The sequence below is a fragment of the Hordeum vulgare genome, chromosome 4H (genome assembly GCF_904849725.1).
Source record: "Hordeum vulgare subsp. vulgare chromosome 4H, MorexV3_pseudomolecules_assembly, whole genome shotgun sequence".
NCBI lineage: Eukaryota > Viridiplantae > Streptophyta > Magnoliopsida > Poales > Poaceae > Hordeum > Hordeum vulgare.
Window position 1 is genome coordinate 368350432 of NC_058521.1, and position 72089 is coordinate 368422520.

At 43.3% G+C, this 72089-nt stretch overlaps 2 protein-coding genes across 2 annotated transcripts; both read right to left on the reverse strand.

Annotated features, from left to right (window-relative positions):
• Positions 1 to 26209: 26209 nt before the first annotated feature.
• Positions 26210 to 27791, reverse strand: LOC123450535 (the record flags this gene model as incomplete). The annotated part of the gene is made up of 5 exons (XM_045127727.1): positions 26210 to 26404; positions 27070 to 27132; positions 27295 to 27385; positions 27490 to 27619; positions 27704 to 27791. Coding segments are annotated over 4 exons (351 nt in total), but the record flags the coding sequence as incomplete, so codon positions are not given.
• A 396-nt stretch (positions 27792 to 28187) lies between these two features.
• LOC123448639 lies at positions 28188 to 29743 on the reverse strand. Its single transcript, XM_045125601.1, has 2 exons — positions 29661 to 29743; positions 28188 to 28674 (listed from the first exon to the last, which is right to left on the reverse strand). Exons 1-2 carry the CDS (start codon positions 29690 to 29692, stop codon positions 28434 to 28436), a joined length of 273 nt encoding a protein of 90 aa, XP_044981536.1. The 5' UTR covers positions 29693 to 29743; the 3' UTR covers positions 28188 to 28433.
• Between the last annotated feature and the right edge of the window lie 42346 nt (positions 29744 to 72089).

Here is a 72089-nt window from a genome sequence, read left to right on the forward strand (position 1 = left end):
ACCGTGGCTTTGAGTCTGCCTAGCGGTAGTACCGCTCAGCTCTGGCGGTAGTACCGCTGGGGCTTGCGGTAGTACCGCTCCCTCCAGGCGGTAGTACCGCTTCTCCCAAGCGGTAGTACCGCTAGGGGCCTCCTGATAGTAGGGGTAACGGTTGGACTTGTTCCCCCACTATATAAAAGGTTCACCTACCTCATGAACCCTACCTTTGACCCTGCAAGACTCTATTGTTGCTCCCTAAGCTCATATGTGCCCAATCTCTCTCTTAGCCAATCAAACTAGTTCATTTTCTAGGGATTGGTTCAGAAGGCCAAGATCTACACTACCACGAAGAAAAAAATGATTCCCCCACTAATTCCTTGCAGATCTTGTTACTCTTGGGTGTTTGAGCACCATAGACGGTTGAGGTCACCTCGGAGCCACATTCCATTGTGGTGAAGCTCCGTGGTCTTGTTGGGAGTCTCCAAGCTTTGTGTGGAGATAGACCCAACCTTGTTTGTAAAGGTTCGATCGCCGCCTTCAAGGGCACCTATAGTGGAATCACGACACCTTGCATTGCGTGAGGGCGTGAGGAGAATATGATGGCCCTAATGGCTTATTGGGGAGCATTGTGCCTCCACACCTTTCCAATGGAGACGTACTTCCTGTCAAAAGGAAGGAACTTCGCTAACACATCCTCGTCTTCATCGGTTCCACTTGTGGTTATCTATTACCTTTACATTCGGTATGCTATTGTTGTAGAGTATTTCTTACTTTCTTTAGTGACCATAGTAGGTAGCATCATATAGGTTGCTCACCTAGTTATTATTTTAGAGAACCTCTATGTTGCTAACCCTAACTTGTTAAGAAAAGCTAAAAATTGGTAGTTGCCTATTCACCCCCCTCTAGTCAACCATATCGATCCTTTCACCTTCACTGCAGGTGCCATCGGTTTCAAAAATGACTTCTTCGTCTAAGCAATTATTCATAATAGGTGTTATCGACAGGTTGTTATTGCCTAAAGTAGAGATCCCTTTGATATCATCGTCGAGGCTCCAATAATACTTGTTTGCCTTCTACATAATTTCCTCTAATTGTAAAGTTGTATCGCTAGGACGACCAGCAATATATTTTTCTTGTGACAACATATGCACATTAAACAACTTCCTATTATTGATCTATCATCCGAGTAATGTTAGACATGTATTTGTTGATAACACATATAACGGCATACCGAAGGCACTTCTCATTGTTAGTTTCAACTAAATCAAACCTTGATACGTATCAAGAACAGTAGTATTAGAGCTGACCAAGCTTCCAAACCATGCGAGTAAAAATATTTAAATCGTTCAGTTTTTGGTGTCCAAATTATGGTTCGCAAGACCCGCCGTCCATGTTTTCGATCTGCACATTCGACTCATTTTCTATAAGAGCAAACAAAACCAAGATAGCTTTAGGATGTTGTATCTTAGGCAAGGAAATAATAACCTAAAAACATCCAATAAAGTAGTAACCCACCTAGCAAGAAGAACATAGGCCATGGAATATTGAAGACCTGATTTGCCTTCTAGATACATATCTTGAGAATCACAATACATGATTTATTTTACTTGAGCCTCGTGTCAAGTCTTCCCAATCAGTTGACAACTCTATCTATCTGTTAGAGCTTCCAAAACAGAACAAATACAATTAACTTTGAATTATATAAGTTACACTTTGGTATATATTTAAAGTTCGGGAAAATAATTGCATAGAATATGGAACTATGTCAAGTGTTTGTACAAAATTAGAGCCCGTATAGTTACCACATTTAAAGAAAATAATTGCACATCTTAAGACTTTTACTAACATTTAAATAAAACATGACTATCAAACTCAATTAGAGCCCGTACAGCTAACACATGACAACAACTCATAGCCATGGTTGACTTAATTATTTTGTTGACCAAATTACTACACGAACTATGTGCATAATTTATAATTGATAGCAGGAACAATGTCAACTGAAACAGTTAGAATGAATCCAAGAACAAAAGGATACGATACTTAGAAAGTTGGAATATGATACAACATAGAGAGCAAACAAGTCTGATATAGATTAATTTGGCATTTAAAGAAAACTTAGAGTAATGTCTAGGCTGCTGCACCATCCACTGCACTCATCGGTGCTCACCGTCACCCCACATCGCTCCCGCAGCACATGAGGGGGAGAGGGAGAGGAAGGGAGGGAGGGAGAGAGAGAGCGCTCGAGGGGTTCGACGGGGAGAGCATCGAGGCAGTGGCAGCACACACTGCAGTCACCGGTGCTCGCTGTCACCCCGCATCGCTCCAGCGACCACCAGGACACTCGATTTCATCCTCGGTCTCCTTCTACTCCTCTAGAGCACGACTTGCAGCATGATGTTGGGGAACGTCGCATGGGAAACAAAAAATTTCCTACGCGCACGAAGACCTATCATGGTGATGTCCATCTACGAGAGGAGATTTGGATCTACGTACCCTTGTAGAACGCACATCAGGAAGCGTTAAGAAACGCGGTTGATATAGTGGAACGTCCTCACGTCCCTCGATCCGCCCCGCTAACCATCCCACAAACCGTCCCGCGATCCGTCCCACGATCCGCTCTGATCTAGTGCGGAATGGACGACACCTCCGCGTTCAGCACACATACAGCTTGCCGATGATCTCGGCCTTCTTGATCCAGCAAGAGAGACGGTGAGGTAGATGAGTTCTCCGGCAGCGTGACGGCGCTCCAGAGGTTGGTGGTGATCTTATCTCAGCAGGGCTCCTCCCGAGCTACGCAGAAACGCGATCTAGAGGAAAAACCGTGGAGGTATGTGGTCGGGCTGCCGTGGAAAAGTTGTCTCAAATCAGCCCTAAAACCTCCGTATATATAGGTGGGAGGGGAGGGTCCCCAAGGGGTTCGGCCGAAGGGGGGAGGAGGATTCCTCCTCCAATCCTAGTCCAACTAGGATTGGAAGGTGGAGTCCTTCCCTTCCTTCCCACTTCCCCCTTTTTTCCCTTTGATTTTATTATCTCCTTGCGCAGGGGCCTCTTTGGGCTTGCCCACCAGCCCACTAAGGGCTGGTGTGGCACCCCTAAGGCCTATCGGCTTCCCCAGGGTGGGCTGCCCCCCCCCCCCCGGTGAACATCCGGAACCCATTCGTCATTCCCGGTAATTCCGAAAACCTTCTGGTAATCAAATGAGGTCATCCTATATATCAATATTCGTCTCCGGACCATTCCGGAAACCCTCGTGACGTCCGTGATCTAATCCGGGACTCCGAACAACATTCGGTAACCAACCATATAACTCAAATACGCATAAAACAACGTCGAACCTCAAGTGTGCAGACCCTGCGGGTTCGAGAACTATGTAGACATGACCCGAGGGACTCCTCGGCAATATCCAATAGCGGGACCTGTATGCCATATTGGATCCTACATATTCTACGAATATCTTATCGTTTGAACCTTAGTGCCAAGGATTCATATAATCCCGTATGTCATTCCCTTTGTCCTTCGGTATGTTACTTGCCCGAGATTCGATCTTCAGTATCCGCATACCTATTTCAATCTCGTTTACCGGCAAGTCTCTTTACTCGTTCTGTAATACAAGATCCCATGACATTCACTAAGTCACATTGCTTGCAAGGCTTGTGTGTGATGTTGTATTACCGAGTGGGCCCGAGATACCTCTCCGTCACACGGAGTGACAAATCCCATTCTTGATCCATACTAACTCAATAGACACCTTCGGAGATATGTGTAGAGCATCTTTATAGTCACCCAGTTATGTTGCGACGTTTGATACACACAAGGTATTCCTCCGGTGCGAGTGAGTTTTATGATCTCATGGTCATAGGAACAAATACTTGACACGCAGAAAAACAGTAGCAACAAAATGACACGATCAACATGCTACGTTCATTAGTTTGGATCTAGTCCATCACATGATTCTCCTAATGATGTGATCCCGTTATCAAGTGACAACACTTGCCTATGGTCAGGAAACCTTGACCATCTATGATCAACGAGCTAGTCAACTAGAGGCTTACTAGGGACAATGTTTGTTTATGTATCCACACAAGTATTGTGTTTCCAATCAATACAATTATAGCATGGATAATAAACGATTATCATGAACTAAGAAATATAATAATAACTAATTTATTATTGCCTCTAGGGCATATTTCCAACAGTCTCCCACTTGCACTAGAGTCAATAATCTAGTTCACATCACCATGTGATTTCAATGAATCCAACACCCATATAGTTCTGGGGTCTGATCACGTCTTGCTCATGAGAGAGGTTTTAGTCAACGGTTCTGAAACTTTCAGATCTGTGTGTTCTTTACAAATCTTTATGTCATCTTATAGATGCTGCTACTACGTGCTATTCGGAAATACTACAAATATGTACTCTACTTTACGAATCCGTTTCACTACTCATAGTTATTTGGATTAGTGTCAAAGCTTGCATCGACGTAACCCTTTACGACGAACTCTTTAACCACCTCCATAATTGAGAAAAATTCCTTAGTCCATTAGTTACTAAGGATAACTTTGACCGCTGCTAGTGATTCAATCATGGATCACTCTCTGTACCTCTCAACAGACTTGAGGCAAGGCACACATCAGGTGCGATAGTCAGCATGGCATACTTCAGATTCTACGGCGAAGGCATAGAAGACGACCTTCGTCTATTCTTTTTATTCTGCCGGGGTCGGGTTTTGAGTCTTACTCAAATTCACACCTTACAACACAACCAAGAACTCCTTCTTTGCTGATCTATTTTGAACTCTTTCAAAAACTTGTCAAGGCATGCATCTTGTTGAAACTTCTATTAAGCCTTTCGATCTATCTCCATAGATGTTGATGCTCAACATTCAAGTAGCGCAATCCAGGTATTCCTTTGAAAAATTCCTTTCAAACAACCTTTTATGCTTTACAGAAATTCTACATTACTTATGATCCACAATATGTCAACCACATATTCTTATCGGAAATTCTATAGTGCTCCCACTCACTTCTTTGGAAATACAAGTTTCTCATAAACCTTGTACAAACCCAAAATCTTTGATCATCTCATCAAAGTGTATATTCCAACTCTGAGATGCTTGCACCAGTCCATTGAAGGATCGCTGGAGCTTGCATACTTGTTAGCATCCTTAGGATTGACAAAACTTTCCGGTTGTATCACATACAACCTTTCCGTCGAGGAAAACAATGTTTTTACATCCTATGTGCAATATTTCATAAATAATGCAATAACTGCTAACATAATTCTAACAGACTTTTAGCATCGCTACAAGTGAGAAAGTCTCATCATAGTCAACTATTTCATCTTGTCGGAAACATCTTTGCAACAAGTTGAGCTTTTCTTAATAGTGACTTATCACCATCATCGTCTGTCTTCCTTTTAAAGATCCATCTTTACTTAATAGTCTTACTACCAGCAAGCAGTTCCTCCAAAGTATACACTTTGTTTTATACATGATCCTCTCTCGAATTTCATGGCCTCCAGCCATTTGTCGGAATCCGGGCCCACCATTGCTTCTCCATAACTCATAGGTTCAATGTTGCTCAAGAACATGACCTCCAAGACAGGGTTACCATACCACTCCGTAGTAGTACGCAACCTTTGTCGACCAACGAGGTTTGTAGTAGCTTGATCCGAACCTCCAATGATCACTATCATCAGCTTCCACTTCAATTGGTGTAGGCGCCACGGGAACAACTTCCTGCGCCCTGCTACACACTGGTTGAAGTGACGGTTCAATAACCTCATCAAGTTCCACCACTCTCCCACTCAATTCTTTCGAGATAAACCTTTCCTCAAGAAAAGATCCGTCTCTAGAAACAAACACTTTCCTTCCAGATCTGAGATAGGAGATGTATCCAACTGTTTTGGATATCCTATGAAGATGCTTTTATCCGCTTTGGGTTCGAGCTTATCAGACTGAAACTTTTTCACATAAGCATCGCAGCCCCAACCTTTCAAGAAACAACAGTTTAGATTTCTCTAAACCTCAGTCCATACTGTGTCATCTTAACGGAAATACGCAGTTCCCTATTTAAAGTGAATGCGGTTGTCTCTAATGCATAACCCATAAACGATAGTGGTGATTCGATAAGAGACATCATAGTATGCACCATATCAAATAGGGCGTGGCTATGACGTTCAGACACATCATCACACTATGGTGTTCCAGTTGGCATGAACTGCGAAACAACTTCCACATTGTCTTAACTGCGTACCAAAACTCGTAACTCGGATATTCATCTCTATGATCATATCGATCGTAGACAGTTTATCCTCTTGTCACGACGATCTTCACTCTGAAATAGCTTTGAACTTTTCAATATTTCAGACTTGTGATTCATCAAGTAAATACTCTTGTATCTACTCAAATCGTCAGTGAAGTAAGAACATAACGATATCCAGTGCGTGCCTCAGCACTCATTGGACTGCATACATCAAAATGTATTACTCCCAACAATTTACTCTCTTGTTTCATGTGGCATGATCTGCATGTCTCAAGTGAGTCCAAACGATCCATCCGCATGGAGTTTCTTCATGCGTTGCATACCAACAGGTATGGTTTGCATGTCTCAAACGTTTCAAAAATGAGTGAGTACAAAGATCCATCAGCATGGAGCTTCTTCATGCATTTTACACCAACATGACTCAAGTGGCAGTGCCACAACTAAGTGGTACTATCATTATTACTTTGTATCTTTTGGCACTAATATTATGAACATGTGTAACACTACGATCGAGATTCAATAAACCATTGAGGGTAATTATTCAAGAAAATAGAATAACTATTATTCTCTTTAAATGAATAATCGTATTGCAACAAACACGATCCAATCATGTTCATGCTCAACGCAAACACCAAATAACAATTATTTGGGTTTTACCACCAATCCCGATGATAGAGGGAGCGTGCGACATTTGATCATATCAACCTTGGAAACACTTCCAACACGTATCGTCACCTCGCCTTTAGCTAGTCTCCGTTTATTCCGTAGCTTTCATTTCATGTTACTAATCACTTAGCAACCGAACTGGTATCCAATACCCTCGCTTTACTAAGAGTACTAGTAAAGTACACATCAACATCATGTATATAAAATATACTTCTTTCGACTTTGCCAGCCTTCTTATCTACCAAGCATCTAGGGTAGCTCCGCCTCAGTGACCGTTCCCCTCTTAACAGAAGCATTTAGTCTCGGGTTTGGGTTTAATCTTGGGTCTCTTCATTAGTGCAACAACTGTTTTGTTGTTTCACGAAGTATCCCTTTTAGCCCTTGCCTTTCTTGAAACATAGTGGTTTTACTAACCATCAACTATTGATGCTCCTTCTTGATTTCTACTTTCGCAGTGTCAAACATTGCGAATCGCTCAAGGATCATTGTATCTATCCTTGATATGTTATAGTTCATCACGAAGCTCTCACAACTTGGTGCGAGTGACTTTGGAGAACCATCACTATCTCATCTCGAAGATCAACTCCCACTTGATTCAAGAGATTGTCGTACTTAGACAATGAGAGCACACGCTCAACGATTGAGCTTTTCTCCTTTACTTTATGGACAAAGAATCTAGTCAGATGTCTCATACCTCTTAACAAGGGCACAAGCATGAAATCACAATTTCATCTCTTTAGAACATCTCTTATGTTCCGTGACGTTTCAAAACATCTGCGGTGCCTTGCTTCTAAGCCATTAAGTATTTTGCACTGAACAATCGCGTAGTCGTCAGAAACGTGTATGTCGGATGTTCACAACATCCACAGACGACGCTCGAGGTGCAACACACTGAGTGGTGCATTAAGGACATAAGCCTTCTACGCAGCAACGAGGACAATCCTCAGTTTTACAGACTCAGTCCACAAAGTTTGCTACTATTAACTTTCAACTAAATTTTCTCTAGGAACATATAAGAACAGTAGAGCTATAGCGCAAGCTACATCGTAATTCACAAAGACCATTAGACTATGTTCATGACAATTAGTTCAATTAATCATATTACTTAAGAACTCCCACTCAAAAGGTACATCTCTCTAGTCATTTGAGTGGTACATGATCCAAATCCACTATCTCAAGTCCGATCATCACGTGAGTCGAGAATAGTTTCAGTGGTAAGCATCTCTATGCTAATCATATCAACTATACGATTCATGCTTGACCTTTCGGTCTCTTGTGTTCCGAGGCCATGTCCGCACATGCTAGGCTCGTCAAGTTTAACCCGACTGTTCCGCGTGTGCAACCGTTTTGCACCCGTTGTATGTGAACGTTGAGTCTATCACACCGGATCATCACGTGGTGTCTCAAAATGACGAACTATCGCAATGGTGCACAGTCGGGGAGAACACAATTTCGTCTTGAAATTTTAGTGAGAGATCACCTCATAATGCTACCGTCGTTCTAAGCAAAATAAGGTGCATAAAAGGATTAACATCACATGCAATTCATAAGTGACATGATATGGCCATCATCACGTGCTTCTTGATCTCCATCACCAAAGCACCGGCACGATCTTCTTTGTCACTGGCGCCACACCATGATCTCCATCAATGTGTCGCCATCAGGGTTGTCGTGCTACTCATGCTATTACTACTAAAGCTACATCCTAGCAATATAGTAAACACATCTGCAAGCACAAACGTTAGTTTAAAGACAACCCTATGGCTCCTGTCGGTTGCCGTACCATCGACGTGCAAGTCGATATTAACTATTACAACATGATCATCTCATACATCCAATATATCACATCACATCGTCGGCCATATCACATCACAAGCATACCCTGCAAAAACAAGTTAGACGTCCTATAATTGTTGTTGCATGTTTTACGTGGTGACCATGGGTATCTAGTAGGATCGCATCTTACTTACGCAAACACCACAACGGAGATATATGAATTGCTATTTAACCTCATCCAAGGACCTCCTCCGTCAAATCCGATTCAACTAAAGTTGGAGAAACCGACACTCGCCAGTCATCTTTGAGCAACGGAGTTGCTCGTAGCGATGAAACCAGTCTCTCGTAAGCATACAAGTAATGTCGGTCTGAGCCGCTTCGATCCAACAATATCGCGGAATGAAGAAAAGACTAAGGAGGGCAGAAAATCTCGCATCACCGCCCACAAAAACTTTTGTGTTCTACTCGAGACGACATCTACACATGAACCTAGCTCATGATGCCGCTATTGGGGAACGTCACATGGGAAACAAAAAATTTCCTACGCGCACGAAGACCTATCATGGTGATGTCCATCTACGAGAGGAGATTTGGATCTTCGTACCCTTGTAGATCGCTCAGTAGGAAGCGTTAAGAAACGCGGTTGATGTAGTGGAACGTCCTCACATCCCTTGACCCGCCCCACGAACCATCCCACGAACCGTCCTGCGATCCGTCCCACGATCCGCTCCGATCTAGTGCCGAACGGACGACACCTCCGCGTTCAGCACACGTATAGCTCTACAATGATCTCGGCCTTCTTGATCCAGCAAGAGAGACGGAGAGGTAGATGAGTTCTCCGGCAGCATGACGGCGCTCCAGAGGTTGGTGGTGATCTTATCTCAGCTGGGCTCCGCCCGAGCTCTGGAGAAACGCGATCTAGAGGAAAACCCATGGAGGTATGTGGTCGGGCTGCCGTGGAAAATTTGTCTCAAATCAGCCCTAAAACCTCCGTATATATAGGTGGGAGGGGAGGGGCCTTGCCTTGGGGCTCAAGGGGGTTCGGCCGAAGGGCGGGAGGAGGATTCCTCCTCCAATCCTAGTCCAACTAGGATTGGAAGGTGGAGTCCTTCCCTTCCTTCCCACTTCCCCTTTTTTTCTTTCTCTTTGATTTTCTTATCTCCTTGCACAGGGGCCTCTTTGGGCTTGCCCACCAGCCCACTAAGGGTTGGTGCGACACCCCTAAGGCCTATGGGCTTCCCCGGGGTGGGCTGCCCCCCCGGTGAACATCCGGAACCCATCGTCATTCCCGGTACATTCCTGGTAATTCCGAAAACCTTCCGGTAGTCAAAGGAGGTCATCCTACATATCAATCTTCGTCTCCGGACCATTCCGAAAACCCTCGTGACGTCCGTGATCTCATACGGGACTCCGAACAACATTCGGTAACCAACCATATAACTCAAATACGCATAAAACAACGTCGAACCTTAAGTGTGCAGACCCTGCGGGTTTCAAAACTATGTAGACATGACCCTAGGGACTCCTCGGTAAATATCCAATAGCGGTACCTAGATGCCCATATTGGATCCTACATATTCTACGAAGATCTTATCGTTTGAACCTTAGTGCCAAGGATTCATATAATCCCGTATGTCATTCCCTTTGTCCTTCGGTATGTTACTTGCCCGAGATTCGATCGTCAGTATCCGCATACCTATTTTAATCTCGTTTACCGGCAAGTCTCTTTACTCATTCCGTAATACAAGATCCCGTGACATACACTAAGTCACATTGCTTGCAAGGCTTGTGTGTGATGTTGTATTACCGAGTGGGCCCCGAGATACCTCTCCGTCACACGGAGTGACAAATCCCAGTCTTGATCCATACTAACTCAACGGACACCTTCGGAGATACCTGTAGAGCATCTTTATAGTCACCCAGTTACGTTGTGACATTTGATACACACAAGGTATTCCTCCGGTGCGAGTGAGTTATATGATCTCATGGTCATAGGAATAAATACTTTACACGCAGAAAAACAGTAGCAACAAAATGACATGATCAACATGCTACGTTCATTAGTTTGGGTCTAGTCCATCACATGATTCTCCTAATGATGTGATCCCGTTATCAAGTGACAACACTTGCCTATGGTCAGGAAACCTTGACCATATTTGATCAACGAGCTAGTCAACTAGAGGCTTACTAGGGACAGTGTTTTGTTTATGTATCCACACAAGTAGTGTGTTTCCAATCAATACAATTATAGCATGGATAATAAACGATTATCATGAACAAAGAAATATAATAATAACTAATTTATTATTGCCTCTAGGGCATATTTCCAACACATGAGAGAGAGAGAGAGAAGGAGAGAGAGGGAGAGCTTGAGGAGTTTGATGGAGAGAACATCGAGACAGTGGCAGCAGGCTGGACACGGGAGAGCGGCTGCAAGGGGTGAGGAGGGGACGAAGAAAGTGAGTGATCCAGGTGCAGATCGAGCTGCCACCAACAGCTAGGTAGTGCCCGACCACGCCGACGCAGACCGACGCTCGTTCGGTGACTCCCTCTCCTCTTTCCACTCTCTTTCTCCTTCCTTACATCCCTTCTCTCTCCCACTCATCTTCTTTGTCTCCTGCATGGACCGATCCATGACGCTGCATCGAATCGGGCATCGCCGTCGTCGCCCATTGCCTACAGGTCACCGCCGCCACCGGAAAAGCTCGCCTCCTCGCCCCGTTCCTCGGATCCTCGTCATGCATCTTCCTCCTTCCTTTCATCGCTCTCCTCGCAACCCGCAAACCACACGCTTGTGCCGACGGGCAGAGGAGAGGAGCCGACGGACACGACCTCCTCCTCACGCATGTGCCCTCCCTCTGATGCATGACGCTGCATCAAATCAAGCGTCCCCGCCGTCGCCCATAGCCTGCAGGTCACCGCCGCCACCGAAGAAGCTCGCCTACGCGCTCGCACAGCTCGGATCCGGCAGACACGCTTTTGCCTGGTCCTCCTCCTCATCTATCTGCCCTCTTCACCTCCTCGCTCTCCTCACGCCCTGCGACAATGTCCTGATCAATCAAACCCATCTGGGTGGCGAGCACCTAATTTAGGTGGTCAGATCCCGATATAGCAGTAATTTCACCGTGACGGCCTAGTAAAATCCAATCTAAACACCATAAAATTTACAGAATAAAGTAGAGACAAGCATACTCAATTAAATCCTGCTTATAGATGATAGAATTGTGAAATGCCTAAACAATGATATGCTAACACATTCTAGAAGCATTGTGTCACTTAGCTGGTGCCAAAATAACAACACAATCAGTCATGTATATCAATATAGAAGTCATGTGGTTGTGTTGATAAAAAATACGTTGCACAATAGTACCTTGGGTGGCATCAGGAAGACAACCTTTCTGGAGGTTGTTCGGGCTTGTCCTACAAACAACCTATTATAAACATCAGCAACAAACCATGCGCGCGCGCACACACACACATATAAGGAAAGAAAACCATTGTTCTTCAGTTATTTCCATGAAAACAGATTTTGGATGGCAATGTGAGAATATGAGGACATAAATGTTGTAACTCAATCACAAACAACAGTACAGGAAAAATAAACATTCCTGTAGCTACCGTGTTAAGTATTATTCCCAGTCAGCACCTATCCCATAGATAGAAAGGCGAACAACAAGGAACACATGTATGCGATAAACGGTGACCTATAGTCTTATGTAGGCGCATCAATAAACTACACAACATTCTTGGAAAAAAGAGAGAATGCAAGAAAATACATACAAATGCATTGAGTCAATCAAATAACATATTTCTTATTGTCTATGTTGCTTGTAATCACAAAGCCAAAACCATTTGTTGTTTCAAACGTAAACTCACACATCTCTTTTACAAATCAGACAAGAGCACGTACCATCAAGAGTAGCCTGAAACAACGTCGTGAAGCAAGAAACAATAGTTGGACTAAAAACATGCTTTACTTTTGTAAGTGCGAACTTCTACTTCCATCCAGCGACCAAATTACAGGACTACCTTCCACAAGGATTTGAAGAGAAGAGTTACCCCAAATGCAGACTTCTACATATGAGAAACTACAACAACCTACTTGTCCTCTTATACAAATTCCTCATATGAACAATCATATTTCCATGTGCAAAATATAAATACAAAATACTGGTTATTCTGCCCATACAAGACAAGCTGAAGAATAATAATCTAACCTTTCATGGTTCACCATAATAAAAGCTATGGTAGAAAACAATTTGGGCAATCAATTTCTGTGAGTTCCAAAATATGCAAGAAAAGCTGATTAGTTGGGTCAGAATCTTGCACCACTCGATCATCTCGGCATTATAGTTGTAGCCACCCATAAAAACCATGAATGCTTCACACTAAAGAGGCATATACATAGAAATTGAGAGGGGAATCACCGGATGTAGTGTGATATGAGGCTGTTGAACTTGGTTGTCATGTTGTCGCTGCGCTGGAAACCTCACTGAAAAGACTCAAGAAGAAGCACCTAGTTGAGAGAAGGAGGCAACATAGACGAAGAGATAGATCGGGATGGAGTACACGAGGGGAAAGAGAAACGGGGGAGGATGAGCATACCTGCAGCGTTCATGGCCTCCGTGAATACAAACAGTGGTCGTTGTTATTGTGTCCTCGCGAGAATCTGATGCATACCCAAACCCTAGGTGCAAAATAAAAATTAATTTAGGGAAGATAAATCAAAAGGAGGATATTACACTGGAGGAAGTCCAAGGATGCCCTGATCCAACTCCCTTGCTCCGTCCACCATTTTCGTGTAAACATGTGAAAAGAGGAAAAAGGAAACGAGATAGGGGCTCACCTATTCAACGCTCTCAGCAAGGTCGTGCTGCCAGCAGAGGGATGCATCGACCCCTTCCTCTCCTCGCCCTCACGCCCGCGACCCGCGTGCTTGCACCAAAGAGAGGAGCCGACGGCCATGACCTCCTAATCCTCCTCACGCATTGGCCCTTCCCTCTCCTCGCTCTTGCGCCAGCAGAAGGATGCATCGGTCCCTTCCTCTCCTCGCTCTCCTCACGCCCCGCGATCCACGCGCTTGTGCTGATGGGAGAGGAGAGGAGCCGACAGCCACGACCTCCTCCTCCTCATGCATCTGCCCCTCCCTCTCCTCACTCTTGCGCCCACGGGGAGGGAAAAGGAACCGGCGGCGGTAAGAGGGGACGCAGGTCGCAAGGGAGACTGTGGCTGCCCGGTCGCTTCTCCTTTCCTTCTTATCTCGCTGGCTTTTTTTTACCTCTCGCGCGACGCACTTGCAGGCGGCGGGCAATGGTGGTGGGCGGGTCCTGCGCCGCGTCGCCAAGCGGATCCAGTCGGGGCCCCCGGGTTGGAGAGGCGGGAGGGAGGAGAGGAGGAAGGGTGGGAGGGGAGGGTAGGGGAGGGAGCATGGTGGCGGACGAGGGATGGAGGGAGGAGGGACGGGATGGGGTTTTGTGGATTGCGGGATCGCTATTATACGGCTACACATAAAATGACAAAAATGACCACATCGGGGCACCGAATTTACATGCGGTGGCAAGCTGGTGGCAAGCACTATTCGTAGCGCTAAAGGAGGTGATGTGGATGGCTTCCTCCTGACTAGGAGTCTAGCGTCTTTTATAAGAGAAATGTGTTGATCCTGGGTGGTTGCACCAATGGCATGATGTGTAGTGGTTGAACCCCTCTACAACATGGTGCCACAAGATTGTTCATAGGACTTGCATCATTGTTTTATTCTTTGTCAAAAGTTGCTATTCTGTTGAAAATGGCAGCAAGTGAAAATCTGTAATTTTCACCAAGTCTGAGATTCTCCTAGTATTTTCACGCGCTATTGATTTGGTGCTAGTAAGTTTTCTGTGGGCTTTTAGCCCAAGGAATGAACTAGTGATTGTTTGCATTTGTGTTCCTCTACACCTGTGTTAAATTTTATGCCATAAGGTGGATTGTAGCTACTTTATTCTTGTGAGTAAAGTGGCAAGATGATGTTAGTGGGCAGATTGTGAGCTAAATTGTTTTGGGCTTTGTGAGATCTATGCTTGATGGATTTGTGGGTTATTTAGATCTATCCCACCTGGAATTTATGCTTGTTCCAGTGGTGACCTTGGAATGCCAAGTAGATGCCCACAGCTACTGGTATTTTGCTGTTATGTCTCCATAGCGCCGCGTATCTTGTTTTCTAGCTTTTATATTTACTAGGGCAAGGATTTTTTGTTTAACATGATAGTCTTCTGAATACGTGGATATTTTGGTGTGTTCAAGGGATGAAAATGTTGTTGTTTTGGTAGCTAGAAATAATTCTAAGTGTTGGAACCATTATTTTCTTCCCAAGTTGTGAGGATGGTTTCCATGAATGCGTTGATCCTTGGTGGTTGCACCAATGGCATAAATTGTAGTGGTTGAACCCCTTTACAACTTGATGCCACAAGATTGTTCATAGGAATTGCATTATAGTTTTATTCATTGTTGAAAATTGCTATTCTGTTGGAAATGGCAGCAAGTGAAAATCTGTAATTTTTCACTAAGTCTGAGATTTTGTTAGTATTTTCATGTCGTGTTGATATGGTGCTAGTAAGTTTTCTATGGGGTTTTAGCCCAAGGAATGAACTAGTGATTGTTTGCATCTGTATTCCTCTACGGATCTGTTAAATTTCATGCCTTAAGGTGGGTTGTAGCTACTTTATTCTTTGTGAGTAAAGTGGCAAGATGGTGTTAGTGGGAATATTGTGTGCTATATTGTTTAGGGTTTTGTGCGAGCTATGCTTGATGAATTTTTCTGTTAGTTAGCTCTATTCCACCTGGAATTTTATGGTTGTTTGAGTGGTGACCTTGGAATGCCATCTGGATTCCCACATCTACTGGTATTTTGCTGTTATGTCTCCATAGCCCCTCGTATCTTGTTTTCTAGTTTTTTATGTTTACTAGGGCCTGGAATTTTTGTTTAGCATCATACTCTTCTGAATAGGTGGATCCTTTGTTGTGTTCAATGGATGAAAATGTTGTTGTTTGGGTAGCTAGAAATACTTATAAGTGTTGGAACCATTATTTTCTTCCCCTGTTGTGAGCATGATTTCCATGAATGTGTTGATCCTTGGTGGTTGCACCAATGGCATGAATTGTAGTGGTTGATCCCCTGTACAACTTGGTGCCACAAGATTGTTCATAGGACTTGCATCATAGTTTTATTCTTTATCGAAAGTTGTTATTCTGTTGAAAATGGATCCAAGTGAAAATCTGTAAATTTTCACCAAGTCTGAGATTCTGCTAGTATTTTCATGCCATGTTGATTTGACGCTAGAAAGTTTTCTGTGGAGTTTTAGCCCAAGGAATGAACTAGTGATTGTTTGCATTTGTGTTACTCTACAGCTCTGTTAAATTTCATGCCTTAAGGTAGGTTGTAGCTACTTTATTATTGTGAGTAAAGTGGCAAGACGATGTTAGTGGGCGGATTGTGTGCTATATTGTTTTGGGCTTTGTGCGAGCTATGCTTGATGGATTTGCGTGTGCTTTAGCTCTATTCCACCTGGCATTTTATGCTTGTTCCAATGGTGACTTTGGAATGCCAAGTGGATCCCCACAACTACAGGTATTTTGATGTTATGTCTCTGTAGCCCCTCGTATCTTGTTTTCTATCTTTTTATGTTTACTAGGGCTTGGCATTCCAAGGTCACCAAGTCTGAGATTGTGCTAGTATTTTCATGCCCTATTGAGTTGGTGCTAGTAATCTTTCTGTATGGTTCTAGCCCAAGGAATGAAAAAGTAGTTGTTTGCATTTGTGTTCCTCTAAACCTATGGTGAATTTAATGCCTTAAGGTGGGTTGTAGCTACTAGATTCTTGTGAGTGAGGTGGCAAGATGTTGTTAGTGGGCAGATTATGTGCTATATTGTTTTTGTCTTTGTGCGAGCTATGATTAATGGATTTGTGTGTTATTTAGCTCTATTCCACCTGGAATTTTATTCTTGTTCCACAGGTGACCTTGGAATGCCAAGTGGATGCCCACATCTACTTGCATGTTGCTGTTATGTCTCCATCGCCCCTCGTATCTTGTTTTCTAGTTTTTTATGTTTACTAGGGCCTAGAATTTTTGTTTAGCGTGATACTCTTATGAATAGGTGGAAGCTTTGGTGTGTTCAAGGGATGAAATGTTGTTGTTTGGGTAGCTAGAAATATTTCTAAGTGTTGGAACCATTATTTTCTTCCCATGTTGTGATCATGGTTTGCATGAATTAATGTGTTGATTCTTGGTGGTTGCACCTTTGGCATGAATTGTAGTGGTTGCACCCCTCTACAACTTGCTGCCACGAGATTGTTCTTAGGACTCGTATCATAGTTTTATTCTCTGTTGAAAGTTGTTATCCTATTGAAAATGGCAGCAAGTAAAAATCTGTAAATTTTCACTAAGTCTGAGATTCTGCTAGTATTTTCATGTCGTGTTGATTTGGTGCTAGTAAGCTTCCTGCATAGTTTTAGCCCAAGGAATGAACTAGTAATTGTTTGCATTTGTGTTCCTCTACACCTACGTTGAATTTAATGCCTTAAGGTGGGCTGTAGCGACTAGATTATTGTGAGTGAAGTGGCAAGATGTTGTTAGTGGGCAGATTGTGTGCTATATTGTTTTTGGCTTTGTGCGAGCTATGCTTGATGGATTTGTGTGTTCATTAGCTCTATTCCACCTGGAATTTTATGCTTGTTCAACTGGTGACCTTGGAATGCCAAGTGGATGCACACACCTATTGGTATTTTGTTATTATGTCTCCATAGCCCCTAGTATCTTGTTTTCTAGCTTTTTGTGTTTACTAGGGCGTGGAATTTTTATTTAGCATGATACTCTTGGGTATAGGTGGATCCTTTGATGTGTTCAAGGGATGAAAATGTTGTTGTTTGGGTAGCTAGAAATATTTCTAAGTGTTCAAACCATTATTTTCTTCCCCTGTTGTGAGCATGGTTTCCATGAATGTGTTAATCCTTGGTGGTTGCACCAATGGCATGAATTGTAGTGGTTGAACCACTCTACAACTTGGTGCCACAAGATTGTTCATAGGACTTGCATCATAGTTTTATTATTTATTGAAAGTTGTTGTTCTCTTGAAAATAGCTGCAAGTGAAAATCTGTAAATTTTCATGCCCTATTGATTTGGTACTAGTAAGTTTTCTTTGGTATTTTGTCCCAAGGAATGAACTAGTGGTTGCTTGCATTTGTATTCCTCTACAACTATGTTAAATTTCATGCCTTAAGATGGTTGTAGCTACTATATTCTTGTGAGTAAAGTGGAAAGATGTTGTTAGTGCGAACATTGTGTGCTATATTGTTTTGGTATTTGTGCAAGCTATGCTGGATGGATTTGTGTGTTATTTAGCCCTATTCCACCTGAAATTTTATGCTTGTTCCATTGGTGACCTTGGAATGCCAAGTGGATGCGCACAGCTACTAGTATTTTGTTGTTATGTCTCCATAGCCCCTCGTATCTTGTTTTCTAGCTTTTTTGTTTACTAGGGTGTGGAATTTTTGTTTAGCATGATACTCTACTGAATAGGTGGATCCTTTGATGTGTTCACAGCATGAAAATGTTGTTGTTAGGCTAGCTAGAAATATTTCTAAGTGTTGGAACCATTATTTTCTTCCCCTGTTGTGAGCATGGTTTCCATGAATGTGTTGATCCTTGGTGGTTGCACCAATGGCATGAATTGTAGTGGTTGAACCCCTCTACAACTTGGTGCCACAATATTGTTCATAGGACTTGCATCATAGTTTTATACTTTATCAAAAGTTGCTATTCTATTGATAATGGCTGCAATTGAAAATTTGTAAAGTTTCACAAAGTTTGAGATTCTGCTAGTATTTTCATGACGTGTTGATTTGGTGCTAGTAAGATTTCTGTAGGGTTTTAGCCCAAGGAATGAACTAGTAATTGTTTGCATTTGTGTTCCTCTACAGCTATGTTGATTCTCATGACTTTTTTTCTAGTAAGGTGGGCTCTAGCTACTTGGAATGCCAAGTGGATGCCCACAACTACTCGTATTTTGCTGTTATATCTCCGTAGACCCTCGTATCTTGTCTTCTAGATTTTTATGTTTACTAGGGCCAGGAATTTTTTTAGCATGATACTATTGTGAATACGTGGATCCTTTGTTGTGTTCAAGGCATGAAAATGTTGTTGTTTCGATAGCTAGAAATATTTCTAAGTGTTGGAACCATTTTTTTCTTCCCCTGTTGTGACCATGGTTTCCATGAATGTGTTGATCCTTCATGGTTGCACCAATGGCATGAATTATAGTAGTTGAACCCCTCTACAACTTGGTGGCACCAGATTGTTCATAGGACTTGCATCATAGTTTTATTCTTCGTCAAAATTTGCTATTCTGTTGAAAATGGCTGCAATTGAAAATCTGTAATTTTCACCAAGTTTGAGATTCTCCTAGTATTTTCATGCCCTGTTGATTTGGTGCTAGTAAGCTTTCTGTAGGCTTTTAGCCCAAGGAATGAACTAGTTATTGTTTGCATTTGTGTTCCTCTATAGCTATGTTAAATTTCATGCCTTAAAGTGGGTTGTAGCTACTTTATTCTTGTGAGTAAAGTGGCAAGATGATGTTAGTGGGCAGATTGTGTGCTATATTGTTTTGGCTTTGTGCAAGCTATGATTGATGGATTTGTGTGGATATTCCACCTGGAAATTTATGCTTGTTCCAGTGGTGACCTTGCAATACCAAGTGGATGCACACAAGTACTGGTATTTTGTTGGTATGTCTCCATGGCCCCTCGTATCTTGTTTTCTAGCTTTTTATGTTTACAAGGTCCTGGAATTTTTGTTTAGCATGATACTCTAGTGTATAGGTGGATCATTTGATGGGTTCAAGGCATGAAAATGTTGTTGTTATGGTATCTAGAAATATTTCTCAGTGTTGGAACCATTATTTTATTCCCCTGTTGTAAGCATGGTTTCCATGAATTTGTTGATCATTGGTGGTTGCACCAATGGCATGAATTGTAGTGGTTGAACCCCTCTACAACTTGGTGCCACAAGATTGCTCATAGGACTTGCATCATAGTTTTATTCTTTGTCGAAAGTTGTTATTCTTTTGAAAATGGTTGCAAGTGAAAATCTGTAAATTTTCACTAAGTCTCAGATTCTGCTAGTATTTTCATGCCCGGTTGATTTGGTGCTAGTAAGTTTTCTGTGGGCTGTTAGCCCAAGGAAAGAACTAGTGGTTGCTTTAATTTGTATTCCTCTACAACACTGTTAAATTTTATTCCTTAAGGTGGGCTATAGCTACTTTATTCTTGTGAGTAAAGTGGCAAGATGATGTTAGTGGGCACATTCTGTGATATATTGTTTTTTGCTTTGTGAGAGCTATGCTTGATGGATTTGTGTGTTCTTTAGCTCTATTCCACCTAGAATTTTATGATTGTTCCACTGGTGACCTTGGAATGCCAAGTCGATGCCCACAGCTACTTGTATTTTTCTGTTATATCTTCGTAGCCCCTCGTATCTTGTTTTCTAGCTTTTTATGTTTACTAGGATCTGGAATTTTTGTTTAGCATGATAGTATTGTGAATAGGTGGATCATTTGTTATGATCAAGGCATGAAAATGTTGTTGTTTTGATAGCTAGAAATATTTCTACGTGTTGTAACCGTTATTTTCTTCCCTTGTTGTGAGCATGGATTCCATAAATGTGTTGATCCTTCGTGGTTGCACCAATGGCATGAATTATAGTGGTTGAACCCCTCTACAACTTGGTGCCACCAGATTGTTCATAGGACTCACATCATAGTTTTATTCTTTGTCAAAAGTTTCTATTCTGTTGATAATGGCTGCAACTGAAAATTTGTAAATTTTCACAAAGTTTGAGATTCTGCTAGTATTTTCATGACGTGTTGATTTGGTGCTAGTAAGCTTTCTGTAGGGTTTTAGCCCAAGGAATGAACTAGTAATTGTTTGCATTTGTGTTCCTCTACAGCTATGTTGATTCTCATGACTTAAGGTGGGCTCTAGCTACTTTATTCTTGTGAGTAAAGTGGCAAGATGATGTTAGTGGGCACATTGTGTGCTATATTGTTTTTTGCTTTGTTCGAGCTATGCTTGATGGATTTGTGTGTTCTTTAGCTCTATTCCACATGGAATTTTATGCTTGTTCCACTGGTGACCTTGGAATGCAAAGTGGATGCACACAGGTACTCGTATTTTGTTGTTATGTCTCCATAGCCCCTCGTATCTTGTTTTCTACCTTTTTATGTTTACTACGTCCTGGAATTTTTGTTTAGCATGGTACTCTTGTAAATAGGTGGATCCTTTGCTATGTTCAAGGGATGAAAATTTTGTTGTTTTGGTGGCTATAAATAATTCTAAGTGTCGGAACCATTATTTTCTTCCCCTATTGTGAGCATGGTTTCCATGAATGTGTTGATCCTTGGTGGTTGCACCAATGGCATGAATTCTAGTGGTTTAACCCATCTACAACTTGGCGCCACATGATCATTCATAGGACTTGCATCATAGTTTTGTTTTTTGTCGAAAGTTGTTATTCTGTTGAAAACGGCTGTAAGTGAAAATGTGTAAATTTTCACAAAGTCTGAGATTCTGCTAGTATTTTCAAGCCCTGTTGATTTGGTGCTAGTAAGTTTTCTGTGGGCTTTTAGCCCAAGTAATGAACTAGTGGTTGCTTGCATTTGTATTCCTCTACAGTTCTGTTAAATTTCATGCCTCAAGGTGGGTTGTAGCTACTTTATTCTTGTGAGTAAAGTGGCGAGATGTTGTTACTCGGCACTTTGTGTGCTATATTGTTTTGGTTTTGTGCGAGCTATGCTTGATGGATTTGTGTGTTCTTTAGCTCTATTCCACCTGGAATTCTATGCTTGTTCCAATGGTGACCTTGGAATGCCACGTGGATGCCCACAACTACTCGTATTTTGCTGGTATATCTCCGTAGCCCCTCGTCTCTTGTTTTCTAGCTTTTTATGTTTACTAGGGCCTGGAATTTTTGTGTAGCATGATACTATTGTGAATAGGTGGATCCTTTTCTATGTTCAAGGCATGAAAATGTTGTTGTTTCGATAGCTAGAAATATTTCTAAGTGTTGGAACCATTGTTTCTTCCCCTGTTGGGAGCATGGTTTCCATGAATGTGTTGATCCTTCGTGGTTGCACCAATGGCATGAATTGTAGTGGTTGAACTCCTCTACAACTTCGTGGCAACAGATTGTTCATATGACTTGCATCATACTTTTATTCTTTGTCAAAAGTAGCTATTCTGTTGAAAATGGCGGCAATTGAAAATCTGTAAATTTTAACCAAGTTTGAGATTCTGCTAGTATTTTAATGTCGTGTCGATTTGGTGCTAGTAAGCTTTCTGTAGGGTTTTAGCCCAAGGAATGAACTAGTAATTGTTTGCATTTGTGTTCCTCTATAGCTATGTTGAATTTCATGCCTTAAGGTGGGTTGTAGCTACTTTATTCTTGTGAGTAACGTGGCAAGATGCTATTAGTGGGCACATTGTGTGCTATATTGTTTTTGGCTTTGTGCGAGCTATGCTTGATGGATTTGTGTGTTCTTTAGCTCTTTCCACCTGGAAATTTATGCTTGTTCCAGTGGTGACCTTGCAATGCCAAGTGGATGCACACAGGTACTGGTATTTTGTTGTTATGTCTCCATAGCCCCTCGTATCTTGTTTTCTAGATTTTTTATGTTTACTAGGGCGTGGAATTTATGTCTTGCATGATACTCAAGTGATTAGATGGATCCTTTGATGTGTTCAAGGCATGAAAATGTTCTTGTTATGGTAGCTAGAAATATTTCTAAGTGTTGGAACCATTATTTTCTTCCCCTGTTGTGAGCAAGGTTTGCATGAATGTGTTGATCTTTTGTGGTTGCACCAATGGCATGAATTGTAGTGGTTGAAGCACTATACAACTTGGTGCCACAATATTGTTTATAGGACTTGCATCATAGTTTTATTCTTTGTCAAAAGTTGCTATTCTGTTGAAAATGGCAGCAATTGAAAATGTGTAAATTTTCACTAAATCTGAGATTTTGCTAGTATTTTCATGCCTTGTTGATTTCGTGCTAGTAAGGTTTATGTGGGGTTTTAGTCCAAGGAATTAACTAGTGATTACTTGCATTTGTGTTCTTCTACAGCTCTATTGAATTTTATGTCTTAAGGTGGGCTGTAGCTACTTTATTCTTGTGAGTAATATGTCAAGATGTTGTTAGTGGGCAGATTGTGTGCTATGTTGTTTTCGGCTTTGTATGAGCTATGCTTGATGGATTTGTGTGTTCTTTAGCTCTATTCCACTTCGAATGTTATGCTTGTAAGAGTGGTGACCATGGAATGTGAAATGGATGCCCACAACTACTGGTATTTTGCTCCTATGTCTCCATAGCACCTCGTATCTTGTTTTCTAATTTTTTTGTTTACTAGGGCCTGGAATTTTTGTTTAGTATGATACTCTTGTGAATAGGTGGATCCTTTGTTGTGTTCAAGGGATGAAAATGTTGTTGTTTCGGTAGCTAGAAATATATCTAAGTGTTGGAACCATTATTTTCTTCCCCTCTTGTGAGCATGGTTTCCATGAATGTGTTGATGCTTGGTGGTTGCACCAATGGCATGAATTGTAGTGGTTGAACCCCTCTACAACTTGGTGCCACAAGATTGTTCATAGGACTTGCATCATAGTTTTATTATTTGTCGAAAGTTTTTATTCTTTTGAAAATGGCTACAAGTGAAAATCTGTAAATTTTCACAAAGTCTAAGATTCTGCTAGTATTTTCATGCCCTGTTGATTTGGTGCTAGTAAGTTTTCTATCGGCTGTTAGCCCAAAGAAAGAACTAGTGGTTGCTTGAATTTGTATTCCTCTACAGCTCTATTAAATTTCATGCCTTAAGGTGGGTTGTAGCTACTTTATTCTTGTGAGTAAAGTGGCAAGATGCTGTTAGTGGGCACATTGTGTGCTATATTGTTTTGGGCTTTGTGAGAGCTATGCTTGATGGATTTGTGTGCTCTTTAGCTTTATTCCACCTGGAATTTTATGCTTGTTCCAATGGTGACCTTGGAATGCCAAGTGAATGCACACATCAACTTGTATTTTGTTGTTATATCTCCGTAGCCCCTCGTATCTTATTTTCTAGCTTTTTATGTTTACTAGGGTGTGGAAATTTTGTTTAGCATGATAGTCTTGTGAACAGGTGGATCCTTTGCTCTGATCAAGGCATGAAAATGTTGTTGTTTCGATAGCTAAAAATATTTCTAAGTGTTGTAACCATTATTTTCTTCCCCTGTTGTGAGCATGGTTTCCATGAATGTGTTGATCCTTCGTGGTTGCACCAATGGCATGAATTGTAGTGGTTGAACCCCTCTATAACTTGGTGCCACCAGATTGTTCATAGGACTTGCATCATAGTTTTATTCTTTGTCAAAAGTTTCTATTCTGTTGATAATGGCTGCCATTGAATATTTTTAAATTTTCACAAAGTTTGAAATTATGCTAGTATTTTCATGACGTGTTAATTTGGTGCTAGTAAGCTTTCTGTAGGGTTTTAGCCCAAGGAATGTATTAGTAATTGTTTGCATTTGTGTTCCTCTACAACTATGTTGATTGTCATGACTTAAGGTGGGCTCTAGCTACTTTATTCTTGTGAGTAAAGTGGCAAGATGATGTCAGTGGGCAGATTGTGTGCTATATTGTATTTTGCTTCGTGCGAGGAATGCTTGATGGATTTGTGTGTTCTTTAGCTCTATTCCACCTGGAATTTTATGCTTCTTCCAGTGGTGACCTTGGAATGCCATGTGGATCCACACAGGTCTGGTATTTTGTTGTTATGTCTCCATAGCCCCTCGTATCTTGTTTTCTACCTTTTTATGTTTACTAGGGCCTCGATTTTTTGTTTAGCATGGTACTCTTGTAAATAGGTGGATTTTTTGCTATGTTCAAGGGATGACAATGTTGTTGTTTTCGTAGCTAGAAATAATTCGAAGTGTTCGAACCATTATTTTCTTCCCGTGTTGTGAGCATGGTTTCCATGAATGTGTTGATCCTTGGTGGTTGCACCAACGACATGAATTGTAGTGGTTGTGCCCCTCTACAACTTGGCGCCACAAGATTGTTCATAGGACTTGCATCATAGTTTTGTTCTTTGTCGAAAGTTGCTATTTTGTTGAAAATGTGTGCAATTGAAAATCTATAAATTTTCACAAAGTCTGAGATTCTCCTAGTATTTTCGTGCCTGGTTGATTTGATGCTTGTAAGTTTTCTGTGGGCTTTTTCTCAAGGAATGAACTAGTAGTAGCGTGCATTTGTATTCCTTTACAGCTGTGTTGAATTTCATGCCTTAAGGTGGGTTGTAGCTACTTTATTCTTGTGAGTAAAGTGGCAAGATGTTGTTAGTGGGCACATTGTGTGCTATATTGTTTTGGGCTTTGTGCGAGCTATGCTTGATGGATTTGTGTGTTCTTCAGCTCTATTCCACCTGGAATTTTATGCTTGTTCCAGTGGTGACCTTGGAATGCCAAGTGGATGCCCATAGCTACTCGTATTTTGCTGTTATATCTCCGTAGCCCCTCGTATCCCGTTTTCTAGCTTTTTATATTTACTAGGGCCTGGAATTTTTGTTTAGCATGATACTTTTGTGAATTGGTGGATCCTTTGTTGTCTCTAAGGCATGAAAATGTTGTTGTTTCGATAGCTAGAAATATTTCTAAGTGTTGAAACCATTATTTTCTTTCCTTGTTGTGAGCATGGTTTCCTTGAATGTGTTGATCCTTCGTGGTTGCACCAATTGCATGAATTGTAGTGGTTGAACCCCTCTACAACTTGGTGCCACCAGATTGTTCATAGGACTTGCATCATAGTTTTATTCTTTGTCAAAAGTTGCTATTCTGTTGAAAATGGCTGCAATTGAAATTTGTAAATTTTTACCAAGTTTGAGATTTTGCTAGTATTTTCATGCCCTGTTGAATTGCACTACAAGAAATATGCTAACTTACGACCTTCAATATTTGTCACTGAATGGTCGTTGGTTTTCATTTGCGATCTTTTCACGACCAAAAACAGACGGTCAAAAGTTGAGGGTCTCTAATGAACTATAACGACCTTTTTCCTGGAATGGTCGAAGACATTTACGACTAAACGAAAGCATTGAAATTATTTTGGTCATTGGTTGTGTGTCCAAGCCACATCGAATTCAACGTGACAAGCTGACGTGGCTAAATTTTGACCAATTCGATTGGTCGTTGATAAGAATGATCGTTGATAAGAATGAGCCCGGTCCAGTTCAATGCTTTAGATGGGCCGAGCCCATTAAAATAGTCTTTTTACATTTTTTCTGTCAATTTTTTGTGAGCTTCATGGGCCAAGCCCAACGTTATAGCTTTTTTATTGTTGGGCCATGGCCTCTTTGTCTAAACAATTTCATTTTCTTTTTTTAATTAAATGGGTCCTAGTTGTGAGGTTCTGCTAACTAGGTCCCATTTGTCAAACAAAAAATCCACTATCGAAAAGCAACGAGATCATGTAATACAATGGCAATCACAATAACAAACTGAGCTCTACAAGTGTAATACAATGGCAACCACTATGAATTTTTTCAGTCTCTTACAAAGTTGATATGCCTACTATTACAATATATAATTATGCATTCTTGGATAAGTAGGGCTTCACACAATTGGCTTTGAGGCTTCGCACTTCAACTTTCTTAGGCCTGGAGATCCTGTAAAACAAACAGCCATATTTTTAAGAGCTGCCATATACAGATCAAGAATAGAAACAAGGAACAAAAACAAACAATTCTCATCATGTGTTAAATTTTCGACCATCATAAACTAAAGCAGAATAGTGTTTCTGTATTTTGTGCATTCGCGTGTTTTATTTCTAATACAACTTGCACTTTGTACTTATACCAAAAATAAATGCTTAAGAGAGAGAGAGATAGAGCCTGAGTTAACTGCATATTTTTTGTTCCTAATTGTTCAATCTAATGCTAACTCACTTTCCTCAAGGCAAAATCAACACAAAAGACTAGTCTGAACCTGCTCGCCTGAAAAATCAAACAGCGCACAAGAGTGAGGCTAATCTACCTCTGCTGCTGTATGTGCTAGGTGCAAGTAAATCCTGGTCTTCCTAATTATGACTCGTATATTTCATTTCCTGGTCTGATTTATGTGATAGGTGTATGTTTTTTTAATTAAAACAACCAGCAATCCACAGTCAATGTGTATGATTTTTTTAAAACAACCAGCAGTCCGCAGTCAATGTCTATGTTTTTAGAACAACCAACAATCAACTCCTACTTGAGGCAATAAAAAAAGGAAAACTAGCAGGTGGCAATTAAACAAAATGAACGATTCTTGACAAAGACAAGTATTGATTTAATACCCATCTCGTAAGGTTCTGCTGCTATGCTTTGCCTAGCGGCGTCTTAGTTCTGTTCAGAAATCTCTGCAAACAGATAGGGAGGAAATGAATTCTTCAGGTGAAGCTCTCAAGAGACATCAGGTGAGATTTTCAGACAGGATTGATACGTTTTTTTCAGGAGACATAAGAAGGGCAAATGCTGATACTATAAGAGTAGAAGGGGCCGATGGATTAGTGGTAGGTGACCTGAAGAGTGAAGAGGACGGCTGATTGGCCAACGACCTTGTCGTACTCCAAACCCACAGCAGCCTGTCCGGCCATGGAGATCACAGCCAACCTGGTGACACATTAGACATGCCAGTCACTAGCTTCTATTATCTCTGATCATGTTTCACCAAAGTCGGATATGGATGCAACTAATAGGTTTAACTCTAGCATTACCTATCCACTTCCTTTTGATCGAGCTGGCCACTATATAGCATCTTCTGTAGGTGGTCATCAACGAGGTTAACATGCTGCTTACCAATGTCCAAAGAGCATCCCGAGATAGGTAGGCCAGTCAGATAGGCAACTGAATCACAACAAGAGCATTACAGTCAGTAAGATTCTAGCTGCAGATCCACCATAGCTGCAGCAAAAATCAGAGCGCACATACCCAGAAAATGAGCAGCTTCATGCCTAGGGAAAACCGCAGAAAAAGAACCAATTGCCACCTGCAGTAGACTCCGGCGATGGATGTAACATTAGCATTTGCACTGTAAAATATAACCTTATGATTCTAATAGCTCCAGGTTATAGGATGAGTCAAAATTCCCAATACATCTCAAGTGAGTTAATACCAAAGTCCTTAGCAGATAGCACAACAATCTTGTATATTACACTGACAGCTAACACATTTCTACTAATAGGAAAAAAAAACTACGCACACTGATGGCACAACAATCTTGTATAGTCAAATTGGTTTCTTATAAACTACACTTTTGTTAGAATTGCAAGAATTCAGCGTCTAAAATAGAACAAAAGCTAGAAGGGGGCTGTGACCTGGCTTCTCCCAACTGGAAGTAGCAAATGGTTAATCAATACAACAGGAGCCACTACAAACTTTCTGCTTCTCAAAAGTAAAGCATCGATATTAAGGATTTCGAGAACTCAAACATTCCTGTAGACTTTGTCAGATGTAAATCAGCTGGCATTGGTTCGATAATTCTCATATACATCAGCATGAGATGCTTTCATGTGAAAGTAATAATATGTCCTCGCCTCCTCGGCCTGGACAGCCTTATGCAGGGCAGGCGCCCTCAGATCATTCGCCGTGTCAACCACATACACACGACCGGACCTGTGAACAACCACCAGATCATCAGCATTACAAACTCAGCTAAAATTCAACTGTTCGTCCATTCGATCATCGTTGCTCCATAAATACTCATAGCAACGAAGGAAGAATCAATAAGCGTCGGCTCGTGGGGGCATCGCCATGGCAGGAACTGCAGGCATTCCAGACGGAGTGATACAGCTCGTCGCCGATGTGGGTGGTCGAGAGCCTGTGGATCACCTGGGAGTACGTCGCTGAACTGGGGTCGACGTCCACCGTGGCCAGGTAATCCGGCTTGTGGATTCCAGTACCTGCATCAAAATTCAGTGCAATCAGGCAATCAACACACTTATTACCTGACACCTGCATGAAATCCATGGCCAGGGTTTAAAACTGCACAAACACGACACGATGATTTACAACACCGAACAAGGAATCAAACTGACACCACACTGGGTAAAAGGCAGACAGAGTCCCTTGTCCATCTTTGCCCTTATCGTGCCAGCACTGTAAAAAGCCCCCAAAAAATCTTGTTGTGTTGATTGATTCTTATTTACTGTTGTTCTTTTTGCATGAGAAAAGAATGCAATATTGCTTGGTTGGATATTTCCATTGAAGAAAACCCTCTTGTATTCCCTGGAAACTGATAATTTGATGACTAGTATGTTGTGTGCAATTGGATGATGACATTGTGATTGAACAGATATTGCCCGCCCCAAGCCCAGTTATATTGCCTACTGAACACAGATGATGAGAAATACCTATGTATATTTTGCCTGTTGTACAGATATATTTTACAGTGATGTGTTGCCTACGGCCTACCGAAACACACTGATGCTGGAGTTCTTATGGTATTTTTGCTCACATATATCTCTCAGTGTTGCCCACAAAATATGTTCCCTACTAAACACATATTTTACAGTTTTGTCTACTGAAAAACAAAGATGCTGCTAAAACTTATGCAGTCTTTTTGCCAGCTTATCTCTCTCAGTGTTGCCCAATAAACTGTTGCATGCATCATGAAAATTTGGCTGTATTTCAAAAGCTGGTGCAAACACATGGATAAATCATGTGTGCCTGACTGTTTTCCCTTGTGAAAACTCTACAAAAATGAGTAATTATACTGCATCTCTAAAATCCATTGCACCGTGATAAATGGTTTTGCCATGGATGAGAGTAGCTAGCCCTACTCGTTCTGCCTCCACCAATAAATTCAGATAAAAAACTGCGCTCGGGGGCATCAAGAGAAATTGCTGCGCAATGCATCAACAATCCCCTACAGCCACAAAAAGCTGACCTCTGGTTGCAGATGTAACAGAGACCCCTCATTCGTTCGTCGACCCGCCACAGGGCTACTGCGTCGGGCTGCCGCCGAAGGCCCCGTCCAGGGCGCTCGGAGTCGGAGCCATCATACCGGTGTTGTAGTCCATGTCCATGTCCATGTCGAGCCAGTCCGCGAACATGACCTTGGGGAGCACGAGCGCGTGCAGCCGGATCGAGACGGCCGCACCGGGGACTGTGAGGCTGCTCAAGTCGTCGGCCGTCGACGACGACTCAGGCGGCCCGGACGAGCCGGAGTTGGACGGCTGGTTAACGGTGCTAAGTTCGCGGCCGCTCTCGCTGGGCGTCGGGCTCCAGATCAAGACTTCACATGTGCTCGCGCCTCGGCCTCGGTGCGTACGGCCGTGGAGGATGAGGAGACAGAGGAGGGCGAGGACTGGGCGGGAGCCGGACGCAGCGGAGGCGGAGGAAGAGGAGAGGCGCGAGCGGTGTGGGCACCGGAGGTGGCTGTGGCCTCGATCTAGATCTGGGAGAGGGAGGGAGAGGGCGGCGGTGCGTAGGTAGGCGGTGTTTCGTGCGCTAGTTTTAGGTAGGAGAGGGAGGAGACATTGGATCTATAGGACTTGGACGGCTCACATGCCTTCGGTAGGGTGATGCGTGGGAGAGTGATACTGCATCCTCATTCGTTCGAGAAATGTGCCACTTAAAAACTTCTACTCCCTCCGTACCTAAATATAAGTCTTTTAAAATATTTCACTAGGTGTCTACATATGAAGCAAAATGAATGAATCTATAATCTAAAGTATATCTATATACATCCGTATGTAGTCCGTTAGTTGAACCTCTAGAAAGACTTATATTTAGGAACGGAGGGAGTAAGTGCTAAAAACTAAGGGGTTTTATAAAGCAACTATCAAAAATTGGACCGAATCATTTTTCTAAAATATTAGGTCATATTTAATATACAATCGATTAAATGGTTGGATGTAAAAAGTTGTGAGACACCTCCCGTGAAAAAGACAAATTTCCCCCGATTCAGCAGGAACCGAGTCAAATTTGAACAACACCTGCCTCATAGATTTTTTTTTTTTTTGCAAAAAAAATTCTAGGTACAAAAGTATCTATTTAATCATAGAAACACCAAAAAGTTTCTAAGATCCAACAACTAGCTAGGAACGGGCATGTCCGTCGTTTCTACCGCATTTCGATATGGGCATGAAATTCAAAAACAATTGAAAAATTGAAAACCTGTCATTACATGTGACCAAGTTACCGGGAAAAATAGTAAACTTGGAATATTATATTTATTTTTAAAAAGTGTTCTAAAAAATGAGCTATAATTAGTGAAGATTCATAGCTTTCGAGCCAAATGATCAATCTTATGGTCACATGCATGGCATAGTTTGGTAAAATGATATAACATTATGCACAAGGGTGCATCTTGTAATATCAAACAATGTCTCATAAGGAAGTTTTCATTTTTTTTGGACGGGAAATTCATTTTCCATTTTTTGAGTGCCCAAAATGAGTTTTTTTGTGAAGGACCTACCATATATTTATTGCAAGATTGGACCAAATCATTTTTATAAAATATTAGGCTATATTTAATATACAATTGATCCAATGGTTGAGTGTAAAAAACTTTTATCCACCTCTCGTGAAAAAGACAAATTTATGTCGATTTAGATGGAAACGGGTTACATTTGAACTCCAGCTACATTATAGTTTGCTCTTTATTTTTTCTAAAAATCATTTTAGGTACATAAGTATCTATTTTATCATAGAAACACCAAAAGTTTTTCAAGATCCATCCACTAGGTAGGAACGGTCATTCCCGCCGTTTAGACCGCATTTTGAAATGGGCATGAAAAATTCAAAAAAATGTAAAACCTTCGCATTGTATTATTATATGTGACAAAGTTAACATGAAAAATAATAAACTTGTAATACGGTAATTATTTTTAAAAAGTGTTCTCAGAAATGAGATATCATGTGTGAAGATTCATTGCTTTCGAGCCAAATGATCAATCTCATGGCCACATTCATGCCATAGTTTGTTCAAATGATCTCATATTTTGCAGAAGCGTGCATGTTGGAATGACAAACAATGTTTCCAAAGGGAGTTTTCATTTTCTTTGCACAGAAAAATCATTTTCCATTTTTCGAGTGTCTAAGTTGAGTTTTTTTATGAATGACCTACCATATATTTATTGTAAAATTGGACAAAATCATTTTTAAAATATTAGTCCATATTCAATGCACAATTGACCAAATGGTTGGGTGCAAAAAGGTTTAAATCCACCTGTAGTGAAAAAGACAAATTGTCGCCGATTCAGCAGGAAGCGTGTCAAATTTGAACTAGAGATTCAAATTACCAAGAATCATTTTTAGGTAAATAAGTATCTATTTAATTAGATATCCAACAAAAATTTGGCAAGATTCAACCCCTAGCTATGAACGGTCATGCTCGTCGTTTCAACCGCATTTTGAAACGGGCATAACAAATTAAAAAAATCAAAAAAATGCAAAACCTTTGCGTTGTGTCATAATATGTGACCAAGTTACTAGGAAAAATAATGAACTTGTAATATGATAATTATTTAAAAAAAATGTTCTTAGAAATGAGCTATCATGTGTGAAGATTCACGGCTTTCGAGCCAAATGATCAATCTTATGGCGACATTCATGGCATAGTTTGTTGAAACGATCTAATATTATGCACAAGTGTGCATATTGAAATGGCAAACAATGTTGATTAAAGAAGTTTTCATTTTACTTGTATGAAAAATTCATTTTCCCTTTTTCAAGTGCCCAAAATTAGTTCTTTTTGTGAAGGACCTACCATATATTTGTTTCAAAATTGGACCAAATCATTTTTCTAAAATACCAGGCCATATTTAATGTACAATTGACAAAATGGTTCGGTGTTAAAAGTTTTTATCCACCTCTCGTGAAAAAGACAAATTACCGCCGATTCAATAGGAAACGTGTCAAAATTGAACTGCAGCTGCATTATACTTTGCTCTTTATTTTTCCCAAAAATCATTTATAGGTACATGAGTATCTATTTAATAAGAATTACATGGTGTGCTGGCTTGACACCGAGGTTTGGATGGTGGTCGAGGAGCCCAACTCCAGAGTGTGTGAACTTGCATGCGAGCCGCGTGATCACCGCGTTACCATTGTGTTGCCACACATTCTAGGTGGAATAGGCATGTCTGGCGGGTTGGACACTCCCTCGGTAGGTGTCAGGAACAAGAATACAATAGAAGAATCTCACGAGGAGACCGAACTAAGGTCAAACATGAATTAGCAGCCAAGTGTTTGATTAGCGGTGCGGGTAATGCACATAGACAATGGGCCTAAATTTTGGCTGAGGATGATCATCTACTAAGGAGACTCTCTTGCCAAAATTTTAGCTCAAATGGATGAACCTAGGTGACACTTGCTTTGCAAAGTACCACACTGTGCAGAAATATGGATGTTGAAGCCGGGATCAAATGAATCAATGGATTGAGCTGAAATTTGGTATGATGTTAATTTGGGCATATGAAGGCACTGTAAAAATTTATACCATTTGGATATGCCAAAGCGACACTTCACAATGTGCCAATCTGGACAGAAAATGGTAATTGAAACTGGTCTCACATAGATGATTGGATTGAGGTGAAATTTGGAGGAGGATTATAATTTGGGCACATTAAGGCACTGTAAAATTTCATAAAATTTGTGTAAACAAAAAATGTACTTCCTTCACAATGGTCTCTAGTGAACAGAATATTGGGAAAATATTGAGGGAAATTGACTGAATTAAATGAGCTAAAATTTGGTTGAGTGAGGTTATATGGCCTGTTTTATCCCTCCTCCCTGCGCCCCCTCCTCCACCACGCCCCCTCCTCCTCCACCACCATCGTCGGAGCTCGCCCCTTCTTCACCACCGCCACCACCGCCCTCTCCTCCACCGCCGCACCCTCCTCCTCCCCGGCTGCCCCCCTCCGGTGAGTCCTTTTTTTCTTTTTTTGCTAATTAACAGATTTAGGCCCTGTTTGATAGCAAAGTACTAAAAAAATAAAGTTTTGAAAACTACAGTTATTTTACCAATAGGTACAAAATACCATGGTTTTAATATAACAATGTTCTTTGGAGTATTCACAATGCAAAGGACATGTTTGGTTAGGCCACAAAATGTTGTAAAATTTACTAGCTAGCATTTGGCCGTGCATGTGTTAGCTAGTTAACTATTGCTTCTTGTGGTACAAACTCTATTTTTGCTTCATTTATCCAGCTAGGTAGCTGGTTAGCCCTTGCCATCAGCGTGCATAGAACAACAACATGCACGAACAACTCCAGATTGTACGTTATGAAAAAGGCCATCAACACGGCTCTTCATTTTCTCCTCAAAATTGTAAAGGTTTTGGGTTCAGTGATTAGTAGTCCTTAAGAGAGGCTCCCAACCTTGGTTGATCTATAAAGGATAGCTATGGATTGCATCGGATCCTTTCTATGACCAGACGAGATGAGTTTGTTGAGTATATTTAGCGACGGACTCATTTCTTTAGCTTGCTCTGTTTTAAAAATAGAGGTTCGGGGTTCTTTTTATTATGCAGAGAAATTACCACAGTTTTTATAAATACTCTAATTTTAATAACAGGTTTTTAAGTTAGTCAAATAGGCCGCAGTAAACAAAATCGTGGTATCTAAAGAAACTGCAGTATTCATAAAATACTTAGAAAATACTTTGCAATCAAACGGGGCCTTAGTAGCATATATAGTTTAGTTGGTAGGTTAGTTAATTAGTAGTTTTAGTGGTAGTTTAGTTAGTTGGTAGATTTAGTTAGTTAATTAGTAGATTTAGTAGTTAGTTTAGTGGTAGATTTTGTTTTGTTAATTAGTGGTAGCTAGATTCTTTTTTTTTTTGCTGTTTAGTGCTATCTAGGTTTAGCGATAGGTTTAGTTAGCTTGGTTAGTTAGTTAGTTAGCTTAATAGAAAGAATAGGAAGAACAAGAAGAGGAGGAGGAGGAGAAGAGGAGAAGAAGAAGAAGAAGAAGAAGAGGAGGAGGAGGAGAAGACAAAAATAAGAAGGAGAAGAAGAAAAGAAGAAGAAAAGAAGAGAAGAAGAAGAAGAAGAAGAAGAAGAGAAGAAAAGAAAAAGAAGAGAAGAAGAAGAAAAGAAGAAAAGAAGAAGAAAATACAAGCGTGGTAGTACACGTCTTCCGGTCGTGCTGGCTACCCGCGAGCAGAGGCTGGTGATTAAACCTGAAGGAGATAGGTAAGTACATTTACTCTTTTTTTAGCTTTTGCCTTCAAGTTTGTTCAAATATCTAATGCGTTGACCTTATCATACTGCAGGGGATGGATACACCCTCTTGGAGTCCGCAGGCCGAACTCCGTCCTTGGTGTGCTTTGCCAGACAGATTTCCCGGGGTTTGTCACGTTGCCTGGTGAGGGTCAGGTTCCTACACTAGGATTTTCCTCGGAGCACTACGAGGCTGCGCAGGCCCCGCCGAAGGAGATTATGGATGGTGTCTTGTGCCACATGAGGGCCAAGATGGTGATCAAGAGCTTTTGGGTAAATTATCCTTTTATAGAATCTAAAATTAACAATATAGCTAATTATTGTACTAATCGGTGTTTTCACATTTGATTGCAGACCTTCTATAGGTGTGAGGATGGCTATGAGGAGGAGGCAGCCAGGGTTCTCGAGGCCGAGCGTAGGCGGTTACTACAGAACTTACGCCACGAGGCTCGGCCACAGGCTATTCGAGATTACTACGCCACGCGTGGTATTAAGAAGCAGAAGAAGGATTGTCGCGGAAAGTTTCTGAAGAAGGAGCAATACATGAAGGTAATTACCTATTCTTAAGTCCTTCTACTTAGTTTTCTTGATTTCATTCATAGGGGTAGCACTCAAATTTCTTTCTAATAACTTACAGGTGCCCCCGAGATGGTGTGCGGATAAGATGGATTGTTGGGAGGCGTTGGTTGATGAGTGGTGCACAGGCAGCTGGAGAGCCGTCCACGAGAATGCGAAGGATCGGCGTAGCCAAATGGTTGGTGTGCCACACCATCAAGGCAGCGCCAACTTACTTCAGTTTGGACGAAACTGGGTATGTGATTTGCTTCATAATTCATGCAATTCATTCTTCATGCTAATATTTTGTTCCTCTCTTTTAGGCGCATCACAATAAGATGGAGATGCCACACTTGTATGACCTTTATGGCATGGCCCATACTGCCTCGTACAAGAAGGCGAAGGCATTCTCTGAGTCTGACCTGGATGATCCCAATAACTTCACCAACATATCATCCCACCAGAAGCTCGTGGCATACAGGGACGCGGGGAAGGCTACGAAAGGGGATGACTTTAACCCTAGCCAGGAACCTTTGGATCCAGAGCTCGTGATGATATCTGGTGGCGGGAGGCCCCATGGCTCGATAGCCATTGGAGATGGGATAATATGTTGTCCACTCACTCTCCCGGAGATCAAGGCGCGCCAGTCGAGCAGCTGTCCTGAGATAATGCGTCGTCCACGGCCAGTCGATCTTGCCATCGAGGTTAGTTGTACGGACTAAGAACACTTTCATCCATTTGATTATGTGTGTCACCATAGATCATTACTGTGGTAACGAGGAATGGTGTTTCAGGCTGCTCTTCAGAAAGAGAGATTGGCAAACCAGGCTGCTCTTGAGAAAGAGAGATTGGCAAGCCAGGCTGCTCTTGAGGCTACTCTTGAGAAAGAGAGATTGGCAAGTCAGGCTGCTCTTGATGAGAGGGACCAGACCACGGCACGATTGATTGAGGAGGAGAGGTCCCGGAATGAGGCGGGTCAACGGGCCCTGTACGAGTTTTTTGTGGTAAGTTTTTTTTCACATTAGCCAAATCATGTGTGTAATGTCTGTTTCATTACTAACTAATACGACCAACTCTTCAGGGTATGTGCGAGAAGAGCGGTCAAGTCCCTCTGCCGATGCCCGTCTTCTCTTCGATTGGCACGGTGAGTTTCATTATAAACTAGTATTAATAATTGAGTGTCATCATGCTAACTGAGACATTGCAAAATATCTATTCTGCAGAATAAATCCCGAGCGGCATCGCACGACCCTTCTCCAGGTGTTTCTCCTCCTTGATGACCACTACGGTAAGTTTCTCTTCTCCTCTTTCATATTCTCCTTGCCTTAATTCCCAAACAATGACATAATTAGCCCATTTAGCTCTAAAACGACATAGTTAGCTAATTTAGCTCCAAGAAGAGGAGAAGAGGAGAAATAAAAAGGAAGAACAAAAAGAAGAAGAGAAAGAGAAGAGAAGGAGAAGGAGAAGAAGGAGGAGGAGAAGAAGGAGAAGGAGGAGAAGGCCAAGGACCTTCTAGTCCTTCTCGTCCTCCTCCTCCTTCTCCTCCTTCTTCTTTATTTCTTCTTCTTCTCCTCCTCCTCCTCTTTCTTCTCCTCTCTCATATTCTCCTTGCCTTAATTTCCCCAACAATGACATAATTAGCCCATTTAGCTCCAAAATGCCATAATAAGCTCAAAATGGCATAAGAACCTTGGTTAGCTCATTAATATTATATACTTAGCTTGTTTTCCTCTAAAATGAGAATATTAGCCCATTTAGCTCCAAAAAGACATAGTTAGCTAATTTAGCTCCAAGAAGAGGAGAAATGAAAAGAAGGAAGAAGAAGAAGAAGAAGAAGAAGAAGAGAAGAAGAGAAGGAGAAGGAGAAGGAGAAGAAGAATAAGGAGGAGGAGAAGAAGAGAAGAAGAAGGAGAAGGAGGAGAAGAAGGAGAAAGAGCCCTCCTTCTTCTCCTTCTTCTTCTCTCCTCCTTCTTCTCCTCCTTCTTCTCCTTCTCCTTCTCTTCTTTTTTCTTCTTCTCCTCCTCCTTCTCCTTCTCTTTCCCCTTCCCCTCCTCCCCCTCCTTCTTGTTTTTCTTCTCCTTGTTCTCTTCTTCCTTCTTCTCTTTCTTCTTCAATTTAGCTTATTTGTCATATATATGTTGTTCTTCTTCTTCTTCTGACTTTCTTATTCCCATTTTGCAGATTGGATGTACTACATGCATGGAAGCTGGCATTGGAGTGCTTTACTTTCCGTTTTTATTTGAGTTGATGAACAATGTGGAACTATATGTATATGTATATATGGATGAACAATATATGTGCAACTATATGTATGTATATATGGATGAAACTTTGTATGTGTTGGTTCTTTTGATATATGGGATGTACGTTGATGAACAAATGGCATTGATGAGCTTTATATGTATATCATATATGTGTTGTGACCTATTTATCATATATGTGCTATGAATTATATGTATATGTGCTGTGAAATAGAAAAAATAAACAAAAATGTGACAATATAGGCTCTTTGTCGTCTGTGAGCTTATGGCAAAGGCCTTTGCCGTTAGCTGGCCGACGGCAAAGGTGCCACGTGGCGCCCAGCTGTGCAACGTGGGCAGTAGCAGCTGGCCATATAGTTTCTTTGACGTCTGCTTCCAGGGGGCAGACGGCAAAGAAGAGGGCACAGAGGAGGGGGGGGGGTAGGCAGACGACAAAGAGTGGAGGGGGGGAGGAGGACGAGGCGGACGACAAAGAAGAGGGGGGAAGCAAACGACAAAGAAGAGGGGGGAGGCTGACAACAAAGAAGAGGGGGAGGCAGACGACAAAGCCTCTGTTAGCCCCTAACGGAGGCAACGCCTGTCGGCTGCCGTCTCGATCACTTTGCCGACTGCTCCTACGAAAAGCTGACGGCAAAGCTCTTTGTCGTTCGCTTTGGGGAGACAAACGGCAAAGAAACTACGATGTCGTCGTAGGCTGACGCAGAAATTTTGCCGGCCGTGAGATTCTTTGCCGTCTGTGATATTCTCTTTGCCGTCCGGGATTTACTCTTTGCCGTCTGTGATGGCAGACGACAAAGAAACTAATTCCTGTAGTGTATAAAGAAATATAAAATGTAGTTGCTTCACAAACTGAAAATATTACCAGAAACAAAGATTGGATGATAAGCTCACATGGATTGTTAGATGGGGCTAAAAAAATTTGGAGACCTATGTTTTGGTCACATAGAAGATGTGGAAAAAATTTAAATCATCAGGATATTCCTATCTAGTACTTTCTTTACAAATTTGTTAGCTGAACACAAACTTTGGAAATTTTCTGAGAAATATTTACTAGGCTATTGGTTACGAAAGTTTTCATGAGGCAATGATTTGGATAGGAAAGAGTGCCCAAAAAATTTGAGGGTAATCAAAGAAACAGAAATATCACTTCCTTCACAAAGTGCTATTCTGAACAGAATAGGAAAATGAATATTGCTGAATTATTTTCGAACTATGGAAGGAAGGGTTTTCACATATTTGAGGAATATATGATCCAAAGTATTTATGCGAATTTTTCGAGAATTTTTGAAATGCTAGAATAGTAGGTTGCTTCACAAACTAGGGAAAAATTCACACATGGACATGGCACGTAGGCAAAGCTGGTGATGTGGCAACTAGTCGTAGCTATGACCAAGTATATTGGTTGTAATTAGCTACAAATTAGGCAGAGGAATAGGTCTATCCAGTAAGGAAGTTAGGACCTATCTGATGAAAATGGTCGTTAGTTTTTGGGGTTAGGACCCCTCCGGACAGCTTATGACCAACTGGTCTCAAATGGTCGTAGATTTACGACCCATTCTGCGAGTGTCACTGACAGAAGGTCGTTAGTTGACATATTTCTTGTAGTGTTGGTGCAAGTAATCTTTCTATAGGGTTTTTGCCCAAGGAAAGAACAAGTAATTGTTTTCATTTGTGTTCCTCTACAACTATGTTGAATTTCATGCCTTAAGGTGGGATGTAGCTACTTTATTCTTGTGAATAAAGTGGCAAGATGAGAATTGTGCTATATTGTTTTTGGCTTTGTGCGAGCTATGCTTGATGGATTTGTGTGTTCTTTAGCTCTATTCCACCTGGAAATTTATGCTTGTTCCAGTGGTGACCATGGAATGCCAAGTGGATGCACACAGCTACTGGTATTTTGTTATTATGTCTCCATAGCCCCTCGTATCTTGTTTTCTAGCTTTTTATGTATACTAGGGCCTGGAATTTTTGTTTAGCATAACACTCTTGTGAATAGGTGGTTCCTTTGATGTGTTCAAGGGATGAAAATGTTGTTGTTTTGGTAGCTAGAAATATTTCTAAGTGTTGGAACTATTATTTTCTTCCCCTGTTGTGAGCATGATTTTCATGAATGTGTTGATCCTTGGTGGTTGCACCAATGGCATTAATTGTAGTGGTTGAACCCGTCTACAACTTGATGCCACAAGATTGGTCATAGGAATTGCATCATAGTTTTGTTCTTTGTCGAAAGTTGCTATTCTATTGAAAATGGCTGCAAGTGAAAACTTGTAATTTTTCACAAAGTCTGAGATTCTGCTAGTATTTTCATGCCCTGTTGATTTGTTGCTAGTAAGTTTTATGTGGGATTTTAGCCCAAGGAATGAACTAGTAGTTGCTTGCATTTGTATTCCTCTACAGCTCTCTTGAATTTCATGCCTTAAGGTGGGCTGTAGCTACTTTATTCTTGTGAGTAAAGTGGCAAGATGTTGTTAGTCGGCAGATTGTGTGCTATATTGTTTTGGCCTTTGTGCCAGCTATGCTCGATTCATTTATGTGTTCTTTAGCTCTATTCTACGTGGAATTTTATGCTTGTTCCAGTGGTGACCTTGGAATGCCAAGTGGATGCCCAAAGCTACTGGTATTTTGCTGTTATATCTCCGTAGCCCCTCGTATCTTGTTTTCTAGTTTTTATGTTTACTAGGGCCTGGAATATTTTTTTAGCATGATACTATTGTGAATAGGTGGATCCTTAATTATGTTCAAGGCATGAAAATATTGCTGTTTTCGTAGCTAGAAATATTTCTAAGTGTTGGAACCATTATTTTCTTCCGCTGTTGTTAGCATGGTTTCCATGAATATGTTGATTCTTGTTGGTTGCACCAACGGCACGAATTGTATTGGTATAAACCCTCTACAACTCGGTACCACCAGATTGTTCATAGGACTTTGAACATAGTTTTATTCTTTGTGAAAATTTTCTATTCTGTTGAAAATGGCTGCAAGTCAAAATCTGTAAATTTTCCCTAAGATTGAGATTCTTCTAGTATTTTCATGCCCTGTTGATTTGGTGCTAGTAAGTTTTTTGTGGGGTTTTAGACGAAGCAATGAACTACTGACTATTTGAATTTTTATTCCTCTATAGATCTGTTAAATTTCATGCCTTAAGGTGGGTTGTAGCTACTTTATTCTTGTGAGTAAAGTGGCAAGATGCTGTTAGTGGGCAGATTGTGTGCTATATTGTTTTGGGCTTTGTGTGAGCTATGCTTGATGGATTTCTGTGTTATTTAGCTCTATTCCACCTGGAATTTTATTCTTGTTCCAGTGGTGACCTTGGAATGCCTAGTGGATGGCCACAGCTACTGGTATTTTGCTGTTATGTCTCTGTAGCCCCTCGTATCTTGTTTTGTAGTTTCTCGGAGCTACGTAACTCTATTCTCAATGTTGTTTATATGTTTTTGCACCGTATTCGTGTGTTTCATACATTCCTGACATGATCATCCTTGTATAAATAAGTGTAACACCCAAAAATTTTAAATTTGATTTCTTGATTTTTAGCCTTTTTGGATTTTTAATTGGCTTTGATAAAAACTTTGAAGCTCTTTGACAATCTCTTTAAGAAACTTTTTAGAGCTTCTTTATCAACCTGCCTGGTTTAGAATAGTGATATTTTGACCTCTTCTCTAAATGAATTGGTTTTGGAAAATATTTTATTCTTTTACAAAACCTTGGAATTTATTCCTATAGGTTCAATTTTTTTTACCTCAAGGTCTCCTTTTCCTCCATCCTATTTTAGACCTTTTTGCATTTCTACAGCATCTAAGTCTTCTTTTTTATTTATTTAGCATAACTTTAGAAAGGTTGGACCCCCTTTCATAACTTATTTTTATAAAAGAATTTTCTGCAATCAGTTTTGACCCTAGCAAATTTACAAAAGAACTAAGTGATTCCTTTAGAGTTTTGGACCCAAACTCCTACCCATAGAAGACCTTAGTACCCTCAACCTATTTCACCAAAAACTTTGGAGTCACAAGTTTGAAATTTTAAAATTTCATTTGACTCAAGTTTGACCCAGAAGACCCTGTTTTTATTAAAAACCGGACCAAAACCGTTTCAAAAATTCTAAAAATTTATGGGCAGTCTTTTCACCTAATTAGAGACCACCCCAACAATTTGTAGCTCAAAATATTTTGTGCACGTGCTATTTTCATTTAATCAAACACCTAGCCTGCACTCTTGCCACTGTGAAACTCTGAAACTGATTCAGTCAAAGGTTCAGTGATTCAGTTCATTGAAAATCACCATAGTGGCGACGCAAGAACCGCTCGATCATGTGCCCAAGCTTATCCACGAACCACACACTCCCTTGGACGCTTGCTAGCGTTGGTGGTGAGTTGGCCGAGCCGGCCAAGCTCCGGTAGCAGCATCTGCAACGGATGCCACGGCCACGAGCGATGCCCCTGCCGCAGCCCCGCACCGACCGGCACCACCCCTCGCACCTGAAGCTGCCATGTGTCCCTGGACCCAGCTCATGCTGCAAATGCCGTCACCATGCACTGGGCAGCTCAGAGCGCGAACTCTGTTGCCGCACTACACAGCAAGCACCGCTCCGTCGACCCGAGTCCTCCGTCGATGACCAAACTGTTTTAGGCCAAAAATGGATTCCGCTCGACGAGTTGGTACGAGCTGAACCACCTAACCACCTGCCTAACCCCCTAGATCACCGGAATTTCTCGCCAGAGTTAAGACCCACAAAACCTCTCTCGAGCCTCTATAAATAGAGCCCCTCCGAGCTGCCAATCCCATCACTCACCTCACCACATTCCACCCCCACTATGAAACCTTGCCCAAGCCAAAGGAGGGCCTCGTAGGGGCCTTCTTCCCCAGCTCCGGCCGCCCCGATCTGCTTCGGGTTCCGGTTGGATTCGAGCAAGGTGAGCCGAGGTAGGATCCCTTGAGACATTCAGAAGCTTCCTGGTGACCTCCTCATGCTGAGCTCCCCTCCAATTTGATCGCAGGCGAGTCCCTCGATGAAATTCCGGAGGTGCCCGAAGCTGCCGTCCGCCGGAGCAAGGTCACCGTCTGTCGTGGTTTTGTCACGGCAGATGTCCTTGTGAAAGGACTTAAAGATGGAGCCATCTCACCTTGGTGGCTACTCAAAGGGGGTGAGCGAAAGCGAGACTCAGATTTACCTAGGTTCGGCCCCTCGTGTGGAGGTAAAGGCCTACGTCCTGCTTTGTGTAGATTGATGATGGTTTCGATTACAAGGAGGGCGTAACTCGCTTGACCTGGCTGTCAATGATTTCTAACTTGACCTATATTTCCCAGGACTCACCTTTATATACAGGTCGAGGCCCTAGGGTTTACAAGAGTCTGGGCTATGCTACAAATCGTGGCTTTCCCTATCTCTAAGTCGCCGTGCCTTCCAAGACTGGAAACCTTCCTGGCAGTCTATCATATGTACAGCTCCTGAACCGCCATCCGGCTCGTGGGCCAAGGGATGTACTACCAATGGTCGAGTCGCCCTTTTAATGACCCGACCCATCTAGGGCAGGTTACACCGCAGGTAATATCCCCAACATTAGGCCCCAGATTGTCTTGAATTCATTCACGCCAATAAACCTTCACCCACTTGGGGGCGACTTGTACTATCCTTGCCTTTCGTCGAGTGCTAAGCCGCCATTCATCATGAATTTGTTTCAACAACCATGCAATCTTTGATGACATCACCTTTTCCCTTTAATTCCGGGGCTTTAATGTCGTAACCACCCAACGGATTTTTTGCTCCACCATTTACTTATCCCAAAGATCCAGGTGCCATCATTGGAGATTTTTGGTTTGTCGCCTCAATTCTTGCGCTAGCCGCCTCGATTCTAGCTCCAGTTCTTTAAATAGCTGCAGGGGGAGTGGGGGCACCGTCACCTACCCCCACTTCGGTCTCCTCGTGACCTACGTCTTCCTCGCGCCCTTCGTCTTCCTCGTTCCAGCGCCTCGGCCTCCTCACCGCCCCCCAAAGCTCCATCGCCAGTCGTGGGTTCCTGGGCGTCACCGAGTCAACTGAAAGCGCGAAGTTCTCCTTGTCCATCTCCAGCGCCATTCTCCTCTTCCAGGTAAACGCATTTCCCCATTAGGGTTAGACAAAGAATGCCATTGTTCCTGTAAGCTAGCTTCGAAATGCAACGAACGTCCTTTATTGCTCCAGATCTGCTTCATATTCCCGCGGTAGATCTTTGTTGTAGCAAATCACGGTAGCCTCATTGCATCTCTCCGCCACTTAAGTTTTTACTCTGTAGATCCAGATAATGGCACTGCCGCATTCTTGTGTTCATATCCTTCGCCATTTTATCTAGTATTATCCTTTTAATTGGATCCGCCCGTAGATCCGTAATTCATTGCTCGTTTTTTAGAAACATGTTTGTCCTTCTCTCGGGAATATCCCTAAGGAAAAAACCTTTGAGAGTCGCCACTCAGTTCCTTCCACCATAGTGATTTAGACTTATCACCGTAGCTACTCCCTTTTTCTGGTCGAGGGACGAGTCACAATACCTTAAAGATATTTCGTAAATCGCCCAACTGGCGAGTTAGGATGCCTTCAAATCCATACTTTGTCACCTAACGGCAAGTCATAAAGTCCTTCACAGACACATTGTAGATATCGAACTGCCGAGTTACCGTACCTCATGGCCCCACTGAGCCGCCTTGTTTCCTATTTTTTGTAGTGATGGTCGTTGTTTCAAAGTGTGATTGGTTACCAACCAAGATCATTGATGCTATTCTTGAGAAATTTGTTAAGTCGGGTCATCTTGATAGTAAGGAAGTCATCGGTTGGCGAACCGCTCCAGGCGAGTTGATCCCCAACCCGGCGGAAGGAGAAGTATTCATTTTCACCGATTATCTTGAACAAGGTTTTAAGCCGCCCAGGTCAAAGTTTCTCAGAGACACTCTACATTTCCTTAACGTTCATCCTCAAGACCTGGGACCCAATTCCATCAGCAATATGTGCCAGTTTCATGTGTTTTGTGAGGTATACCTGCAAAGAGAGCCCACAGTTCCTTTGTTCTGGAACTTCTTTCATTTGAACCGCCAGACTGAATTCTCTAAAGGACCCAATCATGAACTCGGAGGAGTCAACATCCAGAGACGTCATGAGCGTGGGTTTCCAACGGTCCTTCTACCCAGCCATCCAAAAGGCTGGGTCGAGTCATGGTTTTACTGTTGGGGAATGACACATGGGAAACAAAAATTTTCCTACGCGCACGAAGACCTATCATGGTGATGTCCATCTACGAGAGGGGATGAGTGATCTACGTACCCTTGTAGACCGTACAGCATAAGCGTTAGAGAACGCGGTTGATGTAGTGGAACGTCCTCACGTCCCTCGATCCGCCCCGCGAACAATCCCGCGATCAGTCCCACGATCTAGTACCGAACGGACGGCACCTCCGCGTTCAGCACACGTACAGCTCGACGATGATCTCGGCCTTCTTGATCCAGCAAGAGAGACAGAGAGGTAGAAGAGTTCTCCGGCAGCGTGACGACGCTCCGGAGGTTGGTGATGACCTTGTCTCAGCAGGGCTCCGCCCGAGCTCCGCAGAAACGCGATCTAGAGGAAAAACTGTGGAGGTATGTGGTCGGGCTGCCGTGGAAAAGTCGTCTCAAATCAGCCCTAAAACCTCCGTATATATAGGTGGGAGGGAGGGGAGGAGGCAGCCTCAAAACCTAAAGGTTTGGCCGAAATTGGAGGTGGAGGAGTCCTACTCCAATCCTACTTGGAGTAGGATTCCACCTTCCCACTTGGAAACTCTTTCCACCTTGTGTTTTTTCCTTCTCAAACCTTATGGGCCTTAGTGGGAACTTATTCCAGCCCACTAGGGGCTGGTTTATCTCTTCCCACAGCCCATGAGACCCCTTGGGGCGTGACACCCCTCCCGATGGTCCCCGGCACCCCTCCCGGCACTCCCGGTACACTACCGATGAGCCCAAAACTTTTTCGGTAATGCACGAAAACCTTCCGGTAACCAAATGAGGTCATCCTATATATCAATCTTCGTTTCTGGACCATTCCGGAAACCCTCGTGACGTCCGTGATCTCATCCGGGACTCCGAACAACATTCGGTAACCAACCATATAACTCAAATACGCATAAAACAACATCGAACCTTAAGTGTGCAGACCCTGCGGGTTCGAGAACTATGTAGACATGACCCGAGAGACTCCTCGGTCAATATCCAATAGCGGGACCTGGATGCCCATATTGGATCCTACATATTCTACGAAGATCTTATCGTTTGAACCTCAGTGCCAAGGATTCATATAATCCCGTATGTCATTCCCTTTGTCCTTCGGTATGTTACTTGCCCGAGATTCGATCGTTAGTATCCGCATACCTATTTCAATCTCGTTTACCGACAAGTCTCTTTACTCGTTCCGTAATACAAGATCCCGCAACTTACATTAAGTTACATTGCTTGCAAGGCTTGTGTGTGATGTTGTATTACCGAGTGGGCCCCGAGATACCTCTCCGCCACACGGAGTGACAAATCCCAGTCTCGATCTATACTAACTCAAAGAACACCTTCGGAGATACCTGTAGAGCATCTTTATAGTCACCCAGTTACGTTGCGACGTTTGATACACACAAAGCATTCCTCCGGTGTCCGTGAGTTATATGATCTCATGGTCATAGGAACAAATACTTGACACGCAGAAAACAGTAGCAACAAAATGACACGATCAACATGCTACGTCTATTAGTTTGGGTCTAGTCCATCACATGATTCTCCTAATGATGTGATCCCGTTATCAAGTGACAACACTTGCCTATGGCCAGGAAACCTTGACCATCTTTGATCAACGAGCTAGTCAACTAGAGGCTTACTAGGGACAGTGTTTTGTCTATGTATCCACACAAGTATTGTGTTTCCAATCAATACAATTATAGCATGGATAATAAACGATTATCATGAACTAAGAAATATAATAATAACTAATTTATTATTGCCTCTAGGGCATATTTCCAACAGTCTCCCACTTGCACTAGAGTCAATAATCTAGTTCACATCACCATGTGATTCCAACGAATCCAACACCCATATAGTTATGGGGTCTATCACGTCTTGCTCGTGAGAGTGGTTTTAGTCAACGGTTCTGAAACTTTCAGATTCGTGCGTTCTTTACAAATCTTTATGTCATCTTATAGATGCTGCTACTACGTGCTATTCGGAAATGCTCCAAATATCTACTCTACTATACGAATCCGTTTCACTACTCATAGTTATCCGGATTAGTGTCAAAGCTTGCATTGACGTAACCCTTTACGACAAACTCTTTAACCACCTCCATAGTCGAGAAAAATTCCTTAGTCCATTAGTTACTAAGGATAAATTTCGACCGCTGCCAGTGATTCAATCATGGATCACTCTCTGTACCTCTCAACATACTTTGAGTCAAGGCACACTTCAGGTGCGGTACACAGCATGGCATACTTTAGATTCTACGGCTAAGGCATAGAAGACGACCTTCGTCTATTCTCTTTATTCTGTCGTGGTCGGGTTTTGAGTCTTACTCAAATTCACACCTCACAACGCAACCAAGAACTCCTTCTTTGCTGGTCTATTTTGAACTCTTTCAAAAACTTGTCAAGGCATGCATCTTGTTGAAACTTCTATTAAGCGCTTTCGATCTATCTCCATAGATCTTTGAGGCTCAACGTTCAAGTAGCGTAATCCAGGTACTCCTTTGAAAACTTCTTTCAAACAACCTTGTATGCTTTACAGAAATTCTACATTACTTCTGATCCACAATATGTCAACCACATATACCTATCAGAAATTCTATAGTGCTCCCACTCACTTCTTTGGAAATACAAGTTTCTCATAAACCTTGTACAAACCCAAAATCTTTGATCATCTCATCAAAGTGTATATTCCAACTCCGAGATGCTTGCACCAGTCCATTGAAGGATCACTGGAGCTTGCATACTTGCTAGTATCTTTAGGATCGACAAAACCTTCTGGTTGTATCACATACAATGTTTGCTCAAGGAAACCGTCGAGAAAACAATGTTTTGACATCCTACGTGCAATATTTCATAAATAATGCATCAACAACTAACATAATTCTAACAGACTTTTAGCATCGCTACGAGTGAGAAAGTCTCATCATAGTCAACTGTTTGATCTTATCGAAAACATCTTTGCGACAAGTCGAGCTTTTCTTAATAGTGACTTATCACCATCATCGTCTGTCTTCTTTTAAAGATCCATTTTTACTCAATAGTCCTATGACCATCAAGTAGTTCTACCAAAGTCTACACTTTGTTTTCACACATGGATCCTCTCTCGGACTTCATGGCTTCCAGCCATTTGTCGGAATCTGGGCCCACCATCACTTTCTCCATAACTCGTAGGTTCACTGTTGCTCAACAACATGACCTCCAAGACAGGGTTACCGTACTACTCTGCAGCAGTACGCGACCTTGTCGACCTACGAGGTTTGTAGTAACTTGATTCGAAGCTCAATGATCATCATCATCAGCTTCCACTTCAATTGGTGTAGGCGCCACATGAACAACTTCCTGCGCCCTGCTACACACTGGTTGAAGTGATGGTTCAATAACCTCATCAAGTTCTACTACCCTCCCACTCAATTCTTTCAAGAGAAACCTTTCCTCGAGAAAGGATCCGTTTCTAGAAACAAACACTTTGCTTTCGGATCTGAGATAGGAGATGTACCCAACTGTTTTGGATATCCTATGAAGATGCATTTATCCGCTTTGGGTTCGAGCTTATCAGACTGAAACTTTTTCACATAAGTGTCGAAACCCCAAACTTTCAAGAAACGACAGTTTAGATTTCTCTAAACCTCAGTCTATACTGTGTCATCTCAACGGAAATACGCGGTGCCCTATTTAAAGTGAGTGCAGTTGTCTCTAATGCATAACCCATAAACGATGGTAATTCGATAAGAGACATCATAGTATGCACCATACCAAATAGTGCGTGGCTATGACGTTCAGACACATCATCACACTATGATGTTCCAGGTGGCATGAACTGCGAAACAATTTCCACATTGTCTTAACTGTGTACCAAAACTCGTAACTCAGATATTCATTTCCATGATCATATCGTAGACAGTTTATCCTCTTGTTACGACGAACTTCACTCTGAAACGGAATTGAACTTTTCAACATTTTAGACTTGTGATTCATTAAGTAAATACTCCTGTATCTACTCAAATCGCCAGTGAAGTAAGAACATAATGATATCCACTGCGTGCCTCAGCACCCATTGGACTGCATACATCAAAATGTATCACTTCCAACAAGTTACTATCTTATTTCATCTCAATGAAAACAAGGCCTTGCTCATGTGGTATGATTCGCATGTCACTAGTGATTCGAAATCATGTGAGTATAAAGATCCATCAGCATGGAGCCTCTTCATGCAATTTATACTAACATGACTCAACCGGCAGTGCCACAAGTAAGTGGTACTATCATCATCAACTCGTATCTTTTGGCACCAATATCATGAACATGTGTAACACTACGATCGAGATTCAATAAACCATTGAAGGTGATTATTCAAGAAAATAGAGTAACCATTATTCTCTTTAAATGAATAATCATATTGCAATAAACACGATCCAATCATGTTCATGCTTAACGCCAATCCCGATGGTAGAGGGAGCGTGCGACGTTTGATCATATCAATCTTGGAAACACTTCCAACACGTATAGTCACCTCGCCTTTAGCTAGTCTCCGTTTATGCCGTAGCTTTCATTTCGCGTCACTAATCACTTAGCAACCGAACCGGTATCCAATACCCTCCTGCTACTAGGAGTACTAGTAAAGTACACATCAACATCATGTATATCAAATACACTTCTTTCGACTTTTGCCAGCCTTCTTATCTACCAAGTATCTTGAGTTGCTCCGCCTCAGTGATTGTTCCCCTCATTACAGAAGCACTTAGTCTCGGGTTTGGGTTTAATCTTGGGTCTCTTCATTAGTGCAGCAACTGTTTTGCCGTTTCACGAAGTATCCCTTCTAGCCCTTGCCTTTCTTGAAACTTAGTGGTTTTACAAACCATCAACTATTGATGCTCCTTCTTGATTTCTACTTTCGCAGTGTCAAACATCGTGAATCGCTCAAGGATCATTGTATGTATCCTTGATATGTTATAGTTCATCACGAAGCTCTCACAGCTTGGTGGCAGTGACTTTGGAGAACTATCACTATGTCATCTGGAAGATTAACTCCCACTTGATTCAAGCGATTGTCGTACTCAGACAATCTGAGCACACGCTCAACGATTGAGCCTTTATCCTTTACTTTGTGGACAAAGAATCTTGTCGGAGGTCTCGTACCTCTTAACAAGGGCACAAGCATGAAATCACAATTTCATCTCTTTATAACATCACTTATGTTCCGTGACGTTTTACAATGTTTTCGGCGCCTTGCTTCTAAGCCATTAAGTATTTTGCACTAAACTATCGTGTAGTCATCAGAAACGTGTAGGTCGGATGTTCATAGCATCCACCGACGACGCTCGAGGTGCAGCACACCGAGTGGTGCATTAAGGACATAATCCTTCTGCGCAGCAACGGGGACAATCCTCGGTTTTACAGACCCAGTCTGCAAAGTTTTGCTACTATCAATTTTCAACTAAATTTTCTCTAGGAACATGTAAAAACAGTAGAGCTATAGCGAAAGCTACATCGTAATTCGCAAAGACCATTAGACTATGTTCATGACAATTAGTTCAATTAATCATATTACTTAAGAACTCCCACTCAAAAAGTACATCTCTCTAGTCATTTGAGTGGTACATGATCCAAATCCACTATCTCAAGTCCGATCATCACGTGAGTCGAGAATAGTTTCAGTGGTAAGCATCTCTATGCTAAACATATCAACTATACGATTCATGCTCGACCTTTCGGTCTCATGTGTTCTGAGGCCATGTCTGCACATGCTAGGCTCGTCAAGCTTAACCCGAGTGTTTCGCGTGCGCAATTGTTTTGCACCCGTTGTATGTGAACGTTGAGTCTATCACACCCGATCATCACGTGGTGTCTCGAAACGACGAACTGTAGCAACGGTGCACAGTCGGGGAGAACACAATTTCGTCTTGAAATTTTCGTGAGAGATCACCTCATAATGCTACCATCGTTCTAAGCAAAATAAGGTGCATAAAAGGATTAACATCACATGCAATTCATAAGTGACATGATATGGCCATCATCACGTGCTTCTTGATCTCCATCACCAAAGCACCGGCACGATCTTCTTGTCACCGGTGTCACACCATGATCTCCATCATCATGATCTCCATCAACGTGTCGCCATCGGGGTTGTCGTGCTACTCATGCTATTACTACTAAAGCTACGTCCTAGCAAAATAGTAAACGCATCTGCAAGCACAAACGTTAGTTATAAAGACAACCCTATGGCTCCTGCCGGTTGCCGTACCATCGACGTGCAAGTCGATATTTCTATTACAACATGATCATCTCATACATCCAATATATCACATCACATCGTTGGCCATATCACATCACAATCATACCCTGCAAAAACAAGTTAGACGTCCTCTAATTTTGTTGTTTGCATGTTTTACGTGGTGACCATGGGTATCTAGTAGGATCGCATCTTACTTACGCAAACACCACAACGGAGATATATGAGTTGCTATTTAACCTCATCCAAGGACCTCCTCGGTCAAATCCGATTCAACTAAAGTTGGGGAAACCGACACTTGCCAGTCATCTTTGAGCAAAGGGGGTTACTCGTAACGATGAAACCAGTCTCTCGTAAGCGTACGAGTAATGTCGGTCCAAGCCGCTTCAATCCAACAATACCGCGGAATCAAGAAAAGACTAAGGAGGACAGCAAAACGCACATCACCGCCCACAAAAACTTTTGTGTTCTACTCGAGAAGACATCTACGCATGAACCTAGCTCTGATACCACTGTTGGGGAACGACGCATGGGAAACAAAAATTTTCCTACGCGCACGAAGACCTATCATGGTGATGTCCATCTACGAGAGGGGATGAGTGATCTACGTACCCTTGTAGACCGTACAGCAGAAGCGTTAGAGAACGCGGTTGATGTAGTGGAACGTCCTCACGTCCCTCGATCCGCCCCGCGAACAATCCCGCGATCAGTCCCAGGATCTAGTACCGAACGGACGGCACCTCCGCGTTCAGCACACGTACAGCTCGACGATGATCTCGGCCTTCTTGATCCAGCAAGAGAGACGGAGAGGTAGAAGAGTTCTCTGGCAGCGTGACGGCGCTCCGGAGGTTGGTGATGACCTTGTCTCAGCAGGGCTCCGCCCGAGCTCCGCAGAAACGCGATCTAGAGGAAAAACTGTGGAGGTATGTGGTCGGGCTGCCGTGGAAAAGTCGTCTCAAATCAGCCCTAAAACCTCCGTATATATAGGTCGGAGGGAGGGGAGGAGGCAGCCTCAAAACCTAAAGGTTTGGCCGAAATTGGAGGTGGAGGAGTCCTACTCCAATCCTACTTGGAGTAGGATTCCACCTTCCCACTTGGAAACTCTTTCCACCTTGTGTTTTTTCCTTCTCAAACCTTATGGGCCTTAGTGGGAACTTATTCCAGCCCACTAGGGGCTGGTTTATCTCTTCCCACAGCCCATGAGACCCCTTGGGGCGTGACACCCCTCCCGATGGTCCCCGGCACCCCTCCCGGCACTCCCGGTACACTACCGATGAGCCCGAAACTTTTTCCGGTAATGCACGAAAACCTTCCGGTAACCAAATGAGGTCATCCTATATATCAATCTTCGTTTCTGGACCATTCCGGAAACCCTCGTGACGTCCGTGATCTCATCCGGGACTCCGAACAACATTCGGTAACCAACCATATAACTCAAATACGCATAAAACAACGTCGAACCTTAAGTGTGCAGACCCTGCGGGTTCGAGAACTATGTAGACATGACCCGAGAGACTCCTCGGTCAATATCCAATAGCGGGACCTGGATGCCCATATTGGATCCTACATATTCTACGAAGATCTTATCGTTTGAACCTCAGTGCCAAGGATTCATATAATCCCGTATGTCATTCCCTTTGTCCTTCGGTATGTTACTTGCCCGAGATTCGATCGTTAGTATCCGCATACCTATTTCAATCTCGTTTACCGGCAAGTCTCTTTACTCGTTCCGTAATACAAGATCCCGCAACTTACATTAAGTTACATTGCTTGCAAGGCTTGTGTGTGATGTTGTATTACCGAGTGGGCCCCGAGATACCTCTCCGTCACACGGAGTGACAAATCCCAGTCTCGATCTATACTAACTCAAAGAACACCTTCGGAGATACCTGTAGAGCATCTTTATAGTCACCCAGTTACGTTGCAACGTTTGATACACACAAAGCATTCCTCCGGTGTCCGTGAGTTATATGATCTCATGGTCATAGGAACAAATACTTGACACGCAGAAAACAGTAGCAACAAAATGACACGATCAACATGCTACGTCTATTAGTTTGGGTCTAGTCCATCACATGATTCTCCTAATGATGTGATCCCGTTATCAAGTGACAACACTTGCCTATGGCCAGGAAACCTTGACCATCTTTGATCAACGAGCTAGTCAACTAGAGGCTTACTAGGGACAGTGTTTTGTCTATGTATCCACAAAAGTATTGTGTTTCCAATCAATACAATTATAGCATGGATAATAAACGATTATCATGAACTAAGAAATATAATAATAACTAATTTATTATTGCCTCTAGGGCATATTTCCAACATTTACTGTCGCTACACCTCTCCTCCTGGCGAGAACCCACTTGCGGGTTACAGAGAAGATCGCCTGCCCATGGATTTCAAGCTTCCCGAGAAGCTCACAGAAGAAGAAGAATCAGAATTCATCCCCATCTTCTCCGAGTTACGGTCCTTGACCAATAACGGGCTCATTGGGATTGATCTGTTCCGTTGCTGGGTGGAATGGAACATTCTTCCTCTGAGTCGCCGGGATGGATTGATGTGTGAATATGATGGTAGCATGGACCATCCGCAATGCTTCCACCATAAAAAACTCGCACAGAGGGACATTGTTGGGATAATTAAAAAGCTAATCGGAGAGTCTTTGGAAGATTGTGCCAAAATCGGGCTCAAGGCCTTCTCCCGCTCCAACCCGGCTCCACCGGTAAGAATCTAAACCGCCTTCCTTTACCTTATAAATACACGTGCCAATGTTCCGGCTTTGAAATTTTATTCTGTCCATCAGAAAGGTGATCCTTTTTGGCGAAGGGGTCCAAAATTGACAGCCCAAAAAATAGCCAAATCACCACCGAAGAAGAAGAAAGCAAGCAAAGGCAAAGCTACCGTCAAGGATTCATCTGTTGTCGGCGAGTCACATGCTGTTGCAGAACAGTCAGAGGTGAAACTTCCCCTTTATTTATCATCCTTATGTTCCAACTCATACTTATACCCTATGTCCTTATGTGTAGGGTGACGACGACGAGAGCCAAGATGATGCGGTTGAGGTAATTTATATTTCTTCCGACTCAACTTCCTCTTCACCTAGGCCAGCCAGGCGGATCTGTGGGAAAGTTCCCATGTCTCACCCAGATGCTTATATGGACCCTAATTTCCTTTTGAAGAAGGCGAAATATACTCCCAAGTGCAAAACCCGGAGCCGCTCTGGCGACTTAATTTCTGGGTTGCGTGAAAAGACAACCGGTCGGAAGCGCACAAGCGAGGTATACTCTTTGTTTAAACACACTCTTCCTTGTGTAACATGTGATTCACAACTCCCTCAATCGTCAATCTTTTATTCTTTCAGACTTCTCCTCCTTGATCCGGCGACTCAGCGATGTCAGCTCTTCCGCCAATGATTCGTGTACAAGGGTGAGTTCCTTTATTAACTCTCTCTCTTCCCAATAACGATATTTGCCCTAATCTTGGTGCGTTCATCTCAGAGCACAAGTGAAAAAAAGAAAGACTGGCGACTCATCTTCTGCTCCTAAGATGACTGAGGTCTTAGGCATAGCGCCTCTGTCCTAGAGCTTGATGAGGACCAAGTGGCAGCTCATGATATTCCTGTGGATGATATCCCCGACGTCCGGGATGACTCGCCACGCATTTTAAAGGAAACTGCTGACAAGGTTAACACGCCGAGCCATCCCAAGGCGACTGAGGATCCAGATGTCATCATAAACACTGATACTGGCTACTCCACACCTGCGGCGGCGGTGTTATCTAAGCACACCTCAAAGGAATCCCATCCTTCCACCGAACAAGATGTCAGTAAGTTGAAACTTCCCCAGTATGAGAAGCTGGAATTTGATCAACTCTGCTCTGGCTTCACAAGTCGCCTAGAGACGAGTTACGAAATGAACAAAAGCTTGATCCACCTGATGAAAGTTAAACATGAGGTACGTCTATCATGTATCATCTTCCACCCATTAGCCTTCCAATAGACTAGTCTTTGCTTGCTGAAATAATTTTTGTTGCAATGTCTGTCAGACCCGTATCTGTCCATAGCCCCCAAGGGCCGGGTCATCTTTTTGAAAGATGAGCCGGGTCTTGTATTTAGAGAAAATCTTCAACCAGTAGCCCCCAAGGGCCGGGTCATCTTTTGAAAGATGAGCCAGGTCTTGTATTTAGTTAAAATCTTCAACCTATAGCCCCCAAGGGTCGGGTCATCTTTTTGAAAGATGAGTCGGGTCTTGTATTTAGAGAAAATCTTCAACATGTAGCCCCTAAGGGCCGGGTCATCTTTTGAAAGATGAGTCGGGTCTTGTATTTAGTTAAAATCTTCAACCTGCAGCCCCCATGGGTCGGGTCATCTTTTGAAAGATGAGTCAGGTCTTGTATTTTGTATGACTTCGAATAGAATCATACATTAGCCCTCAAGTGTCAGGAATATTGCTTGCAATAGTTTTGAAACTTGTCTCCCCAAATTTTGCTTTGCACGAATCTGTGACCTAGACCGAGTCAGCCTTAGCTGAATTAAGGAAGAATTTAGCCGAACAGCAGAATGCTTGATCTGAATATGAGAAGAAATATCACTTGGTTCTGGCTGAACTACAAAGAATGAAAGCTGACCACCAGGAACTGGAAAAGAAAACCAAAGCTGACCAAGCCGCCATCCTGAAACGGGCTGGGCAAGCCGAGGGGAAACTCGAAGCCGCCCAGCAAGAGCTCTCCGGCTTTAAAAAAACACATCTCCAACATGACTCTAGCCATGTTTGGTAAGTATTAAACCCCCTCGTCGAAAAATGAGTCTAGTTTCCCAAGGCTAATAAACACGAATGTATCCTTTGTAGGTCCACGAGCCGCGAATCGCCAAGATGACTGCATGCTGAAACTAAAGACAATGTATACCTTCAGCGAGTAGTTGTATACATGGAGCGTGCTGACGATAAAAGCAGTAATGGGCAGCAAAGAGCCAGTTAAATCCATCAAGAGTATGCTTAGCTACCTGTCCGCGTTGCCTCCTCAAATAGAGGAGCTGAAGAGATCAGCCGCCCGGAAGGGAGCCCTGAATACCTTAAGTCGGTGTTTGGCCTATGCTCCTCAGCTAAAACAAGAAGAGGTAGCTGCTGGCTATCCTGAACTGAAAGACGACGGGTCGGAGTTCACCGAGGATGACTACCACCAAGTAATCAAGGAATCCCGCTTTGCGGCAACTCAGCTGGCAGCCGGCTTAGATTTAAATAAATACCAAGCCACGTATGATGATAAGAACAAGAAGGTGACTCCTCCCTCGTACGAAATTACTAGTTTGGCTCCTCGCCGGCCCAAGAATCCATTTGACCTTGATGTAGATCTATCCATCTTCCTTAATGAAGAAGATGAGTTTGTCGCCTTATCCAAGTGTAACTAGAAACTGGGCGACTTACAAATTGAAGGTGGAGAGAGCTCAAGGCAAGGTGACCCAGAGGCGGCTTGAGTCTTCTCAACATATAATCATTGCCTTAAAATACAATCTGATTTCTTCTTCATCGGGGGATGACGCCCGACTTGGCCGTGCGAGCCATGTAATAGTTTGTTAGATTTTGTTGGGAAACAATATGTCACCTATGCCTTTTGCTTGACATTCCTGAATAATTTATCCCTTTAGTGTATCATGAATCACCCGTTTAAAAATTCTTCGGCTTGATAAGCGAGGAAGTGTCATAGTTTGACATAAAAGGCTTCAACCTGTGTGTGAGGAAAAACATAAGTCGACTCAGTGAGTTATGACAGAAGATAAACCAGCCCCCTGGGTTAAGGCAAAAAATAAATCAGCCCCCTGAGTTATGGACAAAAGCCGACTCAATGAGTCTTGGCGAGTTATACAAGGTTATTATGAAACCTTGTGGTCGTGCCATCAAGAAATAAAATTCGTCGGCTGAATGAGCTGCGACAGGACAAGACGAGTTTGCAAAACTCTAGTGTTACCCCTAGAAGGCTTTTGCAACAACCCATATTGTTTAGACCGGTTGATCAGGCGCGAGTCAAGCTTCAGCGAAGCAGGTTCAGTGAACCAATTGTTTCTCTATTTTCCATGTTTGGCTCCGGCCGGTACCTTTTATGTTTTAACCAAGGCGAGTTCAGGGTCCAAACAACAGATTGACTCGCCCAGAGTACATAGGTCCATGTGGCGACTTTTCCAACACATAGTCCAGTATAACCATTTGTAATGCGGTAATTTTTCGCTAGCCAGGAGGGTATTCAGGCTGAACTCAGTGAGCGGAAGCCCCCAAGTCACCTATGATTTAGGAAAAGTTGGGCATAGGATTGCAGAAGCATGTACGCTCTTACTGCAAAACGACTTGGGAACATGTAGCCCCCAAGTAAGTCGGCTTAATTCTCAAAATCATATAAGGTGCCTATGTTTGAGCCGTGCAACATGGAGACTGGTCCTCTTTGGCTTACTAGGGCCCAGTTTTGAAATAAGTGCAGCATGGCAACTTATGCTCTTTGGCCCTGATAGGGTCCATGTTTAGACGACTCATAGAACAATAAAGACTCATGCTTTCCAGAAGCTGAAACGACAAAGGACCCCAAAGTTCGTGGGTGCCGGCTTTATTGCTTTTATAAATAACGGATTACAATTTCTGAAATTTGGAAAAAAGAAAGGAGCCCATGGCTCTAGGTGTAGTAAGGCCGGAAGTGGGCTATATTCCAGGGGAGAGTTGTCTCAACCTCTGTGGTTGGCCGATCTGGGCAAAGATCCACCAAGTAGTATGAGCCGTTTCGAAGATTCTTGTTGATGACAAACGGTCCTTCCCATGGAGGTGATAGCTTGTGCATACCAGTGTGATCTTGAATCAACCGGAGCACTAAGTCGCCCTCTTGAAAAGTCCGGCTCTTGACACGGCAGTTGTGGTAGCGTCGCAAGTCTTGTTGATAGATCGCCGATCGTGACGCGGCCAAGTCACGCTCTTACTCCAAAGCATCCAACAAGTCTTGTCGCGCCAACTCGTTGTCCTGTTCCACATAGGTGGCGACTCACGGTGAATCGTGTCTGATGTCGCTTGGCAACACCTCCTCTGCCCCGTAGACCAGAAAGAAAGGAGTAAAATCCGTGGAGCGATTTGGAGTGGTCCTAATGCTCCATAACACTGAGGGCAATTATTCCACCCAACATCCTGGAGTACGTTCCAAAGGTACCATGAGCCGGGGCTTGATTCCCCACAATATTTCCTGATTCGCCCTTTTTGCCTGTCCATTAGACTGGGGATGTGCGACTGCAGAAACGTCAAGCCGAATATGTTCTTGACTGCAAAACTCTTGCATTGCGCCCTTCGATAGATTAGTACCATTGTGAGTAATGATACTATATGGGTATCCAAACCGGAAAATCATTTTTTTCAAGAATTTGACAACTGTATCTGCATACAGCTACTAACAGGCTCTGCCTCGAACCACTTAGTAAACTTGTCAACCGCCACCAATAGGTAAGTCTTTTTGTTGGACGACATCTTGAAAGGGCCAACCATGTTGAGCCCCCAGACTGCAAACGTCCAAGTGATTGGTATCATCCGCAACTCCTGAGCTGGCACGTGCATCCGACGTCCAAATTTCTGGCAACCATCACATTGGCGAACTATCTCCTCTGCGTTCGCATGAGCCCTCAGCCAATAGAACCCATGTCTGAGGGCCTTAGAAACCAAAGATCGTGACCCGGCAGGATGACCACAATCGCCTGCATGAATCTCATTGAGGATCATACATCCTTCTTCAGAAGAAACACACCTTTGAAATACCCCTGAAGTGCTTCGCTTGTGCAACTCCCCGTTGTGTATGACCATGGATTTGCACTGACGGACGATTTGGCGAGCCAATAATTCATCTGCGGGTAACTCTCCTCGGGTGAGATACGCCATATAGAGAGCCGCCCAATCTGGAGTGGCACGAAGAGCCACCACGAGTTGAGACTCGGGGTCCGGCACTGCCAAGTCTTCCTCAGAAGGCAGTCTCACCGAAGGGTTATGTAATACATCCAAAAAGACATCGGGAGGAACCGGCTTACGCTGTGAGCCAAGACGGGAAAGAGCATCTGCTCCTTCGTTAAGTTGCCGGTCGATGTGATCCACTTGGTAGCCATGAAAATGACCCGCTACATCTGACACAGCTCGCCTGTATGCCGCCATCAAGGGATCTCTTGAATCCCAGGTGCCAGAAACCTGTTGTGCCACCAAATCTGAGTCGCCCAAACATCTGACTCACGTGAGGTTCATCTCTTTGGCGAGTCGCAATCCATGGAGCAAGGCTTCATATTCTGCTGCATTGTTGGTACATGGGAACATGAGCTGGAGGACATAGCAAAATTTGTCACCTTGAGGCGAAGTTATCACCACGCCAACCCCCGAGCCTTCTAGCTGCCTGGATCCATCGAAATAGATGGTCCAATAGGTATGATCGGGCCTATCCTCTGGGATTTGCAACTCGGTCCAATCATTGATGAAGTCCACAAGTGCTTGAGATTTAATGGCCGTACGGGGAGTATACCGCACGTGATGGGGCCCTAACTCAAAGGCCCACTTAGCAATCCGTCCGGTTTCTTCTCGATTTTGTATGATGTCGCCAAGGGGGGTAGAACTGAGAACCGTGATGGGATGTTCCTGGAAGTAGTGCTTCAGCTTCCGACTCGCCATAAACACCCCAAAATACCAGCTTTTGCCAATGCGGGTATAATTGTTTGGAGAGGGTCAGGACCTCGCTGATAAAATACACTGGTCGTTGGACCGGGTATTCCTTTCCTTCTTCCTTCCGCTCGACAACCACTGCCAGGCTTATTGCCTTGGAATTGGTCGCGATGTACATGAGCATAGGCTCCTTGTCCGTCGGAGCCGCCAATACTGGCGGCTTCACTAATTGTCGCTTCAAGGCTTCAAAGGCTTCGTTGGCTTCGTCTGTCCATAGGAATTGATCAGTTTTCTTGAGCAGCTGATAGAGAGGGATGGCCTTCTCCCCGAGGTGACTTATAAAGCGGCTTAGAGCTGCGATGCAACCCACCATGCGCTGGACTTGGTTAATATTAGCCAGCTTCCCTAGCGAAGTAATCGCTTCAATTTTGTCCGGGTTAGCTTCAATGCCGCGTTCCGACACCAGAAAAGCCAATAACTTTCCTGCAGGAACACCAAAGACACACTTGGTGGGATTATGCCTCATCTGGTAGACGCGAAAGTTGTCAAAAGTCTCCTTGAGATCCTCCAAGAGCGACTCTTTCTTCTGAGATGTTACTACGATGTCGCCCACATAAGCGTGGACATTACGACCGATCTGGTTATGCAAACAATTTTGGATGCAACGCTGATAAGTCACCCCCGCACTCTTGAGCCCGAACGACATAGACACGTAACAAAAGGCTCCGAAGGGGGTTATGAAGGATGTTTTCTCCTGGTCCGCCACCGCCATCTTGATCTGGTGGTACCCTGAATAAGCATCCAAGAAACACAAATGCTCGCAACCCGCCGTCGAGTCAATTATTTGATTAATGCGGGGAAGGGCGAACGGATCCTTCGGACAGGCTTTGTTGAGGTCAGTGTAGTCGATGCACACGCAGAAAGTGTCGTTCTTTTTTAGCACCAGGACCGCGTTAGCCAACCATTCAGGATGGAAAACCTCGATGATGAACCCGGCGGCCAAAAGCCGGGTGACTTCCTCTCCGATCGCCTTACGATGCTCCTCATTAAACCTGCGAAGGTACTGCCGGACTAGCTTTACTATGGGGTCAGTATTAAGATGGTGCTCAGCGAATTCTCTCGGTACACCTGGCATGTGAGAAAGTTTCCACACGAAGATGTCCCGATTCTCACGGATGAATTCGATGAGCGTGCTTTCCTATTTGGGATCTAGACCCGTCCCAATAGTGAACTGCTTGGTGGAGTCGCCAGGCGTGAAGTCTATGACCTTGGTATCGTCTGTTGGTTTAAATTTGAGGGGCAGCTCAGAGTCGATTGTTGGCCTCTTGAGTGGCGTCATGTCTGCCAGATCAACATTGGCTTGGTGAAACTTGAGCTCTTCGGCTGCGCAAGCCAACTCGGCATAAGCTGTGTCTCCCTCTTTGCATTCTTGGGCTATCTTCCTGTCTCCGCTAATTGTAATAGGTCCCTTAGGACCAGGCATCTTGAGCTTGAGATAAACATACCATGGGCGAGCCATGAATCGGGCATAAGCCGGCCTCGCAAACAATGCGTGGTAGGGTCTCTTGATTTTAACCACCTCAAACATGAGAGACTCGCTCCTGTAATTGGACTCTGTGCCAAAAGCCACGTTAAGTTTAATCCGCCCAATTGGATATGCTGACTTACCGGGGACGATGCCGTGGAAGACTGTGGATGATGCATCAAGTCTTTCTCCAAGAGATTCATCCGTCGGAAAGTATCGAAGTATAGGATGTTAATGCTCCTGCCTCCATCCAAGAGGACTTTGGAAAGGGTATATCCTCCGACTTGGGATCCATGACCAAAGCCAAGTCGCCAGGGTTATCCACTTGGGGCGGGTGATCCTCCCTGCTCTAGGTTATGGGCTGTTCAGACCAGTGGAGGTACCTGGGGAGCGCCGGCTCAACCACGCTGAAGGTTCTATGCTTCACCTTCTGATCCCGTTTGAGGTGCTGGTGGTGAACACATGATACTGCCCGCTGTTCAGTTGCTTAGGGTTATTCTGGAAACTGCCACGATCATCCTGTCGCTGGAGATCCCCTTGCGGGGGTGGTTGCTGAAACACTCCTGGCGGGTTGTACTGGTGTTGTTTGTGAACTTCGTACTGTCCACTGTTGGCTTGCGACCCTCCCTGTGGACCCGAGTTAGGAAAACCGCTGAACGGGCTTTGGCGTGACCCGGGCACGCGGAGCTGCTCTTGTCGCTAGCCTTGATCGCCACCCTGGCCTTTTTTGAGCGCCTCGGCCTGGAACTCCTGCATCACGTAGCAATCCTCCCAAGAATGAGTCGCCGACCCCTCAACCGTAGCATGCAGTGGACAAGGGCCTTTGAGCATCTCATGATAATTGCGCGGCTTCTTCCCACTAAAACCCCGCTTCTTCGGGCGCTGGTTACCATTGCCGGTATTGGTATTAGCAATGAAATCCACGGGACCTTCCTGTTGTCTCTTTTTACCTTGCCCACCGTGATGGTGGTTGCCCCGACCCTGAAAATGAGAGTGGCCCTTCGACGACTCGCCCCTCCTCGTGGTTCTGGATTTGTCGTCGTCCTCTCCAGGATCCTTGGTGTCATCTGACTTGGCATATCTGGTGAGGGTATCCATCAACTCGCCCATGTCCTGTACTTTACGCTTAAGTCGCCCCAGCTTCAACACCAGAGGCTCGTAATGGCAATTTTTCTCTAGGATCAACACTTCCTGAGCCGCTGAGATGCCCTCTGATGAATGAATAACTTCTGCAACTCGCTGAGTCCAATGATGGGCCGACTCATCCGGCCGCTAGACGCAGTGATGTAGGTTGACAATGGTCATCGGGCATTTGCAAGTCCCTTTGAAATTCTTGATGAAGCGCTCTTTTAATACTACCCAAGTGCTGATGGAATTAGACGGCAAGTTCTTTGACCACGTACGCGTCGTTCCTTCAAGCATCATAGTGAAATACTTGGCGCAAACCGCCTCGTTTACGTCAAGCATGTCCATCGCAAGTTCGTAACTGTCGATCCATGACCCTAGTTCGAGATCTGGCGTGTAATTAGGCACCTTCCTGGGTCCTTTGAAGTCCTTCAGCATCCGCTCATTGCATAGAGCGGGCATGAGACATGACAACCCAATGTGCTTGCCTCCAGCATCGAGAGGCGCGGGAGGTGTCGCGGTGTACGCCGGATAACCCTAATCCACCGCGGCTGCCATTTCCATCTGACGCGTGGCTCGCGCTGCGTCCACAATGTCTTGGGCTCATGTGTCGAGCATCCCAAGCTGGTCATTTTGAGGAAGGCGCTGTTGCCCGCTGGTTACTGCTGGTAAGTCCTCGTGGTGACTTCTGGTGTGACTCGCCTGGGGCGTGGAGTGTAACCTGTCGAGTCTGTGAGAATATTGCGCGTGTTGGACCACAACTGTCTTTAGCATCTCGATGGCGTTTCTCGCCTCTATCTCGGCTAGGGAGTTTCCGTAAATCAGGAGGGACTCCAGGTGGCGGGTTGCCGCCAGCATATTATCCACGGGATTTGAGAAGTGGCCTCGTGGCGTCTGGAAACCGGTCGCATGGGCATCCATTGGTTGAGGCGGCGGCGAGTTAGGTGGTTGAACCGGACCTCCCCTCGGAGCAGCCTGTAAAGGTTGATTAGGACCTGCCCCAGGGGTGCGCGGGGTGTCGAAGAGGCGAGTTGGGTGTAAGTCGGTCGGGATGCGTCCGTGGTGTCTCTTTTGGTGAACGGCATCAGACGCATGCTGTTGTCTCTCGAGCCGCCAGCCTTCGGTGTTCAGCCGTTCCGTCTCTACTGCGATCGTAGCCTGCTGCGTCTCTACCCTGGCGGCTTCTACTTCCATGTCCCGCTGGGCTTTGGCCATTGCCTCCTGTAGCTTCGCCAGCTCGGCGTTGATCAACTCCTGATTCTCGGGTGTCACGGCGGTTGCCATGAGCCTGGTGACCTCCGCCACTAACTCCGCCATGGCTTGAGCTGGGGTTTTCGATGTCCCGTCGGTCTCATTGTTGCCTGTCGAGTTTTCCTGAGGCTGTGCTGCCCCTGCCATATAGATGGCAATTTGTCGATGGGATCTCTCAAGGATCTCAGGGTCCATCGTGAGTCATAGCCCTTCGAGTTGTCCTTCGTGAAGAGGATGAATTGAATCTGTCTCGCCCATGGATGACTCGCCGTCAGAGTTGACGGGGGTGACCTCCGGGATCGCCAATTTGTCTTGTACGTTGTTTCCCTGCGTAAAACCGACGAAAACACGGCGGCTCCTGTCCTCTCGTGTGATGGGGAGGACATACTTGGTCGGCTTGACGATGTCGGTGGAGGTGTCCGGCTCAGGCACGGGTGGTCCAATCATGCCGATGAAGATGTTGATCTTGCCGAAGTGGACTCTGTAACCAGATTCGACTGAATCAGCTTCTGGCCCCCACAGCGAGTTGTCGATGTAGTACCTTCCACGGCGGCTCTTCGTCATGATGACGACCGCATAGTTTTTTGACCCTGGTAGGGCTCCCTTTGAGAACTCAACTCCACCCTGCGCTAGCCCCACGGTGGGCGCCAACTATCGTGGTTTTGTCATGGAAGATGTCCTCGTGAAAGGACTTAAAGATGGAGCCATCGCACCTTGGTGGCGACTCAAAGGGAGTGAGCGAAAGCGAGACTCAGATTTACCCAGGTTCGGCCCCTCGTGTGGAGGTAAAGGCTTACGTCTTGCTTTGCGTAGATTGATGATGGTTTCGATTACAAGGTGGGCGTAACTCGCCTGACCTAGCTCTCGATGATTTCTAACTTGACCTATCTTTCCCAGGGACTCGCCTTTATATACAGGTCGAGGCCCTAGAGTTTAGAAGAGTACGGGCTATGCTACAAATCTCCAAGTCGACGTGTCTTCCAAGACTTGAAACCTTCCTGGCAGTCTATCATCTGTACAACTCCTGAACCGCCAACCAGCTCCTGGGCCAAGGGCTGTACTACCAATGGCCCAGTCGCCCTTTTAATGACCCGACCCATCTAGGGCAGGTTACACCGCAGGTAATATCCCCAACACTGTCGATGTAGATCCCCCATTCGAACCCATCCACCTCCCATCGAAGCGCACGAACACGGTGAGTGCATAGGTGCCCTCAGTTGGCTCTCTCCCTCCGTCGATCGCTGTCGGCGATCACTGATACGTCTCCAACGTATCTATAATTTTTTTATGGTTTCATGCTATTATCTTGTCAAACTTTGGATGTTTTGCATGCCTTTTATATATTTTTTGGGACTAACTTATTGACTCAGTACCAAGTGTCAGTTCCTGTTTTTTCCATGTTTTTGACCCCTTTCAGAGGAGATTTTGAAACGGAGTCCAAATGGCAGAAAATCCCCGAATATATTTTTTTCATAATGGAAGAAGATCGGGAAGCTTGGGAGCCAAGGCAGGATAGCCTCAGGGCCCCCACAAGCCCCCACCCCGCGGCCAGGGGGTAGGCCGCGCCCTACAGGCTTGTGGGCCCCCTGGGCGCCCTCTGCCCTAGGGGTTGCACCTATATATTCCCTAAAAGTCCTAGAAAAATTAGGAGATCATCGAAATCACTTTTCCGCCGCCGCAAGCTTCTGCCTCCACAAGATCCCATCCGGGGCACGTTCTGGTGCCCTGCCGGAGGGGGGATTCGGACACGGGGGGCTTCTTCATCAACACCATGACCTCTCCGATGATGCGTGAGTAGTTCACCATAGACCTACGGGTCCATAGCTAGTAGCTAGATGATTTCTTCTCTCTCTTGGATCTTCAATACAAAGTTCTCCATGATCTTCATGGAGATCTATCCGATGTAATCTTCTTTTGCGGTGTGTTTGTCGACATCCGATGAATTGTGGATATATGATCAAATTATCTATGAATCTTATTTGAGTTTCTTCTGATCTCTCTTATGCATGATTTCGTAGCCTTGTAATTCTCTTCGAGTTGTGGGTTTTGTTTGGCCAACTAGATCTATGATTCTTTCAGTGGGAGAAGTGCTTGGTTTTTGGTTCATACCGTGCGGTGACCTCACCCAGTGATAGAAGGGGTAGCGAGGCACACATCATGTTGTTGCCATCAAGGGTAAAAAGATGGGGTTTTCATCATTGGTTTGAGATTATCCCTCTACATCATGTCATCTTGCTTAAGGCGTTACTCTGTTCGTCATGAACTCAATACACTAGATGCATGATGGATAGCGGTCGATGTGTGGAGTAATAGTAGTAGATGCAGAAAGTATCGGTCTACTTGTCTCGGACGTGATGCCTATATGTATGATCATTGCCTTAGATATCGTCATGACTTTGCACGGTTCTATCAATTGCTCGACAGTAATTTGTTCACCCACCATGATATTTGCTATTTTGAGAGAAGCCTCTAGTGAACACTATGGCCCCCGGGTCTACTCCACACCATATTTTCAGCCTTACACTTTTTACTTCGTTGCACTTTCCGCCTTCAGATCTCACTTTGCAAACAATCTTGAAGGGATTGACAACCCCTTTGAAGCGTTGGGTGCAAGCTTGTTTGTGTTTGCGCACGTACTCTAGACTTGACGAGACCCTCCTTCTGGATCGATACCTTGGTTGTCAAAACAGAGGGAAATACTTACTGCTCCTGTGCTGCATCACCCTTTCCTCTTCAAGGGAAAAACTGACGCAAACCAGAGAAGTAGCAAGAAGAATTCCCGGCGTTGCTTGGGAAGGACTTTTGTTGCCGTAGAAGCAGAATTTCTGGCGCTGTTGCCGCGGAGGAAGATCAAGTGAAGAACTCATCCAAGTAGGTGTCACAAACTCATCCCTTGCATTTACTTTGTCTGCCAGTTGCCTCTCGTTTTCCTCTCCCCCACTTCACCAATTTGCCTTTTTCGTTCGCCTTTTAGTTCGCCCTTTGTTTTTCTCGCCTGCTCTTTGTTGCTTGTGTGCCCGCTTGCTTGCTTGCCGAAGTCACCATGAATGAAAACACCAAGCTTTGTGACTTCTCGAATACTAATAATAATGATTTTATTAGTACTCCGATTGCTCCCGCCACTAGTGCGGAGTCATACGAAATCAATGCCGCTTTGGTGAATCTTGTTATGAAAGAGCAATTCTCTGGCCTTCCTAGTGAAGATGCCGCATCCCATCTCAATACCTTCATTGAGCTTTGCGATATGCAAAAGAAGAAAGATGTGGATAATGACGTGATTAAATTGAAGCTTTTTTCCTTTCTCGCTGCGAGATCGCGCAAAAACTTGGTTTTCTTCTTTGCCCAAAAATAGTATCGATTCTTGGGATAAGTGCAAACATGCTTATATATCCAAGTATTTTCCGCCGGCTAAGATCATCTCTCTCCGGAATGATATCATGAATTTCAAGCAACTTGATCATGAATATGTTGCACAAGCTTGGGAGAGAATGAAATTAATGATTAGAAATTGTCCCGCTCATGGCTTGAGCCTTTGGATGATTATTCAAATCTTTTACGCTGGCTTGAATTTCGCTTCTAGAAATATCTTGGACTTCGCCTCAGGTGGAACGTTCATGGAAATCACGTTAGGATAATCCACAAAGCTCTTAGACAACATCATGACGAACTACTCTCAGTGGCACACTTAAAGGTCCCCTACTAGTAAGAAGGTACACACTATGGAGGAAATTAACTCATTGAGTGCTAAGATGGACGAGTTAATGAATTTTGTTTCTAGTAGAAATGCTCCTTTGGATACTAATGATATGCCTTTGTCTTCTTTGATGGAGAGTAGCAACGCTAGCTTGGACGTTAATTTTGCTGGTAGGAATAACTTTGGCAACAACAATGCTTTTAGAGGAAACTATGTTCCGAGGCCTTTTCCTGGTAACTCCTCTAATAACTTTGGCAACTCCTACAACAATACCCATGGAAATTACAATAGAATACTCTCTAATCTAGAGAGTAATATCAAAGAGTTCATCAACTCTCAAAAGATATTCAATGCGTCCATAGAGGAAAAGCTACTCAAAATTGACGATTTGGCTAAGAGCATTGATAGAATGTCTAGTGATGTTGATGCTTTGAAAGTTAGATGTGCTCCTCCCAAAATCAACATGGATGAAACTTTGAAAGCTATGCGTGTTTCCATGATTGATAGCCAAGAAAGAACCGCCAAAATTCGTGCTAGACATGAATGGCTTAAAAAGGCGTGTTCTCGTGATGAGAATCACGAAGATCTTAAAGTGCTTGGTGTGACTCCCATTGAATCTTTGTTTTCTTGTGTCAAACCTAATGATTATGGGGCTGGATATGAAGCCACTTTGGTTGAAAAGTGCCCCAATGATTCAGAGTCCATCTATCTTGATGCTAAAAGCACTGAAAGTGGAGTAGAAGATGTTAAAACTTTGAGTAGTAATGAAATTACTACCGTGGATTTCAAGGAATTCAATTATGATAGTTTCTCCTTTATTGAATGCATTTCTTTGATGCAATCCCTGTTAAACACTCCACAAGCTTATAGCCAAAACAAGGCCTTTACCGATCATATCGTCGAAGCTATGATAAAATCTCTTGAAGAGAAACTTGAATTGGAAGTCTCTATCCCTAGAAAGCTTCATGATGAGTGGGAACCTACCATCAAAATCAAAATCAAAAACTATGAGTGCAATGCTTTGTGTGATTTGGGTGCTAGTGTTTCTGCGATTCCAAAGTCTTTATGTGATGTTCTGGGATTTAATGAGATTGAAGAGTGTTCTCTTAATTTGCATCTTGCTAATTCTACTGTCAAGAAACCCATGGGAAGGATCAATGATGTTCTTATTGTTGCAAATAGGAACTATGTACCCGTGGATTTCATTGTGCTTGACATTGATTGCAATCCTACTTGCCCTATTATTCTTGGTAGACCTTTCCTAAGGACTATCGGTGCTATCATCGATATGAAGGAAGGGAATATTAGGTTTCAATTTCCTTTAAGGAAGGGCATGTAACACTTCAATAGAAAGAAAATAAGACTGCCTTATGAATCCATGATGAGGGCCACTTATGGTTTGAGCACCAAAGACGACGATACGTGATTCTAGCGCTTTTATGCCTAGCTAAGGGCGTTAAACAATAGCGCTTATTGGGAGGCAACCCAATGAATTTATCTTTTTTTCTTTCTGTTTTGCTGCGTCCACACCATCACAATTCTGTTGTGATTGTGTTTTTTGTGTTTATTTTTGTGTTTGAGCCAAGCAAAACCTTTATGACTAGTCTTGGTAATAGTTGTTTGATCCTGCTGGAAAAAGACAGAAACTTTTCGCTCACGAGATGATTTTTCATTTTTATTCAGAAAGAGCTTTTGCGTTGATTCTTTTTTATTCTGGTTGATATGCTTTTTGCCCAGGTCGCCGTAAGTTTTCAGATTTTTTGAGGTACCAGAAGTATACGAAGTATACAGATTTCTACAGGCTGGTCTGTTTTTGACATATTTTGTTTTTGTTGAGTTGGTTGCTTGTTCTGATGAAACTATGGTTAGTATCGGGGGGTAATTGTCATGGAAATGTGAGAATATAGTAGCCCAACACCAATATAGATGGAACTCAAGTTTTCTACAGTATCAAAAGAAGTGGTAGTTTGTTTTCTTGTGCTAACGTTATCACGAGTTTCTGTTTAAGTTTTGTGTTATGAAGTTTTCAACTTTTGGGTGATGTTCTCATGGACGATGAGATAAGGAGTGGAAAGTTCTCAAGCTTGGGGATGCCCAAGGCATCCCAAGCCAAATTCAAGTACACCAAAAAGCCTATGCTTGGGGATGCCCCGGGAAGGCATCCCCTCTTTCGTCTTCAATCCATCGATAACATTACTTGGAGCTATATTTTTATTCACCACATGATATGTGTTTTGCTTGGAGCGTCTTGTATCGTAGGAGTCTTTTCTTTTTGTTGTGTCACAATCATCCTTGCTGCACACCTTTTTGAGAGAGAGAGACATGCACTCATCGTGATTTTGCTAGATTGCTCATAGTGCTTCACTTATATCTTTTGAGCTAGATACTTTTGCTCTAGTGCTTCACTTATATCTTTTAGAGCATGCCGTTGCGTGATTTGTAGTTGGCTTATGCTATGAAAGTAGTCCCAAATGTTATAGGTACCCAAAGAGGATGAAAAAACCTCCATCTTCATGTGCATTGAGTAGAAAGAGAAGTTTCGATTCCTCTAAATTAGTTTTGAGACGTGGATTCGGTAATATTGAGAGCTATGTTAGTAGGGTGTTGTGAATCTAGAGATACTTGTGTTGAAGTTAGTGATTCCCGTAGCATGCATGTATGGTGAACCGCTATGTTAGGAAGTCGGAGCATAATTGATCTATTGATTGTCATCCTTTGTGTTGAGGTCGGGTTCGTGCGATGGTTAACACCTACCAACCCTTCCCCTCGGAGTATGCGTTTAGCACTTTGTTTTGATTACTAATAAAAAATTTCGCAACAAGTATGTGAGTTATTCATGAATAATGTGAGTCCATGGTATAGATGCACTTCCACCTTCCACCATTGCTAGCCTCTTTAGTGCCGCGCAATTCTCGCCGATACACAAACCCACCATATGCCTTCCTCAAAACAGCCACCATACCTACCTACTATGGCATTTTCATAGCCATTCCGAGATATATTGCCATGCAACTCCCACCGTTCCGTCTCATGAATTGTGCCGTCACTCTCATATTGCCATTGCATGATCGTAAGATAGCTAGCGAGATGTTTTCAACGTCATACACCATGCTAGATCGTTGCACATCCCGGTATACTGCCGGAGGCATTTCCCTTAGAGTCATCATCATTTTGAGTTGTGAGTAAATAAAAGTGTGATGCTCATCATTATTAGAGCATTGTCCCATGTGAGGAAATAAAAAAAGAGGCCAAAGAGCCCCAAAAAAAGAGGCCTAAGAGCCCAAATGAAAAAAGAGAAAATAGAGAAAAAGAGAGAAGGGACAATGCTACTATCTTTTTTCCACACTTGTGCTACATAATAGCACCACGTTCTTCACGATTGAGAGCTTCTTGCTTCGTCACCACCATATGCTAGTGGGAATCTTCATTATATAACTTGGCTTGTATATTCCAATGACGGGCTTCCTCAAAATTGCCCTAGGTCTTCATGAGCAAGCAAGTTGGATGCACACCCACTAGTTTTCCTTTTGAGCTTTAGTGCATCTCTTGTATGGCAATCCCTACTCATTCACATTGATATCTATTAATGGGCATCTCCATAGCCCTTTGATATGTCGAGTCAATGTGACCATCTCCTCCTTTTTGTCTCACAAGCACCACCACACTCTATTCCACTTATAGTGCTATATCCATGGCTCACGCTCATGTATTGCGTGATAGTTATAAAAAGTTTGAGAAAGTAAGAGTGCGAAAACAATTACTTGGCCAATACCGGGGTTGTGCATGATTTACATTAGTTGTGTGAGGATGATGGAGCATAGCCAGACTATATGATTTTGTAGGGATAACTTTCCTTGGCCTTGTTATTTTCAAAGTTCATGATTACCTTACTAGTTTGCTTGAAGTATTATGTTTTCATGTTAATAGAAAACTATTGTTTTGAATATTACGGATCTGAACATTCATGTCACGTGAAAGAAGTTGCAAAGGACAACTATGCTAGGTAGCATTCCACATCAAAAATTCATTCTTTATCACTTCCCTACTCGAGGACGAGCAGGAGTTAAGCTTGGGGATGCTTGATACGTCTCCAAAGTATCTATAATTTTTTATGGTTTCATGCTATTATCTTGTCAAACTTTGGATGTTTTGCATGCCTTTTATATAGTTTTTGGGACTAACTTATTGACTCTGTGCCAAGTGCCAGTTCCTATTTTTCCATGTTTTTGACCCCTTTCAGAGGAGATTTTGAAACGGAGTCCAAACGGAAGAAAATCCCCGAAAAGATTTTTTTCGTAACGGAAGAAGATCGGGAAGCTTGAGAGCCAAGGGAGGGGAGCCTCAGGGGCCCCACAAGCCCCCACCCCGCGGCCAGGGGGGTAGGCCGCGACCCACATGCATGTGGGCCCCCTCGGCGCCCTTTGCCCTAGGGGTTGCACCTATATATTCCCTAAAAATATGAAAAAAATCAGGAGATCATCGAAATCACTTTTCCACCGCCGCAAGTTTTTGTCTCCGCAAGATCCCATCTGGGGCACGTTCTAGTGCCCTACCGGAGGGGGGATTCGGAAACGGAGGGCTTCTTCATCAACACCATGACCTCTCCGATGATGCGTGAGTAATTCACCATAGAC

Coding starts and splice junctions, on each gene's coding strand:
- LOC123448639 (XM_045125601.1), bottom strand. CDS start 29,692: ATGAGGGGTCTCTGTTACATCTGCAACCAGAG. Junction 28,675..29,660: donor TGTTACATCTGCAACCAGAG/GTCAGCTTTTTG, acceptor ATTTTGATGCAG/GTACTGGAATCCACAAGCCG.